At 40.0% G+C, this 72,089-nt stretch overlaps 1 protein-coding gene across 3 annotated transcripts; it reads left to right on the top strand.

Annotated features, from left to right (window-relative positions):
• The first annotated feature begins 24,969 nt into the window (after positions 1 to 24,969).
• On the top strand, positions 24,970 to 63,354 carry LOC148028073 (ubinuclein-1-like). Of its 3 annotated transcripts, none has more exons than XM_087689772.1 (13): positions 24,970 to 25,906; positions 26,395 to 26,466; positions 26,570 to 26,665; positions 26,744 to 26,820; positions 59,991 to 60,537; positions 60,689 to 60,788; positions 60,882 to 60,982; positions 61,071 to 61,157; positions 61,375 to 61,494; positions 61,585 to 61,725; positions 61,820 to 61,867; positions 61,956 to 62,057; positions 62,145 to 63,354. In XM_087689772.1, exons 1-13 carry the CDS (start codon positions 25,613 to 25,615, stop codon positions 62,574 to 62,576), a joined length of 2,217 nt encoding a protein of 738 aa, XP_087545898.1. In that variant the 5' UTR covers positions 24,970 to 25,612; the 3' UTR covers positions 62,577 to 63,354. The 3 variants fall into 3 exon arrangements, with proteins under 3 accessions (XP_087545898.1, XP_087545897.1, XP_087545896.1); XM_087689771.1 differs by having other exon boundaries at positions 24,973 to 25,906; positions 61,074 to 61,157; positions 61,375 to 61,500; positions 62,145 to 63,350; XM_087689770.1 differs by having other exon boundaries at positions 24,973 to 25,906; positions 61,375 to 61,500; positions 62,145 to 63,349.
• Positions 63,355 to 72,089: the final 8,735 nt, after the last annotated feature.

The following is a 72,089-nucleotide window of genomic DNA, read 5'->3' as shown; positions in this document are numbered from 1 at the left end:
TGCTTGCCCATGAAGACTTGACTAATCAAGTGGAAGGGAGAGCTTTATGTACTACGACAACAAATGTTGTGTGTACTTTTCTCTTAGAAGAGATCTTTTGTAGGTATGGATATGTGGGAAAAATTACAGCAGATAGGGGTAAGCTGGATGCAGATGAAGCTCAGGATTTCTTTGCACTGTTGGGGATAAAGCTTGCTTTAACTTCAGCCTATAACCCTAAAGGAAATGGAAAAAGTGAAAGAGGTCATCCACCTATTGTAAAGGCATTGGCAAAAGCATGTGGAGAGAAGGTAAAAGAGTGGCCACGATTGCTCCCTTATGCTTTGTGGGCTGACCGAACAACTCATAGTGTTGCTACACGACATATGCTTGCAGAATTGATGTATGGTCAAAAACCTATCATGCCGATAGAAGAAATGATAGTCACATGGGGTGTGCTACCTTGGGAAGAGAAGTTGAATTGAGAGGAGTTGTTGGCCTTGCACATTAGACAGTTGGAAAGAAAGTCAGAAGACATAGAGGCAGCAATTGCAAAGTTAAGGGTAGCAAGGATACAGAATAAGAAATGGTTTGACAAAAGACATAGGCTGAGACTAAGAACCATACAAGATGGGGATTGGGTATTGGTTTATGATAGCAGTTTAGACAACCAGCATAGTGCCATGCGTAAAGTTTCCAAAAGATGGTTTGAACCCTATGTGGTAAGGTAGGTATTTGACAATGCTACTTATGCATTAAATGGGATAGATGGAACAGCCATAAAACTTTCAATAGCAGGGAAAAGAATCAAATTATTCAAGAGGTGGGAATCTGTTGCCTATGAGTTGCCAGAATTGGAAGAAAATGGTGGCCATGATACAAGGGATAGCCATGAAGATATGGAAGATGAAGAAGGATAGATTGACGAAATCGCGCACATCGCAATCGCTGTAAACAGGCTAAAAACTGCACTTTGAACTGAAAGAATAAGAAGGAGTGACCTAGGAGATCCATGAGCAAGTGTCATGAGGTTTTACCCCCCTTTCAGAGTCAACGGAGCCATCAGATTTGGGTTCCGAGCAGCAAAGAAGGAGCTATAAGTTTAATGCACATTTTATTCTACGAAGAAGCTCTGGGAGATCTAATGCATGGAGATTGCTTCTGAGTAGTGCAAAGATTCTAGGTTCTTTCAATACATATTGATTCAATTCATTGTGCTTTGTCTTTTTTATGTTTCTCTTGTATATTCTCTTTCTTCTCTTCCATCTCCTATCTTTACTTCCTTCTACCTCTGATCCCCGGTGGATTCGACCTTTCGACAAAAACCCCTCCGACAGTGTCTAATGCGCATACCAAGTATGTGAGAGGCATGTCCTAGATCCTTCATCTCAAAGATCTTCTTGAGCTAAGCCTTAAGAGCATCTAGCTCAACATGAGCTTTCTTTGCTAATAGCATGTCATCCATATAGAGTACCAAAATAAGCAAAGATCCATCACAGGCTTTCTTTGTGTACAAGGACGGATCCATAACACTATGGCTGTAGCCATGTGACTACATAAAATCATCAAACTTATGGTACCATTCCCTAGGTGTCTGCTTCAAGCCATAAAGACTTTCTTCAACTTGCACACTAGGTGCTCATTGCCAGGCTTTGCAAAGCCCTTAGGCTACTCCATGTAAATCTCATCATGTAAATCCCCATGTAAAAATGCCATCTTGACATCCATCTGATACAAGTCCAAGTCAAGCTATGCGACTAAGGCCAAAACCAAGTGGAGGGTGGTCTTCTTAACCACATGAGAAAAAACTTCATCAAAGTCAACTCCATGCTCTTGTTTAAAAACCTTAGCAACAAGTCTTGCTTTATAAGCCGGCTTGGGATGTCCAAGGGTACTCTTCAACTTGTATATCCACTTGCATGGCAGAGCCTTCTTGCCACAAGGCAAGGAAACCAAATCCCAAGTCTCATTCTTATGCAAGGAGTCTATCTCAGACTACGTAGCCCTCTCCTAAGAGTGATTGTCACCCCTGTGCATAGCCTCATCATAAGTGAAAGGCTTTTTGCATATGTAACCAAGACATAATTCATTGAGGGCTGAAATCTGTCAAGGGGGCATCTATCTCTAGTAGAATGCCGCACTATAGGCTTTGCTGCCTACCCAACATTTTGTCTAACACCCTGGCCATGAGTACGTGCTATTGTTGTAGGCTGTCCAGCTATCTGGGAGCTCCTGGCTCCTCTTGAAATATAACCCTGCATATCTTCACTATCTTCTTGGGCTACCTATGCATCTTGAATTCATGGAAGACTACATCATGGATGCGGATGGCTTTCCACCCCTGTGAATCCCATAAATGGTAACCCATCTCTCCTACATCTCCATAGCCGAGGAATATGCATTTAATACTCTTAGGATCTAGCTTGTTACGCTTGTCCTTGGGCACATAGCAAAATGCCTCACATCGAAAGACACGTAAATGCGCATAAGAGGGAGACTTTCTTGTCCATGCCTCCTCTGCAACCTAGAAATCAATGGCACTACAGGGCGATCTATTAATGATATGCATGGCAGTCATAATTGCCTCAGTCCAAAAGTGCTGGGGTAGGCTTACATGGCTAAGCATACTATGAACCCTCTCCTAGATGGTCCTATTCATCCGGTCAACCCTACCATTCTAGGGAGGGGTGTAGGGGGCGGTCAACTAACGCTTAATACCCCTCTCATCACATAACGCTCAAAAGCACATGAGACATACTCACTCCCATGATCTATCCTTAGGCATTTCAACTTATGTCCAGACTGATTTTTTGCCACCCAAAGCAAGCCATCTCTGAAAAGCAGCCAATACATTGACAGAAATTATGGGATAAGCCCATACTTCACGTGAAAAATTATCTATGAAAGTAACAAAATACTTCACACCACCCATAAACTGATAGGGCATGGGCCCACAGACATCAGAATGAACCAAAGCCAAGGGCTTACTCATGCGTGGCACACCAGACTTCTTATGCGTAGACCTAGTCTACTTGCCATAAAGACAATGATCACAAGAATTAAAATGAGAATAATCAAGGGGCAGTAAGTACTACAAACCAGAAAGAATTTTCATTCCCTTAACAGACATGTGCCCCAAACAGGCACGCCAAAGAGATACATGAGGTAAAGATCCCACAAACAAAGCATGATCAACTGTAGATCTAGAAACAACTAAGGGATAGAGGCTACCAACCTTGGCACCTCTTGCAAGCACAAGCCTACCACAAGTAATCTTCCATGTAGAGTCTCCAAAAGATAAATGATATCCTGCATCATCAAGTTGTCCAGTGGACATGAGACTGCATGCCAATGCAGGTACATGACGTACATTATGCATAACAAAACTGTTGCCAAAAGGAAACTGCAGCCTAACATCACTAATGTTGACAATCTCAAGAGACATATCATCACCCAAGCGCATAGAACCCGAAACAGAATGGTATGAATGGAACCACTCTCGGCAAGGTGTCACATGAAAGGACACACCTGAGTCCAAGAGTCAACACTATGCATACATAGAGTGTATCTCTGTCATCTACGAAGCACTAGATGAAGCTACTGCAAGGATATAATCCCCATCACTATCCTCAGGCTACATAACATTGATCTCTTCAATTTTAATCCTTATGTGGCCTTTCTTCCCACAATGATAACAAGTTAAATTTGCATTTCTCCCATGAGACTTATTGTGTGACTTGCCACGCAACTTGGATCAAGATTTCATTAAATCCCATCCAGGCTATTACCACAGTCATTCTTTGCATTTCCATTATATCAACCTCTAACTATCAAAGCATGAAACACACAAGAGGCGTCCAAATTCTTAAAGTTTATCTCTTCCTGTAGAGGAGAGCTCTCAACATCAGATAGCTTCAAAGTAGTAGCAAAAGCACATAAGGCAGTGTGGAATATATCCCAAGACTCATTAAGAGTTCCAAGAAAGAACAATGGAGTGACATCCTCTTTGAAATCAATGCCTTGTGAAACCAAGTTCTTAAGAATAGCATGAAATTGGCTCAAATGAGCTGACATGGTCACATTCTCTTTCATGTGGAGATCCATATGTTGTTTCAACCTATACATTTGAGTTGCAGGACTTTGCTTGTCATAGAGGTTCTTGATCTTATCCCAAAGCTACCAAGCACTCTGTGCTTCCACAACCATATTGTAATGCATATGTTTAGTGAGAGACAAGATTAGGGTGGACTTGCATAATTCATCAAGCTCCATCCATTTGTCATTAGTCATAGTTTTAGGTTGCTACCCACTCAACCTTGGTGACTTTATCTGTGATTTTTGCACCAATACCTACGATCAATGAATACAAAGCCGAATCAGCCCAAGTACATCTACATGGACCAAGGTATATCAACCATACATCATCCACGAGGAGATCCTAGTCTCAAAGATCCAAAAGCTCAACATGCATAACCTGCACTACTCAATGTCTGATAAGTGTGCAAAGATGCTCCCACTGGCACAAAAGCCGTAATAAGTGCCAAGCAAATAAGCTCAAACAAAGCATGTAAGAGCACTAGCAGGCTTTAAATTTAACGCCCAATGTTGGGCTTCAATCAAATTTTACTGACACCTTTAGCCTTTTTAATGGGCATCAAATTGACACTTTCACAGTAATTTCAGGCGTCAAAACTTCCAATACGTGTTACTCATTAATTAGTGATTGCTAGTAATTGTCAAAAAGTGGAGTCGACATATGAATTTAGGGGTCGACTGTTTTGGAGGAGACTACCACAATGGCTATGAGGGGTACAAAGATAATAGTAGGCCTAAAAGTATGAAGCTATAGCCTGCATGTAATAGAGGGAAAGGTAGGAGCTTTAACTCAAAGAGCTATTGAAGGTTGAATGTGTGATGCTAAAGGCAACTAGATACTTTGCCACTACACTTGTACAACCTATGTAGCCTATCAACATTCAGCCTTTGATTACTCAACCCTCAATGCTTGCACCTTCATAAGTTATGAGTGTAAGTTCAAACACATTAGGTAGAGCGAGCACAAATAAGTTGGGTCGAGCTAATGAGGACAAATAGAGCAAAAGGGGTAGAGTCACAATGCAAATGCGATTTATAGTAGATATTCACAAGTCACACAAGTATAGGTTTCTCCTCAAAACATGTGGCTCCATATCTTAATATAGCCTTGTAGATTTGAAAGTGGTCATGTCACTCATTGAGAATTCTAAGGCTTAATTGAGTCATGACCAAACTTTTAAATCAATGCTAAAAAAAGCTATTGAGCATGGGAATTATGCTTGTGTATCTTCTCACTTCATTCTACATGTATGTACAAATGTATATGGTGACACCTTACCTAACATTATTAGACTTCAGTTGCAACCTTGACCTTAATTCTTAGACTTCATCTTGACACCTTGCCCCAATTTTTTACATGACGCCCATTTTGGGCTTCAAATTTAAACATTGAGCACTAGTGTGACAGAGTATCCAAGGTCATACATTAGTAAGACATCTAGAGCATACGAGTGGTCAAGTATCGAATGATAGCATCCAATGCCATGAAGACAATCCCAATCCATCTCTGACAAGCCAAAGCAAGACCAAAATAAGCTCCAGAATATCCAAAATCAAGCTTAAATGAAGCTCTAGTAGCATTCAAGTCCAAACAATGTAACTAGCATGTGTAGGTAACATAAGCATCAAACATGTACCAACGGGTCATACATAGACCATAGGTATAACCTCTGTCACAAAGTATGCCAGTGTAGACCAATGTCAAGTAAATGCCAACCAATAGGAGCTCAAACAAGGCTCAAAATGCATTCTGGAACCATATAAAGCATTTGCCAACCTTCATTTGCATCTCAATAGTCATATGAAACACCCAGGAAGCACCTGTGATGACCAATAGGCAAAGCATAAAGTGACTAAATAAGCTTCAACCCTAGAATGTACACTAGTAATTTACTGTGTAAAACTGAGTATTTCATGCCACTAAATCAGCTCCAAATGATGACCAATCAATAGACATACATTCCCCTAACATTTGGGGACCATTCGAGACCAATTGGGCATCAAATTCAATGCCAACCAAGCTGTAGGATCAAATGTCAATGTAACATTGTTTATAACTGCATGTGTACTGTTATGACAGTCCCAAAACAGTGCTAAATCAAACCCAAATCAATACCAATGCTCAATCTTTCAATGTCAAGCTCCAAGTATGCTTCTAGGCATCAAATGAGACCTATCCAAGTGCCCAATGACTGGAGTAATTGGAGAAGATCAATGTCAAGCTGAGGAAAATACTCCTACAGGTCACGTGATGGTGCAAATTGATTTTGGGGCCTATGGAAGGGTTGGGCAAGGTCAAGACAAGGTTGGGGGGTAGTCAAGGACCCCCAGGAGCTCCTCTTGAAGAGCAAAGTCACCGATAGAGTGTAGGCATCACAAGAAGCAAGAGGACATGGCTGCCCTTCTTCACAAAACTTGTGGACTAAAGTGAAATAACAAAAGAGAGCTCCAATACCTCTGAAGGAATGCCCTGAGGGTGCCCAAATGGGCTGGTGGGTAGGTGCTCATCAAGAAGCCGCGAGAGCTTAAAGAAGTTGGATATGGCTGCTAAGAATGGGAACCAATGGTGTAGGGATTTGAATGAATGTTGAAGGAGTCAAGACCAAGCTTGAATGCTCAAGCAACCATGCTTTGATACCAGTTGAAAGGTGAGAAGGATTGAAGCTTGCACGGGAGAGCTATGGCAGGAGAGAGAGAGAGAGAGAGAGACTCACAACGTGGGAACTCCAACATTCACAATGTGTGACCAGCCTTCCCTTTATTCATCTGTCACTAAAAGAATAAAGAATAAAGTGGTGGTGACATACGCCCACTGCCTATAGTATGCATGTGCGGGAATTATCAGTGTAGTAATCACGGGCGGCTAGGCAGAGGCACCTTTACCCCAACAAATGTTACCTATATTATAACACATGAACTATGGAGAAGCTCTCAGCTTATCAAAATCACCTTGCCTTAGGATAGGTTCATCAAGAATCTCACTTTCTACTTCCCTCAATTGGATAGCTGTAGTTAACTAATTATCTAAAACATTTATATTGAAAAAATCAATTTAGCTTCTTTAATTAGCCTTTTTAGTCACAATGTTTTTTCATGTAACTTAAGCCATGATACATAAGCAAGAAAAACATTCCTTTGGAATACAAATTTTATTTATTAAAGAGGCTTATACAAGTGTCCACCTTCCTCCCATATGAAAGAATGACTCAAAGGACTTATTTTACAAGGATTATGTTCCTAACTAGTAATAGGACCGTCAAAAAGTTCATCTTGAATCACGAAGGGTTTCTATGGTCGTAGGAGCCTAAGGGGTTTACTAGACAAAGCCCCTTTGGCACTCTCACCTCCTCTTGCCCAAGGGTTCCCTCTAGGGTCATCTCTTGCCATCTTGAGTCATGTAGGGGTTTCGATGGTCCTAGGAGCTGACGAGGTTTACTAGTTGTCCGAGTCCCCCCTGGCACCCTCATCTCCTCCTGCCCAAGGGTTTCCTCCAAGGCTATCTCTTGCCATCGAGGCTAGTCTAAGCTCTCCGAGGTAGTAGAAACCAACCCCCTTGGTGAAGGGTTCCACATCTAGCCTTGCAGGAGGTCTAATGCAATTCCTTTTACCCTATTGTAAATTGGGTGTAATTAGAATTTTAACTTGTATAATCAAATCCCCCAACTGCATCAAGAAAACCTTGCATGCACTTATTCAATCATATACAATCCTTTTTAAGCCATATTTCAATCATAAATAGGCAATCAAGAGTAAGATTCAACAAAGTGGTAATTCTTTATAACTTGGTTTTTCTTCTTCTTGGATTTTCTTAGTTTCCCTTGAATCTCAAGTCTAAATAACCTTTTTCATTGGATTTTTCCTTGGTTACTATCGCAAAGTGTGTAGCCTTCCAAGAAAGCTAGATTGAAGCTCATGCTCCTCTCTAGAAAAAAGACTGAGTGACCTTCATATACCATCTTCTTGTTCATGCATCTAGCATTGGCCCATACAAAGGGCAACCATGGTAACCGCTTGCCACAAAATGTATAAGCTTTAAAGGTAAATATATAGTTTAAAAAATAAGCATGCTATTCACAATCTAAAGTAATTGTTAAAGTATCAATAGGGCATGTGATGTGTACTTTAGCATTCTCCAATCCACATTAAGATCTCTTAGATCAACATATTTATTTGGTGATTGGCACGTAAGCTCATAGTAGCTACTAGAATACCCAACCATAACACTTGGAGCTCCTCAACTAGAGGTTGGAGATAGACATCCATATTCTCACCTTGCATTCTCTAGGAATAATCAAACTGAGAATGAGATGGCCCTTCTTGGATGTGAGCCATGGAGCAAAATTATAGTTTAGTAAAACCATGGACCAAATACTATACATGGTTGCCAGCTAGTCAAAAGAATCGACCCCATCAATTGCAAGGCTCAATCTCAAGTGTTAGGGCTCCTTTTGAAAGTTAGGCCACTAGGCCTCGATATGTTTCTACAACTTACAATCCATGAGAAAATGCAACACATAAGTCAAAGAATCAAATTTTGGAGTTCCAAGACATAAGGGCCACTAGATTCTTTGACCCAAATATGGATTGGACCCATCGTATAAGATGGAAGTGGCGAAGCACTTTGATCGGTACTATCTCACCTTGCAAGTTAGTGTGATATGGATCAACACAACATTTTGGGCAAGCATTTAGCCCTACATATTCATTTTTGAAGAGTGTGGAACCATTATCACATATGTAAGGCATGCATTTAGGCCTACATATTCATTTCTGAAGAGTGTGGATCCATTACAACATGCATGGATATTTTTGTAGTCAACACCCAACAATTGTAAGGCCCCTTTTGCCTCATCACAAGTGTCATGAATTACATTATTTTTTCATATGATCTTGAGAAAAATATGATGTTGTTGAGAAAGTTATGGCCTTGATACATGCACATTATGGCATATGCTAGAAACTTTGAATAATATACCCAAATAAGGCTATCACATTCCTATAGCTCCATCACCATAAAGAGATTGCAAGTTTTGCAATCATAAAGACACTTTTAGCCTTGATTTTTGTGACCCCTCATAGTGTGGTCTGCTAATCTCCTTCAAGGCATCAACAAAATGATCATTCTAATTAGGGAGATAATCTCTCATTTGATCCATCTTTGGCTCAATTCAACTCATCTGTGGCTCAATTGGCTCCTGCTTAGCCCCTACACCATGCCTTCTCCCATGATTGACCTCTTCAAGCATTTGTAAGTGGCTCATTACCTCCACTTGTTGTAGCCTATTGCCTTCAAACACACCTCACTAATGAAAAGGCTTTGGTTGTTTATGAGAACTCCTCATCCCATCATACTTGTGTATTTTAGTTATAATGGTTGACTAAGTGTCCATAAATGCTTGTACAATGGACTTAGTTAAGAGTCACATTGAAGATGAGTTAGCTCCTCACATGGGTTGATGTAATTGGGAGGCATCAAACATCCCATAATGTCGTATGTGCTCTAAGGTGGTGCAACATTATTGTTTAACATTTGTCTTGCACAACTTGCATGAGCAAGGTATTCTTTGATTGTTAAAGTCTCATTCTGAACGTTGCCTTGCCTTGAGCCTTGTTTAAACTTGTGAGAGTGAAAAATGCTTAATCTAACCTAAGCTTGTTAGCTTAAGCCTTTGATTTTATGAAGTCTTTAAGCCCAAGTTTCCTCTTATCTATACTTACTAATTTAGCCTTCAAGCTTAGACTTCCTTTAAGTTTCTATGAAATAGAGATTTTTTATGCATATGCATAGCTTGGAGAAGCCTTTGCATTTATTTGGCCTATGTCTAGCCTATATCTACTCTAAGTGAGGATTTTGCTAACATATAAGTGAGTCTAACCTAACTTAGATTCTAGCTTGTACATAGTCTATGTGTAACCCTAGCCTATTGGCCTAGCCCTAACTGGTGCGCAGATCGGACGCAGGTAGCTCACGTAGTGAATTCCCAAAGGTCCCCAAGAACAAAGCACTCTACTTTTTAGCACAAGAACCAATGTAAAAACAAGCACGACATGAGACAAGAGACAAATTGGGTTGAATCTCCCCCATGCCTTGTGTGAGCGCTTCACAAAGCATGTATTTAATATATATTTTCAATCTTTTTGCTCAAAAATAGCCCAATTACAAAAATATGACAAGCTTTTAGCTTTTGAGTTTGCTTTCTACCAAAAATAGGAAAATAAAGCTAATGGACGGTGCCCAAAGAGTCTGGCACGCCCAATCTCAATGTCCAAATAAAAATAACATATCCAGGCGCATAAGCGCATACAAAATAATAATAAATAGTCGATGTCTCTATAGACATAATCAAAATATAGGTGTGGCGCCTATCAAAATATAGTCGAAAGATCGGAAACCCGCTAGACTCCAATGCTTTCCTCCGCCACTGCTGCTATCTCTACACATCAACTGAAGCATTCACAATCGTTAGTAAAATAACACAATTAAACCGACAAAAGTGAATACCTAGCAGTCTTCAGCTACATAAATAAATCAACTGGTTAGAAATAAATCCTAACCTTAATTTATTACGAGTGTGCACTCTAAACTCATAAACGTTTATTAATTTAATATGCATTTTGCGGAATCACCCGCTATGGAATCACCCATGTACACACTAAATTAATGAAACGCCCGAAAAGGACAGGCGTCCCCATCAACTTCTCGCACAAAGAATCCTCTTTGCGTATGAGCCCCGGTCATCTAAGTTTACGGAATCCACCGTAAAACCTCACGGAATCCACCGTGGAATATGCCTCCTGGCATCATACCCCCGGGGTGGGATAGCAATTGACCTCAATTGCTATTAGCTCAATGTGGAGCTAACAGAGTGGGGAAAGCATTTAAGTCTCTAGCGTGCATCCATTGTGCTTCCTCTACAGGATGGTTCTTAAATTTCACGAGATATCTAGAGTACCTTCGGCCAGTTCTAGTGGTCATGTAATCAGTGTCTATGATGGCTTCTGGTTCAAGGATTTCAGTCTCTTCTTCTAGTAAAGGTGGGTTTTCATAGACAGGGTGGATAGGTAATTGTCCTCTAAATGGTCTCAATAAACTAATATGAAAGGTATTATGAATTTTCCAATGTGATGGCAGTTCTAACTTGAATGCATTGTCATTAATCTTATGAATGATTCTAAATGGTCCGTAGAATCTAGGGGCTAATTTGACAACTGGATGTCTATCTACACTTTGCAGTCTACGCTTTTCTATTCTAAGCCAAACATAATCATCAACTTTGAAATTCATGGCTTGTCTTTTCTTGTTGGCTTGTTTGGTATATGATTGTTGGGCTTTAGCAATCATATCCTTTACCTCATCAAAAATAGTGTTATGCATAACAGCAATATCATCGGCACTTTGTATTCTATTAGACAAAGATGCAACAGGTGTAGTTAATCTATGTCCATAAATAACTTCAAAAGGTGCTTTCTTTGTAGATGTGTGCGGTGTATTATTATATGCAAACTGTAATAAATGTAAATGAGTATCCCATGTCTGAGGTTTAGAGATAGTGTATGCACGTAAAAGATCTAAAATAGTGCTATTTGTGGCTTCTGTTTGTCCATTTGTTTCTGGATGAAATGCAGATGAGAAATCAATCTTTGTGCCTAGATTTGCAAACAGTGTAATCCAGAAATTATTACAAAATCTAGAATCTCTATCTGAAATAATCACTTTCGGCAATCCATGGTTAGTAAAAACAATTTTCAAAAATAACTGTGCTGCTTGTGATGCTGTTAAAGTTTTCTTACATGCAATGAAATATGCCTGCTTACTAAATCTATCTACAATTGTCCAAATCATGTCATGGTTAGATTTAGTATTTGGTAAGCCAGTAATGAAATCCATAGATATATGTTCCCAAGGTTTAGATGGAATAGATAAAGGCATTAATAACCCATACTGTTTACCATGATGTCTTTTTATTCTTTGACAAATCAGACATTCAGAAACAAAATTAGACACATCTGCATCCATATGCGGCCAATAAAAATCTTCAGTTAACATGCGTAATGTAGAAATGATACCTCTATGACCTTGATATGGGGGACAATGAATTTCATTCAAGATAAAAGATCGGAATGGAATAGTAACACACAGTCTCTTTTCAAAGAACATGAATCCATCATTATATGACAATGAATCAAGAGGAATGAAATTATTTTGAACTAATTTTTGCCAATCAGAATGAAAAGTAATATCCTGGTGATATGTGTCTTTCATAGCAATCAAAGAATCAAAAGATATGATAGAAATGTTATGAATTGCAGGTCTTCTACTCAATGCATCGGCAACTACATTTTCTTTTCCAGGTTGGTATTGAATGATAGGATGGAAACTTTGAATGAATGAAGCCCATTTGATATGGCGGTCAGAAATTTGGGGTTGGCTAAGTAGATGTCTAATGCTTTGCTGGTCAGTCTTTATCATGAATTCTGAACCCATTAAATAATGCTTCCATTGTTTCAATGCTTGAACAACTGCTAAGAGTTCCTTGTCATAAGTGGAATATTTGAGCTCAGAGGGTTTCAGCTTAGAACTAGAATATGCTATTGGATGGTTGTCTTGCATAAGCACGGCTCCTATTCCTGATCCGCTAGCATCAGTCACAACTAGAAAGAATGGTCTATTAAAGTCAGGCAATTGTAGGACAGGGGCATTGGTCAATGCACGTTTAAGTAAATCAAAGGATTTCTGCTGGTTTTCAGTCCATTGATAAACAATGCCTTTCTTAAGAAGTTTGGTCAGTGGTAAAGCAAGTAATGAAAAATTACGTACAAACTTCCTATAGAAACTAGCAAGACCAAGGAATGAGCGTAATTCATGTACATTTTTAGGAATAGGCCAATGCAATATTGCGTCAATTTTCTTAGGATCAACTTTTATTCCTTCTTCTGATACAATATGACCTAGATATTCTATTTCTGTCTTAAAGAATTCACTCTTGTCAGGATTTGCAAACAATTGATTTTCTTTCAGTAATTGAAAAACTAATGATAAATGCTCATAATGCTCTTTTTCACTTTGACTGAATACTAAAATATCATCAAAGAAAACAATCACACAATACTGATATTTTAGAAAAATACGGTTCATCATTCTACTGAAAGTAGCAGGTGCATTAGTTAATCCGAATGGCATAACTAAGAATTCGTAATGGCCAAACTGTGTCCTGAATGCAGTCTTAAATATGTCGGATCTATCTAACCTCACCTGATGATATCCAGATTTAAGGTCAATTTTACTAAATATAGAAGATCCTTGCAGTTTGTCCATAAGGTCGTCAACTCTAGGTATAGGATACCTATTCTTTACAGTGATCTTGTTTAATGCTCGGTAGTCAATACACATCCGATAAGTATTATTCTTTTTCTTGACTAAGAGCACAGGTGCACCGAATGGGGAACTGCTAGGTCGAATTAAACCTCTATTTAGTAATTCTTCTACTTGACTCTGGATTTCTTTTTGCTCTATTTGATTGTGCCTATATGGGGCTTTGCAAGGTGGTTGTGTGCCAGGTATTAGGTCAATCTTATGGTCTTCTGGACGTGATGGAGGTAAACCTGGTGGTAGGTCTTCTGCGAAACAGTCCTTAAAATAGGCAAGAAATTCCTTATGTCTAGGGTGCATATGAGTTTCTTTTGCGTGCAATTCATTCACCCAAATGAGATATGATTTAGTATTCTTGCGTAGTGCACGTTTTGCTTGAGTATGCGAAAGCAGTGGAAACATATGAGATGCATGCATACCAAATAATGTAATAGATTTTCCTTGAAAATTTATATTCATTGTGTGTGTGGAATAATCTATATTGGGATTATGTTGGTGTCTCCATGGCATTCCTAGAATAATGTCGCTAGACTGTAATGGGACAACTAAGAAATTTCTTCTTTCAATATATGGACCAATTTGAATTTCTAAATTTTGAACTTCTTGTGTGCCATTGTACCTAGTGCCTAAAAATGCAGCTTTTATGCGATAGTGCGTAGGTACTGTATGCAATTTCAATTCCTTTACCAATTTTGCTGAAATAAAGTCATGCGTACTACCGTCATCATGTAATACAGTTCTTTCTTTTCCATGCACCATACATTTCATAGTCAACAATGAATGTAAAGTAGGCATACCTGGTAAAGTGTCGGAAGTAGTAGTAGGATCATCTTCTTCTTCAGTGAAGTCCGGCATATCCTCATGCTCGTCCTCGTCCATAGCTCCAAGGTAGTTGATATGTGCTGATGGCTTCTTTGAATGACAATTTGCTGCGAGATGGCCTGGCTGGTGACACTTGTAGCATACGATAGGCTTGGCTTTGGTCACATTATTTGCAATGGCTGGGAGTCTGGGTATATTTGGATTTGCTTGTTGGATAGGCTTAGGATTTGGATTGACAGTGGATGGTAATGCGGGTGGTTTAGGCCAATTCTTGCGGAAAGATGGTGATGAGAAACGACCTGGATTAAACCTTCTGAAATTTGAATTGAATTGTTTAGATCCATAATTACCGTTTGCTTGGAATGGTTGTGGTCATCGATCTCTTCCACGTAACTTATCTTCAGTGTCGTGAGCTAAGGAGATAGCATCTTCAAGGGTAGCAGGCTTGAACATATTCACCTCAGCGTAGTAATGTCCAAGAAGTCCAGACATGTACTTCCGCTTATGTGTCGTCTCTGGTACGTCTTCAAGCATGCGTAGCTGTAAAAGTGCATTCCAAAAACGCTCTGTATACTGTGGAATAGGCTCACGGTCGCGTTGTTGAAGTAAATCCCATTGCTTGATAGCCTTCTCATGAAATTGCGGTGGTAGAAAATTTTGCATAAACTTCTTCTTAAAATCTTCCCATGTAGCAGGACATTCTATACTCTTGCGGACTACAGTCCACCAAAGTGATGCTCTATCTATCAGATGATTAGTAACACACTTGATTTTATCTTTCTCAGGATAAGTTTCCTCATGGAAATAGTCATCAAACTGGCTAATGAATGATAAAACAGTCTTTCCTTCTCTTATGCCATTGAAAGTGCGAAACTTGAAACTTCGTTTACTTATCTTGGATTCCTTGCGAATGGTTTGTGCTTCAAGAGTGGCGTCGATGGTACGGCGTATCAAATCTTCAGCTTGAGGTTCTTCTTTATCAGTGGACGCTCCTTGTAGCTTTGTCAATTGCGCTTGCAAGGCTTGCCTAGCTCTTCGCTCTTCGTCTAATTGCAACATGATAAGATCCAGCTTTTGCTCCATGGTAGGCTCGGGTAGGTCGTCTTCAGCCATAGGATCATCCATATGTGGGGAAGTCATCCTGTAAAACTCAACAAACCTTTCTCACTCAAAATCAGTTAGCGGGATGAGCGTAGCTCAAATTTGGGGTTACAAGGCTATGTATTTTTGGGTATTTTCTTCTTCAATTTTCAGAAATTCTGAAATATTTCTGTCTCCGTTTGCTGAAAGTACTTCAACGAACTTGTAGATAGGTAAAACAGCTTGCTGCGAACAACTTTCCAGTTCTGAGTTTTTGCAAACGAACAAGTCTTCTAGGAGTTTCGAGCGTTAGTCAGTTCTGATTTAGTCTGACTTGCAGAGTTGCAGACTTAACAGACTTGCAGGGTTGTTGACTTGCTGAACTTAGCTGATTTGCAGGACTTGCAGTACTTGATTAGTGTCGACTTGCGAAACTTGTCTTCTGGAGTGCGTGACCGAGAGTTTGCAGACTTATCTGCCTTCACTGACTTGCAGAGTATAGAGGTAACTTAAGCTTAATTAGTTAAGCTTAAGCTTAATAAGCTTAAGTAATGGAAAAATAGGCCGCCGTTTTTCAATCGTAGGGGGGGGGGGGCCGTTTTTGATTCCGCCGAAAATTTCGGGGGTCCTCCTCTTGATCACGACTTGACGATTTGTTGCTAATCAAGCTTCTCTTAAGTTCTTAAGCTTTGTACTTAAGCTTTGTTAATGAAGAAGATAAGAAATTTCTCACTGTTCATCACGACTTGTTCATAGAGTTGAGGGAGTGGTCCTCCGCCGACAGAGAGTGGTCCTTCGCGATCTGACAGTAGAAATAGGGGTTCTTGATCGCCAGAAGTCTGCCTGTATCGACGGTTCGCGACGAGATTGACTGTAGAGGCCGTTTGTTCCTGGAGCTCCGCCTTCGCCCGAGATTGGTAGCGATTGGAAGCCCTTGATCTCTGCTCCGCTCTGATACCACTGGTGCGCAGATCGGACGCAGGTAGCTCACGTAGTGAATTCCCAAAGGTCCCCAAGAACAAAGCACTCTACTTTTTAGCACAAGAACCAATGTAAAAACAAGCACGACATGAGACAAGAGACAAATTGGGTTGAATCTCCCCCATGCCTTGTGTGAGCGCTTCACAAAGCATGTATTTAATATATATTTTCAATCTTTTTGCTCAAAAATAGCCCAATTACAAAAATATGACAAGCTTTTAGCTTTTGAGTTTGCTTTCTACCAAAAATAGGAAAATAAAGCTAATGGACGGTGCCCAAAGAGTCTGGCACGCCCAATCTCAATGTCCAAATAAAAATAACATATCCAGGCGCATAAGCGCATACAAAATAATAATAAATAGTCGATGTCTCTATAGACATAATCAAAATATAGGCGTGGCGCCTATCAAAATATAGTCGAAAGATCGGAAACCCGCTAGACTCCAATGCTTTCCTCCGCCACTGCTGTTATCTCTACACATCAACTGAAGCATTCACAATCGTTAGTAAAATAACACAATTAAACCGACAAAAGTGAATACCTAGCAGTCTTCAGCTACATAAATAAATCAACTGGTTAGAAATAAATCCTAACCTTAATTTATTATGAGTGCGCACTCTAAACTCATAAACGTTTATTAATTTAATATGCATTTTGCGGAATCACCCGCTATGGAATCACCCATGTACACACTAAATTAATGAAATGCCCGAAAAGGACAGGCGTCCCCATCAACTTCTCGCACAAAGAATCCTCTTTGCGTATGAGCCCCGGTCATCTAAGTTTACGGAATCCACCGTAAAACCTCACGGAATCCACCGTGGAATATGCCTCCTGGCATCACTAACATATGTCTAACTTATGTCTACTCTTAGGCATGATGTAGCTTTTGCTTACAACAATCATAAGCCTAGCCTATAATTAGTTTCACTTGATCCTAGCCTAAGCCTAATCCTAGTATATACATAGTCTAACTTAGCCTACATAAGCATACCCTACACTTATGTTAATAATTTGACCCGAGCGTTTATTTGGTGTACACTTAGCCTATCTTAGACTATCATAAGGGTAGCCTACACTCAATTTCACTTTGCTTACACCTATCATAAGCATATAAGCCTACAATTACTTTCACTTGATCCTAGCCTAAGTCTTTGCCTAAGGTATGCTTAGGATAATGTAACATAAGCATCCCATTTTATATTTTAAACCAAAAAGAAATCAACTTTGAATTTTCATGTCTTTAATATAAACATATTTATTATTTTCAACAAAAAATATTGAATTGTACTTTTCATATTAAATCCTATTCCTTAAAAATAATCAACATTATTTTCTATTTATATTTTTCCTAAACAAATTTTGTAAGTTGACTAATCTTAAGGCAATTGTATTTGTATAACTAATTAATTTTGAAGCACATGTATTAACAACAAAAAAGTAAGTAACATGCTTGACATAGACTCAATGAAGACATAAGTGTTTGCTTCGGCCCCTTCACACCCAAACCCGCTCTCTACTTGTATGTATCCTACAAGTACGTCTAAGTCTAAACCTCTCTCTCTCTCTCTCTCTCTCTCTCTCTCTCTCTCTCTCTCCCTACAAGTAAGCTTTTGTCTAAGTCTAAACCTCTCTCTCTCTCTATCTCTCTCTCCAGCACTGATGTATGGAGCAGCTATATGGGGGCTGCCTTGCCGATTATGTATGGACATCGATGGAGAGACCTCAGGTGATCATGATATCTAGATTGATTCGCAGCAAGGCCTCAGTCCCACATGACATTGTGCGAGCAGAGCTTGCCACACCGCCAATCCCACATGACATTGTGCGAGCAGAGCTTGCCACACCGCCCATACTAGTCGAGGCATTATTTCAGACAGTCTGCTTCCTACACAGATTTCAGGATATGGACAGAGATTGCATTGCATATAGAGCATATATGGCATCTCAGGAGATGGCTCGAGCGGGGGATACCACATCATGGTATGCACAGACTAGAGCTTGGTTTGACAGACATGGGCTGGACATTGATAGACTCCCACCTCTTCTATATGACACTCAGGCTCCCACTTACACCCTCTCTCTCTCTGAGAGGAATAGAGTCATCAGACAGGAGATATGGCATATTTATATACAGAGGACATGGGTCAGCCCTGCACAGCCACTGCCATTGAAGATGGCACATTATTATACATAGTTCTTGAGGATATCAGAGCAGGGATTCATAGAGATTCCGAGATATATGCAAATCTATATGCCACATCAATTGAGAGTTCTTATTGGACAGCTCAGGGTATCATCACATCAGCTTATGATTGAGAGTGGCAGAGCCAGTGGCATCCTGCGGGAGGAGAGGATATGCCCCCTTTGCAGATCAGAGGTGGAGAGTGAGGAGCATTTTGTTCTCAGATGCCCGGCATACTCAGAGTTGAGATCTAGATACACATTGAGCAGCTCACTTCAGGGATGTACGACTGATATGGATCAGAGATCATTTGGTCGTTTTCTGGGAGAGGCATGGCACATCAGAGAGCAGAGCACACAGCGGGTCCCAGTCAGAGAGGGGCCCACCCAGACGACTATTACACAGTTCTTTCAGACAGACAGAGTGAGAGCTACTGTACCAGCCTCTAGCCAGACCTCCGAGCTCACACTACAGCAGGCTGAGGACCAGCGTACCCGACGCCGCACGAGGATCCGTGGGTTTCGGACCCCATAGCCACACCGACAGGAGATCCGGAGGATTCTTGATCTACATCGACAGCAAACTGAGATCCGACGACACTCGACACATTGGATCTCAGATCTCCAGTTTGCTCTTTCTCCACCGCCGATGTACCACATCCTGCATCCAGGAGGGATCATCTGCTATTAGTGACTTCGACGACTGCTACTACATCCCAGGATAGTATATCTCCCTGCATCTGTTACATATACACATCGCACCACTTTATCACAGCCGACAGTTATTCCCCTATCACAGCTGACATTTGTTCCCCTTTTGTAGCCATTATTTGGAGTACCAGAGCTACATACGCACATACACATACACGACACTTATCACACTCACAGCACCGTATTTTCAGTTTCCAATTTTTAGCTTTTCATTCAGCACTTTTATTTTGGATAGCTGGACCTCATCAGTTGTATCACAGTTTGTCTCATAGGCCAGTTTTGGTCTTTAGAAGACGTTAATATAACTTTCTTTCTTTCTCCCTCCCTCCCTCCCTCGCGCTCTCTCTCTCTCTCTCTCTCTCTCTCTCTCTCTCTCTCTCTCTCTCTCTCTCTCTCTCTCTCTCTCTCTCTCTCTCTCTCTCTCTCTCTCTCTCTCTCTCTCTCTCTCTCTCTCTCTCTCTCTCTCTCTCAGAAAGCAAACAAAGTAAGCAAGCCATAATTTTTTTCTCTTTCCCTTTCATTATCTCTCTCTTTATATACAATTCACCCTAAAATCAAGCTAAAAATGATGCAAACTAACATGTACGATCATTTTGCCTCCTCCTCACACACATGCACTCGGATTTATCATAGCAAACTCAAAATCTAGCTTTTGCAAGCATGGGAGCATATATGAAAAAAAAAGAAATAAAGCCTACCTTTAAGCCATGGCCTTTTTTCAAAGAGAGTGTGGAGGAGAGAGAATGTGTGGAAGATAAGCAAGTAAAGAAACAAAAAAACCATGAAAACGAAGGAAAGGAATGTGGCCATAGCTAATTTTTTTACAACTTCGATATGATGAGCAACTCTTAAGTGCATCAATATGCACGTGGCTACATACTAGTAGACATATTAATGTTTTTTCCAACAAAAATAGTATATGTGTGTCCATGCATCACTAGAATACTATATATCATATGCAAACGATGCATATTACCAAGTAGAAATGAAGAACCATCCATGTTTAGCGTGCCTTGATTTAAGCAATTGAATTGAAAACAAGCGCCCCTATCTAGCATACAATTTTCTATATCAACAAGTATTTCTCCTAAAAAATGATATGTACATTTACCAATTCCTTGCTAACTCCTACAAAACTTATCAACTACTTGGACATGAAGAGCACTTACCTCTATTAGAAGAAGTTGATTTGCAAATTAAGTATATATTGGAAGTGGAATCTTAACCATTTGAGCTTTTCCCCACTATTATTTGCAAGCATTTTATTATTGCATAACATCATGGTAACATCATTGTGCAAACTAAATAATATAGTTGCTTAAGAACTAAATGTTTATACATCTCTTGTGAAATGTGGAGGAAAATTTATGTATGATGCATGTATGTGCCATAACATAAGATTAGTATGCATGATTATAATGTAGCTCTTAAGTATACTTATCAAGTGATAAATGGTCAATGACTTATGAATGTTTTGTATTAACAAAAGAAGAGCTAGAAATGACATGTGCACAATGAATTAATTTATATTTTGAATGAGATTGCCCAAAAATTTTGAGAATTACAGTAATAGACTCAACTTGTTATTTTCTAAACAACTAATTAATTTGACTTTAGAAACTATAGTTATTGACCAAGATCAACATGTATGAGTATAGAAATTTTACTAAATCATGGCATGAAAAAAGAGAAAAGGGATATAGAAGTTTATGGACATATCACACTCATGCAACCTACCTTTAGATTCCCTAAAACTCAAGCAAGGAGAAGCAAAATACATTGTTTCTTCAACATTTAGCTATGGGGCTTTTTAGATATGCCAACATCGGGGATATAACAATGTTTAGAATCAAACAAAAGCCTTCTATTCTTCTACTAGACATGGGTTTCAAAGTTTAAAATGCAATCAAAGGTGGTGTGACATCATGGATATTCAAATGCCAAAGTGTGTCAATGACTTAGTATGGCCATAAAGGTGTGGATATGGGTGATAGAAATCCTTGGCATATGGGGGCACAAAAAGAAATATAATAATATCTAATTTGAGGCTCTTTAAAAAAGGTACTGTTGTATCATTCTTAACTCTTCACCATCATGCATGGATCTACCTTTTGTCACATGAAGGGAAAGTGGTATGCCACATTTACTTAAGTTATCCATGAAAGCAAAAAAGGTTAGAAGGTCTCTACTACAAAAGAACATGACTGGCATCTTTCTTGGATCTTTAGTATGTAAACCTAACGATGGCTATACACATAACTATGTTTATAAACATGCATGATCATGAAAAGTGCCTCCACATGGAGCTTATCAACACAACATAGGTGCACAATAGGGAGAAAGTAAACCTTTTGAGCATCCAAAATGCCAAAACAATGCTAGTAAGGATGAAAAAGTTTGGTCCACATCATGATATTCGCTCTATGCTTGCTATTTTGAATGCAATAATGAGTTGAATTCCTTTAAAAGAAGGTCATACGATAATCACTATGAAGATTTAATATATGGCATGCCAACATGCCTAACATGACTTATCCCTCTCTATAAGTGAAAAGGGATTATTTTGTTGTCATCTTGTATAATTTATGCCCAGGATACTAGCAAGGATTGAAATTTAGAGCTAAGTTCCATCATAGTTGCATTGTTATTGAGATGCACAATCTCCAAGGGACATGAACTTACATGTACAAGGGATTCGTTTGATAATTAAAAATAAATTTCATGGAGTCAAGTTCTTCATGGCATGTGAACATGCAAATCAAACTTGCCACATTAGAGTGGGTTGAGAGAAATAAGTGTCATGACAAGTTGATGAAAACAAAAATGCAGCAAGTTGTATCACATTCAAACAAAATGCCATTGGGAAAGTGTTAGGTACATTGCAATCTAGAAAACACAAGCACTTAGTATTTAAATCTCAATAAAAAGGAAGGGAATTAGTTACAATTTCCAATTGAAAGACATTACTTTAGATTACTTAACTTTCCTTAAGAAAGACAATTATTTTAAAGCCCAAATTTCTCAATGAGTGGATTTAGATTTCCAACCAACCTCAAGGCTTGCATAGATGAAGAAAACCACACTTGATTTTACATGGAAGGAGGCACAAATGTTGGTGTGCACTAGACACAAACTCCATTTACCAAGAATGCAAGGGCCAAGATTTGTGAGTGGTTGAAGCTATTGTGTAGGTGTTAAACACCTTTGAGCACATGATTAGAAAGAGTAGTAAACAATGTAGACTCATATTTTTATATGCAAGTGTTTTGCCTTTTTGATTTACAATGTAGTGTTAAAAATCTTACCTTGGTAGTTTGCTAAGATTTATACAATCTATAACTAGAAAAGCTTGAAGCCTATGAGAACATGTTTTTAAAAGCCAAAATTATAGAGCCACCCTAAGTATTATAGATTTAAAAAAAAAACATCTTACTAGGAAAAAAGATTGCAAATCATTAAGGCCCAATGTTTTTGTATAAGCTTCCAAAGTGTTATTCATGAACATGCAATGGTCATGTAAGCTTAACCTTAACATCCAAGGTCATTTCGGCTTTATTTATAACTAGCACATAAACACTCAAAACCTATGGACAATTGCCAAGTAGCTACTTATAAGAAATGGAGTTTGTCTTTATTCCCTATCTAGGATCTCAAACTAATGGCTTGGATTTTCTTTTCCGTTTATAATAAGGAATTACCTTTCAAGTGTCCTACTAATAAAACTTGCTAGCATTTCATATAAATTTGAGTCTAAAAAATAACAACTATTTTTGGAACTTGCCATTATCTTGATTGGCTAAGAAATAGAATAAACATGTATAAGCAAGCAAATAAACTAATAAAAAATTAAAAAAGGGTGTATGAGAGTGCGCTCAATCGTTGTTGTGAATGAACACCCATGAGACAGAGAGAGAGAGAGAGAGAGAGAGAGAGAGAGAGAGAGAGAGAGAGAGAGAGAGAGAGAGAGAGAGAGAGAGAGAGAGAGAGAGAGAGAGAGAGAGAGAGAGAGAGAGAGAGAGAGAGAGAGAGAGAGAGAGAGTAGCTAGTATGTGAACAAAATAAAAAGAAGAGATGAAAATAGACTTCACACATGTCATAGAGGAGTGCATTTAACTTAGAGTAATTCTCACCAAGAGTGCATCTTAACCACCAAGGTAGCATGCCCTTTGGGTAATGTTAACAAATGAATATATCACCATATAAAAGGATTAAAAAATACATTTTCATGAGGGAAAAAAGAGAGAAATGGGTACAATAGCCAAAGGATAAAAAGCTTTTCATGAGCAAAATAGCAATATTAATGGTTTTTGTGTTGTAAGAACTGAATTTACGAGAGGTGCCTTGAAAGAGAGAGCTTAAGAGCAACTTCAAATGAGCAATATAGAGATCAGATCTAGTGGTCCCCCCTTGAATATTAGGCATGCATTTTACAATGTTTCTTTGCATAGAATTCTAGAATTTGTTTGATTTACTTACATCAATAAGTTCTAATGGACATTTTTAGATGCGTGACTTTCATTTGATTGGTAACAGCTAGTTAATTAAGGCATTTGAATGTGGAACAAAGAGTAAAACTTTTTGGTTCTCTTAGAGCAATTTCACATGAGCTTCCTCTGGATCCATTGGTCAAATGCAGCTTCATGTGGAATCATACAACATGAAATTTGAAAGTGAAGGGCACAAAATTTGGCCCTCCAAACCTATTAGTACCTCATCTCTTTATGAAAGGGTGTTGACCAAACCAATATTAGGCTTTGGTTTAAAAACCATGACATTGATATTTAAGATATGTACCTCTTCTGTGAACCTTCAACTCGTTGCTCATGTGAAAGTGGTCTCACATGGGGATTCTCTCCTAGGCTAACAACTCTAGATTCTTGTGGTTTGATCTTAGTCAATTGATCCTAGTCAAAAGACTCAAGGCATTCCTTTGTTACAATAAAAATTAGAGCTATTCTCGTGAGGGCTTCATACCCCAAATAGTTCTTTTGGAGGCTTCTAGTTTTATGTTTGCAATGTGTCCACATGGAAATCCCCCTCAAATAAAATATTGGAAAACACCTCTTTTGCAAAAAAATGATGGGTCTCATTTCTCTTAATCGGAAACAACAACCTTTAGTATTACTTTTTTTTCCCACAAAAATGCAATGGATTCCCCTTAAAAAGTGGGGGATTGTGATGGGTTTGGGGGGGGAGTTTCTTGCAAAAAACCACTGGTTTTCGAGAAAATTGAAAACCGGTTCATGTAACCTAGAACCGTTTCTAGTTTCTTTGGAAGACTATATAAGAACCTTCCTTGAAAAACCCAGGGGAAGAGCCCCAATGAGTTTTCTTTCGAAGCGTACATGGACTTGTAGTGTGAAACCTCTCGTGGAAAATAGTTGTTAGTGGTGGTGTAGATGCTCCTCTTTGTTGGTGGGCTAGGGAACAAACCCACCCTTTGAAGTAGGGCTTGCTTCAGCCTAAAGTGGGTTTCACTCTATGGCATCTACTGTAAATCCTCCTCATTCGATATTAATTAATTGATCTATTTTATTCCGTATTTAGGAAAGAAACGAATCCTCGTGTGAAGGGACCCGTAAACAGGAAATGGTTTTGATGCTGTAGGATGGGATCTTCGGGGGAGGCTGCAGCAGCGAATGACGTGGCGCGACGAGGCTGCGCACGTGGAACGAGAAAAGGCAATAGAAAGGAGAAGAGAAGGACGTCGCAGAGCCTCCTCTTGCAGAGTCAGCACTGGGCAGCAAAGGAAGAAGCACACAGGCAGGCAGCAGGCTATATAGCCTATCGATCGATCGTTAAAAAAGAGCGGCTCGAGAGAGAGCGACCGTATGCCGCTGACTGCACACGTACGTGTAATAAAGCACACACGCATACGATCGTATACTACGTATTCTCACGATCCTCCCTACCCCCTCTCCTCTCTCTCTCTCTCTCTCTCTCTCTCTGTGAGCTTCTCACAATTCTGAAAGCCCGCAGCAGGGCAGCCCGCGAAACGCCCCGCGCAGGGCAACCTGCGGCAAGCCCACTTCCTTTCCGCAGCCCTCTTTGCTTTTCAGCTATCTGGGCAATCGCCCTTTGTACGCTTTCCGTTTCTTTGCGCCTCTCTTTCTCTTTTCCAGTTCAATTCCAATGCACGATTTCGCCCATTAATCGCCTAAATTTCCTTCGGTTTGCAAATTGCCGAGCCTCTTTGCGAGCCCATTTTGAGTTTTCTTGTGTGATTTTATTGGGGATTTTCCCATTTTCTCCAAGCTACATTCTGGCCCAAAAAAAGCAAAAACCAACCAAGATCGGAAAAGCAGGCTTTCTTTTTTGCCCCCCCCGCCGGTTTCTCAAGTTTGGCACAGAATGTGGGAGGATGGTACAATCTAATAAGGGGCAGGAGGATGCTTGACAACAGGGCAGGAGGAGGGTCCTCCTTCCCCTCCGCGGGAGCTGTAGGGGCAGGAGCAGGGACAGGGACAGGGCAGGCCCTCTTCCAAACTGCATCAGCTGTTGCCATGCCAGCCAGGCAGCGGTTTTACATAGAGCTCAAGCCTGGGGAGACTACCATCGTCTCGTGGAAGAAGCTAGTCAAGGAGCTCCACAGACCAGCTTTCAATCCACCACCTATAGCACCGGCCGGTGCCCACCCTGCACTCGAGTCGCGCATCGCTCCTGAGACAAGCATCACCCCTGAGGTACCAGACATGCACTCCTGTCCTTATGTTTGTTGTTCAAGTGATGACGGATTGTCTGATGCTTCACTCTGTAGTGTGACTGTTGGCAATGTAATATGTTGTTATTTGGTGCCATGTTAAAATGCTCCAAACCCTTCATTGCTTACGTCCTTAACCTAACTGTGTTCGTAGCATATTTAAACTGTTTCTGGGATACGCATTATGCCTTTAACCTTACTGTGTGTAGCCATTTTGGGTTACGCATTGTGTCTGTGTATGGCTAGACAGGGGGTTGCAGTATTTATGTGCCATGGTTAGCTATGGATTTTGTGTCGATTTATGGTTGCCTCATTGATGATGTTAGCGAAGCATGCTTCTACTTTTTCAGATTAATGTGCCATTGCTTATTGCAAAAGGAAGATCAAGTAACAGGGCCACAGAAACACCTCATGAGACTAGTTAATCTATCATTTGGTACAATTGCTTTGCTTATGCTTGTAATGAATCAGGTGGTAGATCCACTTCCTCCTCCGTGCAACCGCTTCAACTCTGTTATTGAAAAAATCGAGAGACTTTACAGGGTCAGTATTCTGGTAGTGAACCTATTATTCTTTATCCATTCAGCGGCCGATGTTTTTACAATTTATGCAATTTAAGATGCTGAAACTTTTTTTCTTGCTTTAGGGAGTTAACAGTGATGACGAGAATGAAAATAGTTGTGATTACCATGATGATGATAAATATGATACACGGGATTCTTTTATCGATGATGAAGACTTGGTAAGTTTTGGGAATACAGATTTGGCACAAGTCCATGGTATTATGAGTTCTTAGAATGATTGCTTGATGTCTTTCCAGGATGATTACTTTTCAGTGGAGAATGCAAATTTGAAGCACAAAGGTTTCTTTGTAAATAGGGGAAAGCTAGAACAAGAGTAAGAAATCACTTTCTTCCTATCTAATTGCTTCTGGTTATTACTGCTAATGTTACAACATTCAGCACTTCTGCATGGCATTTCTGATACACAAGATTGTTAGGATGATCCAACTGTAATGACATTAAGACTTTCAGTGATCTCTTTTGACATGTCAGCTATCTAGCTGTTGGGGTTTTTGATTTCACAAGGAAGGTTCTTTTGAGTTATTATGGAGGTGCTGTACACAGGAGTGTTAAGGCTGACAGCAAAGCTTACAATTTTTTGACTGTCTACATGATTTATATATATACTTGGAGAGTATAAGTACTGCTGAAACATATGCAATCAAAGAGGTACTTTTCCAATGGCACCAACATGCCATATGACTACAAAATTTTAGGTTTTCAGCAAAGTGCAAAGTAGTGCAGTCCATATGCCTCTTGCAATCAACACATCTGTCAATTTCCTTTTCCAAATCTGGAAGTATGGTAAGAATGCGCCAGTCTAAGCTGGCAAGAAGCTAATGAAGGGCATATGAACACACTTCTTTCAATCTTGCAAATAGATATTATCAGCAATCTCATCCGATTACTTCTCTTCTACTGTGTGGTTGTCTTGGCTATTGAAGAGGTTTGGATGAAGTCATGTAAGCATGTGTATGTGAAGCTTGATGAGAAATCCGGGTCTCCTGAATGAACATGTAGTAGTTAGCTTAACAAAACATTGAAACAATGGGCTGGAAAAAATAACAGACATAGACAATGCCAACTTTGTGCCAAGGCCATCGAACAATGCTTGCCAAAATAATTGTTGAACTTGGAGGCTCTATTAGACAAAATTCTCTTGGTAAGACCATGTTTATTGAAGATCTTCCTGATGAAGAGTAAAACAACTTCTGTTGCAGTTATGTCAGACTTGCATGGAATCAGCCGCACTTGCTTACTCAATCTGTCCACAGTGGTAATGGGACTATTCTACTCTTTAGAAGGCTAGGATCAAAAGTTCATAGGATCTCCTCTCATGGCAAAAGGGAATCTGCAAGAGCTGTAACTTGCTTTCTACATTTCTCTTGTTGGCTTGGAGGTTTGGCATGCTTGGCATCCCCTCACACATTGGTAAATACCTTGCTTCATCTTAGACACTAAAGAAGTGCCATGACTTCTTCTCAAGAATAGGATTGTCAACTTGATGCCACTAATGCATCATGCGCCTCTTGTAAAGTAGTAGCCCTTCAAGCTCATGCAACCATAGTTAAGCTTGACAATTTTGTCACTCATTTTTACTTTCAAACTCAATATGAGGACCTTGCTGGCACCTATTCTTTTTTGCTTAGTGGATCTCCTATACCATTCTGCCTCTCAGGTGCACACTTGATCTCAAAGATGAATATGGATGATGGAAGGAATTGCCACTAATGTATTATTGTCACTTGTAGGGATTCCAAAATTTAGTAGCCAGACTACACTTGAGGCAGGGGTACCAGACTGCGAGGAAAGATATGTTTTTGGGTGTCGATGACAATGGAAAACCTGTATTTGATATTGAGGGTGCAACAATGGTTGCATTTTGAGTAACTCATGGTGGTGCTTTATTTAAAGGTAGGCAGCTGATAGTGATATTGTGGCTGTAGTAGCAAGAGGCAGCAAGAGTAGTTGTGGCAATAAGGGTGGTGGGTTGGAGGTGGATGGGGTGGAGATTAGTCTGAGTAGAGGATGGTGATGAATGATGAGGTTGGGGGTGATTGTGTGTAAACGCCCCGAACAACGTAGTATGCTTAACAATTATGAAATTCGCTTGTTTTCGAGACTCAATATAAAAGAGAATGAACACTTAAAGCTGAAAATGAAAATTACTCACAAAACTTCAGCCATGAAAATGTAAAAGTAATGGAGACAAGATTGAGGGTTGAAGATGGCCCCCCCCCGAAGGAATGTATTTCTGCTCAACCCAAGTCCCTTAGGGAAGAGCTCAGTTACAATCAACCTGAGAGTGAGGAGAAGTAATTCTCACTCTCACAAGATTATGCAAAGTTGTACAAACACATGCATTATCTATTATGCAATGATAAGAACTGATTTCTTTACAGTATGAGAGAAGAAAGAGGGGAAAACAGCCTTTCTCAGCAGTATATAGATTAGGCTTGCTTCTTGTTGCTAAAATGGAAGAAAGAGCTCGAGAAAGAGGTGTTGTAATGAATTTACAGGCTTGCTGTCTTGTAAAACAACAGTGATAGAAAGGGAATATGGAGGAATTTGATAATGGAGAAGTGGGGGATGATGATGGGGATGGATGGGGCCAGTTTCTGGCTATCTGTGGGTGCTGTATATGAGTTTACAGCAAAGAAAAATGATGCTGAATGAAGAAAAACGAGCTCTTATTTATAGGAGAGGGAAGAGCTAGTACAAAAGAGGAAAGTGGAGTAGCACAAGACAAGTGTCTAGCCACATGTCATGAGATGTGACAAGTGGTGGGACACTTGGAAACTTGTGTGACAAGTGTCTTGACACTTGTCTCTTATCTATGGCCTTCCTTTTTGGGCTGAATACTGTCAAGAATAGAAACAACCAAATTTAGTAAGCACAGTCAGGGTACAGAATTTACTATTTTTAGAATGTCATCCCTATTTTTTTAGGACTAGCATTTTTAGGCTAATTCGAGGCTCCTAAAATTTAGGGACCCCCCAATATGGGTGTCATATGAAAGCTTTTTCCGTGTACATCGCAAAAACGGTATCAGAATCTTCATGTGACTTTCCTATGCAAAGAAATGTGCATTTCAAGCTTTCAGCCCACACATGTACATTGTACAAGCATTTCATGATCATGCCATCTTGTTGATTGTAACTGTCTGTTTTGGCGGATCTAGCCCACACTTCAAGGCATCAATCCTTTCTGTGTGCGAGTCTAACCCTAATATGCGTAAGTTCTGGTCACAGGCGCCCAATTGGGCCATATAGGTGGAAGTGTGATCTATATTTTCTCTAACCCACCGTGTGGGTCCACCGTAACCTGTGACCACTCATCAGTGGCCAGCTCCAATGCACTTTTCTTTATATCTAATTAGTGCAAAGGAAACAAATTTAATAAATCATTATATAGACAAATTAATGAAAAAGGATACAAAATCTGTTTCTATAGAGTTGTGACATTGTGAATACTACATCAAGATATGCCATTGTTTTTTATCTAATTCTTACCAAAACAAGTTATTTCAGCACTACCTCTCTTCTCCTTCGAGATATTAAGCCTTGTACACTTTTTGGACAAAATTTCACAAGTGATTTTATCAATATATCATTGTGAGAAATCTGTCCATTTGTGAGAGAAATAGTGTGGGATTGCATCGGGACTATTTTGGATAGTTGTCAAGGTAAATGCTTTGTGATATTGTGGTCAAATACTAGCTGTCATTTTTACTAAAGGCTTAGGTATCCAACAATCAGTAAGCTAGTCATAAATGGAGCTGCCTAGTGAAATAATGAATTGCTGAGGTGTTGATAAAAGCCTAATGAAATGCACACTTGATACTGTCATGAGGATGTGAATTTTTATTGCTTTGCTTAGCATTTGATTAAAAGTTAATCAAACGTGCAAATGCGACTTGCATATGTGAGATGCAAGTTAATTATTTCACAATGTGGGACCTAGGACCCTGAGATATGAGTTTGTGCCGAAGGCAAAAAGTTGTAATAAGTTATACCTAATAGGTATTAGGTGGTACCTGGTGTCAGATCAATTATAGCCACTAATATTAGTTGGTGATGTTAGAGATTAGTTATTAATTAATTAATTAATTAATGCGGGTCTAAGGGCTAATAGGTGCTCATGGATACTTGGAAAACAAATTGGCCTAGCCAATTTAATTATTGATTGTGGATTTATTTTTATGAGCATTTAAATAATTATTAAATTAATTTCAAAATTTTGTAAGAGAGAAGGAGGCTATTAGAGAGCAAGGAGATGTTGCTAATGTGATTTGCAGCGACTAGAGACCAGTCTTACAGTAACAAGTGACATCAATTTGGAGTCCTTCAGGTGTAGGCACTAGTAGCCTAAGATTCCTAGTATAGGTAACAACAAATAAGAGGGGGCAACAGTCTTTATGGTAGTCATAAGTTGTAGGTGATAGCTTCCATGGCTATTTGAGCAGGGCAGCAATAAATTTTCAGCTTTTCTCATGGTGAAACTTTGAATTTTCTCTCTCTACAGCATTCTCTCTCGTCCTATAGCCATCTATCAAGTTATCTCAGTAAAATCTAGCCATTTGAGTTATGAAAGGTGGAGATATTGGAAAATCTTTATTATAAATCTTAATCTACAATGTAAATTATGGTTTGACAGCCACCTCAGGATGCGTGCTCAAAATTGAGGCCTTAGGACTCAAATTCTAGCGGCTGAAATTAAAGGATTTCAAGGAGATACAAGAGGCCAACTAGTCCATATCAAATTTGGGGCTTAATTTGTTTTTCAAGGAGTTGGGTGAAGGTCAATCCTCGAGCAAACCAAGGGTTAAATTAGTTTGAAGGCTTGCTAGTCATTTATGATAGCAAGTGGCTTTTGGATTTGTCGAGATGAGAGAATCTTAGTTATACTCCATCCATTCATAATAAAAGATAAAGAAATATTGCAAGGGGTGCCGGTTTTGGGGTCAACAGGCTGTTTGTTATCCAAGATTAAAGCAGTAAAGCGTGCATTTTTAGTCTATGTGAATTTTATGCTTGTTGTAATTGTTGATTAATCAATTCATTACCACCTTCTTCGAGAAGGAAGTTTAAAGATCAGTTGAGGATAGCAATTGAAATGCTTGTGTAATTGGCAAATGATCCTTAGCTCATGGGCTTTTTGAACCCCTTGCCCCTTGAATAGGAGAGAGAATAGTTTGCTGGCTGGTCAGATTATTTTTCTGGGCACATAAATAATTATTAAATTGATTTTCAAAATTTGTATTCTTGAAATGAATTTAATGGACTGAATAATTCTGGAAATTCAGTTTAGAAGGCTACCACTTAGTAAAACTGGCCCATGCAAGTTTGGGAAAGCTGAATTAAGGCTGAAGGGAGAAGGAAGGAGCTATTGGGAAGAGAGGTTGGGCTATTGTTGCTTGCTTTTGGGGCCATTTCTCAACCATTGGAGACCATTTTGGTGAAGGCGGTTGCATATGCTTGACTAGAGGAAGATGGTGATCATGGTTGGTGTACTTTCTCCGGAAGATTATAGCCTCTGATGCTCCCTTTGCTGTTGATGAATCCATTTAGGGTTTGGAAAACCGGGTCAGTAGCTCAATTTCACTAAATTTTAGTGATGAATCTTTGAAATTTCTCTCTCTATAGCACTCTCTCTTTCTGTCACGAGGACGTGAAAATTTGATGCTTTGCTTGTGTTTAATTGATATTTGATTAAAGGATTAATCAAATGTGCAATTAAAAGATGCTAATGTGTTGCATATGTGAGGTGCAAGCTACTTTTTCATAGTTGAAGGTCGAAGGACCCAGTGAAAAAGATGGGTGCGAAAGGCAAAAGTTGTAACAAGTTACACTTGTCAGATTCTAGGTGAATTTTGGTGTCAGTTTGCCCTTAGGACCATTAATTGGCCATTAAGTGTCAGTGGTGACACTAGGGAGTAGGCATTAATTAATGAATTAATGCTTGTCCAAGGGTCAATTAATGCATGGGACCACTTTGAGTTGCAAATGGCCTAGCCAATTAATTTTTGGATGGGCAAGGTCAATTTTCTGGGCATGGATTAAGGGTTGAATTAATTTTCAGAATTAATTAATTCTGAAAATTAATTAAATGGCTGAAAATTACTGAAAATGGATTAAGAAAGTTGCCATATGGCAAAACTTTCCCATGCAAGTGGGGGAAAGGCTAAATAGGGCTGAAGGGAGAGGAAAATCTCGTTTTTAAATTTTGGAGCTATTGGAAAGAGGTGTTGGACTGTTGCTGCCAGCTTTTGGGGCCATTTCCCAGCCATTGGAGACCATTTTGGTGATGGAGATTGCATATTCTTGACCTTGGGAAGCTGGCAATTGTTGTTGATGCACTTTCTCTTGAAGATCACAGTCTCTGATGCTTCTATTGTTGTTGGTGCATCTGTATGGGGCTGGTATAGCAGGGCAGCAGCAGATTTTGATCAGTTCTTCGCGACAAATCTCAGAATTTTCTCTCTTTACAGCATTCTCTCATCTCCTTCAGCCTATGCTCAGCTATTCTCAGCAATTCTTAGCCATTTGGAGGAGATCTCAGCCATTTTTGGTGGACTAATTTGTAATTTCTGCAATAAACCCTAATTACAGTAAAAATTAGGATTAAGCAGTCACCTTGGGATCCGTGCCAGAGATTGAAGGCTCAAGGGACTGAATTCAGTATAGCTGATAATTGAAGATTATCAAGGGATTTCAGGAGCCAGCCCATCCCAAATTGATTTGGGGTAGCATTTGGCCAGTGAAGGGTCAAATTGGAGAAGAAGTCCTGGGTGAATCAAGGGCAAATGACCCAAAAGGCTTGCTCGTCATTTATGATAGCAAGAGCAATTGGTTAGCAGGAGGAGATTGAAGAATCTCAAGTTGTACTCCTTCCAATTGAATGAAAGCTAAAGAAATACCGCAAGGAGTACCAATTTTGGGGCCAACAGGGTGTCTACTATCCAAGAATGTTATGGTAAAGTGTGTATTTCATTTTATGTGCATTTATTTATTGCTGTAATTAACTCTTAAATCAGGTTATCACCACCCATTCCAAGAAGGAAGGTTGGTTTCACTTTCTCTAGCCATTTCTCAACTTTGCTCCAAGTTTGATAGCAACTCAGCCACCATTGGAGATAGAAAATTTGGTAAATCTCTATCGTAAACCCTAATTTACAGTAAAAAGTAGGGTTTGACAGCCACCTTGAGAAGCACGCCTAGATTTGAAGGCTTTAGACTTGAATTTTTAGAGCTAAAATTAATGTGTTTTAGAAGGATTCAAAGGTGAGCTAGCCAAGATTGAATTTGGGGCTACTAATTTATTTCCCAAGGAGTAGAGATGAAGGTTAGTCCCTACAAATCAAGGGGCAAATTGATTTGAAGCTTGCTGGTCATTTATGATAGCAAAAGACACGTGGATTAGTAGAGGAGGTTGAAAAATCTGAATTGTACTCCATCCATTTTCAATACAAGTTAAAGAAATACCACAAAGGGCCTCAAGTTTTGGGGCCAATAGGTTGTCCAATGTCCAAGATTAAGTGGTAACATTTGCATTTTCAATTTATGTTAATTTTATACTTGCTGTAATTAGTGTTAAATTAGATTAGTACCACCTATCTAAGGAGGAAGGCTAGTTTTATGATTCCATTGCCGAGATACTATCAAATCCCTTGACTTGGTGGACCCAAGGCGTGTGATTGAAGATTAAAAGTTTTATTTAGTATTGAAATTGTGATTATAACAAGTATGTCATCTTGTTGTGGGATGGGATTAAGTAGTGATGATGCATCTCAATTTGAAAATACACATAATGAAGGGAAAAATGCAATGCCTAATCTTGGAATAGGCTTATAACATAGATAACAAGGAGAAAATGTGGTTGTTGACCAAGAAGCAGGTCCTTTAAGGCCACAAGATGCTAATGACTAGCAAGGAGATGAAGAACATGATGACCGCTTGGTTGAAGGTAGCAACTAACATCTTTGTTTAATTGGCCAAAGATCTGCAGTTTAAGAGATTTTGAATTCTCCCAAAAAGGACAACAAGGGCAAGAAGAGGATGCCACCTTCAAAGGGCTTTGGGGAGCAAGAAGCTTCCAAAGGACAGCCACTATAGCTTAAAGATGCACCCAAGGTGATAGTGCCAATCCAATGGGTCAACTTAGTCTACAACCCTTAGGATCTTTGCATATTAGTCGGAGATCCGTGTTGGTGCAGATCGCAAATTCCCAAAAGCTTGAGTTGGAAAACATGAGCTATCCAGTGTCATCTATCTAGTGTCATCCCCTTTCACAAAACATTGTGCAAGGTATGTGTGGTTCAGAATTTTGCAAATCTTCCTTACTTTGCTCTTGAAACGTAGGTAATGTGTAGAAGTATTCATGAAGATCCAAATCCATACCAATATGTAGACGCAAGAAGAGGCGGTTATAGAAAGAGATTAGTGTTAGACAATCATATCTTGGACAGTCGGATGGCAATGCCACGTTAGCAGAGTACAACAGCAGGCAGACACGTCAGCACAGTACGGCAGGATGCCACGTCCGCAGGGCAGACGTGTCACGTGGCACAGGTACAGTCGGATTGCAGTTCTGTGCAATCGGACAGTTTTACTGCAGTCGGCTGCATTCATTTAATGCAGCCGACCTAGGGCTGGTATTTCCTATTTTTTGGCTATTTATAGCTAGTTTGTGGCACGCTCCAGAATGTTCACTATTCAGATTCTGATCTTGAGTTTTATTGGTTGAGACAGACTGTGCTCGGGCTGATGGAGATCAAGGTCATCAAGTCGGAGACACACACAGATATTTCCTCTGCTCCCGTGTATATTTCTGCACTCTTATATAGCATACTACACTGCAGATTTTCTATGTTTACACTATCTCCTTTTCTCTCTCTTCTCTTTGTGTTCACTCTCTCTTAGTCTTTGTCCTACGCTTCCACATCGCTGCACTCTGATATGATATCAGAGCGGTGAAGATGGATTGACTGAGGGCTGAACCTATCTGAAGAGAAGATTTCAGTGCAACACAAGGCTGTGTTTCCAGGATTCGAGGGCGAGCGGGAGCGTTGCGCATCGGATCAAGGCTGAAGCGAGCGTGGGCATGCGGGAAAGGAGTCTAATCGGTGAATTTGCTACAAGTCATTACTGTTCAAAGGGGAGGAAGGCTACATTTGAGGCCTTCCATTGCAGATTTTACTTTTTCATCGCCTCCGGCGGGTGAAGAAGGTTTGGGCAGCGGAGGAAACAGCCCTAGAAGACTGCATTTACACAATCAGAGGGAGCTGATTTTGCGTTTGTGCAGGTATTGCAGGTTAACATGTCTACAGAGACTGATTTGGAGTTCCAGGCGATAATGGATAGGAAGGTGCCTGTCCTAATGGCTCTTCCATCGGATCAAAAGCTTGATGCTGACAATTACCGCATCTGGCGGGTGATGATGTTGGTCATTTTAGAGTCTTATGATTTGGTGGAATTGGTGATGGAGGAGATTAACAGGCCCTTGGTGAGGGATGAGCCCAAACTCTCTTCCAATGCTCGTGCGGAGTTGACCAAGGCCCAGTCTCATTGGAACAAACTGAATGCCAGGATTCGATCTTTTCTGTTTTTGTCTTGCACCACAGCCGTGATAGCTTACATCGAGCACTTGACGGTGGCTCGAGAGATATGGTTGGAGCTCAACCAGATGTACAAGCGAATGACCCTGATGAAGAGGGTTTCTTTGGAGGTGCAGATGCGGACCTTGTCCGTGAACAAGTCTTCTTCGCTTCGGGAACACATCAACAAGCTTCGGCAGCTTTAGATGTAGGTTCAAAATGCGGGGAAGCCTATTTCCTCTGAAGGCATGGCGATCACTTTATTGTCCCAGTTGCCGCCACGATTCGGTACCTTTTATTCCTCCCTTATTGCTTCAAGGCGGGAGTTGACTCTTCAGTGGAAAGAGTTGGTTCCCATGGTCTTGGACCAAGAGGAACAATCTTCGAAAGACGTCACGAGGATCGTTTGTCCGAGGTTTGCCGGATATAATGGTGAGCCATCAGCCATGTCTCCTGCATTCGTGGGATATTACATTAGGATGCGATTCCCAACAAAGCTTCGAGGCGGTCTACTTTACCCATGGAGCTTGTATCTACGGATCTTTGTGGCCCGATGAGGATTGAGTCCCTGAAGGGGGGCTTGTACTTCATGTTGATTGTAGATGACTACAGCAGGATGACTTGGGCCTATTTCTTGACTTTGAAGTCGGAGGCTTTCTCTCACTTCAAGGATTGGCTTCTCTTTGAGAAGAACCATTCTGGTCGGCAATTGAAGACCTTGCGTTTAGACAAGGGAGGTGAATTTATGTCTAATGAGTTTGCTCGTTTTTATGCAGATAGGGGCATTCACCAGGAGTTTGCTAACGCAAACACTCCCCAAGAGGATGGCATTTTGGAGTGGAAGAACCGAAGTGTGATCGAGATGGTACGCACCATGATGGAGCACCGAGAGACACCTCAGTTTCTGTGGGCCGAGGCAGTGGCTACCGCAGTTTACATCCTCAATTGATCTCCCAATTTTGCCGTTGACAGGATGATATATTTTGAGGCTTATTTTGGGACTAAGCTTGATGTCTCTTATTTTCAGATTTTTAGGTGTGACGCTTATGTGTACATCTCGAAGACACAGGGTGACAAGTTCGAGGCGGCTTGTCGACGACAGGTTTTTGTTGGTTACAGCTCCCAATCCTAAGGTTATCGTATGTTTGATCCCGTCGAGCGAGATGTCTACACGAGCCGAGATGTGCGGTTCGTGGAAGTTCCGTCCACAGAGGGGGGTGAGGAGCACCTTGTTCTTGGAGATCCAGGGGAGAGTTGGGCTCCCACGATAGTTCCTTTGGAGCTAGAGTCTTTTGATGGAGATTCTTCTTCTGATTCAGAATCTTTCCTTCCACCGGCCACCCTCGTGGAGTTTCCGTCAGTGAATGTTCCCGAGTCTTCAGCAGATGGAGAGTGACGGGGAGAGGTTTGACCTCCTCCTTATTGGGCCCGTGACACCCTCCGAGATTCAAGGATCGAGGGGATCCCTGAGGAGTGGGAATTGCAGGATGGACCGCGGAGGTCACGGAGGAACTAGGCACATTCTTTGGAGCTTGTTTGCTCTAACTATTGTTTGCTGACCCGTGTTATGCAGGATCGTGAGTCCACTTCAGTGAAGGAGGCTTTGCAGTCAGATCATTGGCGGAAGGCTATAAAAGCCGAGTTGGAGGCTATTGAGAGGAATGGCACTTGGTCTCTTGTGCCTCGTTCCTCTCACAAGAAGGTGATTGGTGTTAAGTGGGTTTTCAAGACCAAGTACCTTAGCGATGCTTCTTTGGACAAGCACAAGGCTTGTCTTGTTGCTAAAGGTTTTGCTCAGCGCCCAAGCATTGATTTCCATGATACTTTTGCTCCCACTGCTCGTATGGCGACTATTCGAGCTGTTCTTGCCTTGGCTGGCTATAGGAGATGGCTTGTCTATCAGTTGGATGTGAAGTTGGCCTTTTTGAATGGTGACTTGCAAGAGAAGATCTATGTTGAGCAGCCTCCTGGCTTTGGATCCTCGGATGGGAAAGTTTAGAGGTTGAAGAAGGCCTTGTATGGCCTCAAGTAGGCTCCGGGTGCATGGAACGAGAACATTGACTCGTTTCTTCAGTCGAAGTTGGAATATTGGTGCTCCAAGGCCGATCCGTAGCTTTATGTCCACACCCCGAGGTTGGTCGTGTGCTATTTGTGTTGTATGTTGATGATTTGATTTTGACAAGGGATCATGCATAGAAGGTCCAAGAGACCAAGACAGCTTTATATTAGACATTCGAGATGACGGATTTGGGGCTTCTTCATTTCTTCTTGGGTCACAAGATTTATTAGTCTCAGAGGGGGATTTTCATCTCTCAGCAGAGGTACATTCAGGAGCTCTTGGTGACTTTTGAGATGGAGACTTGTCGGCCCATTACTACTCCTACGGATCTGAACTGGAAGGCCACTTCACACTTCGATTCTCCTGTGACGGATGCTTCCCGCTACCGTCAGTTGATTGGATCCTTGATTTGGCTTCTCAACACTTGTGTTGATCTTTGTTTTGCTGTGGGTCTTTTGGTAGGGTCCATGATTGAACCCAAACAGGTGCATTGGTAGGCTGCCCTGAGGATTTTTCGGTATTTGAGGGGGACCTCTAACTTAGGGATTTCTTATCCCGCAGGTATAGACGCTTCAGATCTGGTTCTTGCAGGTTGGAGTGACTCGGATTGGGCTGGCGATGTGGACCACCGACGGTCTACTACAGGCTACTGTTTTACCTTGGGCACAGGTGTTATCTCTTGGAGTAGCAAGAAGCAGCCCATGGTAGCCCTTTCCTCTACTTAGGCGGAGTATCGGGTTGTGTCTTCCACCGCATGTGAGGTTGTGTGGCTTCGGAGATTGTTGGAGGAGCTTGGCTACCCCCAGACTCGTCTTACTTTTTTGCAGTGCGACAATGGGAGTTGCATTGCCTTGGTGCGGAATCTTGTATTCCATGCTCAGACGAAGCATATTGAGATCCAACATCACTTCATTCGGGAGAAGCTTCTGGATGGGACCCTTGATGTGGAGTATTGCAAGACGGAGGATAATCTTGCAGATTTGTTCACGAAGGCGCTTCCCCAGGCTCTTCTTCGGCAGCATTCTAGATCCCTTAGTCTTTTGCCCCGTCCAGGATTTGAGAGGGGGTGTTAGACAGTCATTTCCTGGACAGTCGGATGGCAGTGCCAAGTCAGCAGAGTATGGCAGCAGGCAAACGCGTTAGCACAGTACGGCAGGATGCCATGTCAGTAGGGCAGACAGGTGCCACGTGGCACATGTATAGTTGGACTGCAGTTCTGTGCAGTCGGACAGTTTTATTGCAGTCAGTTGCATTTAATGCAGCTGACATGGGGTGGGTATTTCCTATTTTTTGGCTATTTATAGCTAGTTTGTGGTACATTCCAAAATATTCATTATTCAGATTTTGATCTTGAGATCTGTTGGCTTAGACAGATTGTGCTCGGGCTGATGGAGGTCGAGATCATCAAGTCGGAGACACACACAGATATTTCCTTTGCCTCGTGTATATTTTTGCACTCTTATATAGCATACTACACTGCAGATTTTCTGCGTTTACATTGTCTCCTTTTCTCTCTCTCTTCTCTATGTGTTCACTCTCTCTCAGTCTTCTTCCTACGCTTCCGCATCGCTACACAGTTAGGTGATACCTTTACGTCTCATGCTCACTTTAATGAATTTGCTTTTGGTACTTTATCATAACTTAATCAAACTCAAAATTCACTATTTTGGTTCCCACACATTCCAGCCATTCTACAAAATCCTTCCATTGGATAATATAGTCATCTATTTCACAATTTACCACACTAAGGAGTATAATGCCATTGGACATGTATCCCATAGTTTATACTCCTATCCTTCAATTGGGTGATTTTGGTGGAACGGTGGTGGAAAGTCTAGTCCTAAATCAAGCATCTATGGGAACCTATATGCGAGGGTATCCCAACCACGCATATCAAGCCGTCCCTAACCCTCCCATAACAGAGAAGAGTAGGAATTGAAGCTATTGAATACCCTATATTATAGGCTTATCATCTTTGCTTACGTCACACTGAAAATGTACTTTGAAAGGCGATTTGTATTATTTGAGTGTTTCAAAGTATGATTAAATGTTTATCTTTTTATTTAAGGGTGGCCCATGGTCAGAGTGCCCTATAATTATACTTGGGTTGTCATTGACAAGATGCCCAAGAGAAATCAAAAGTTTAGTCAGGTGGTTAGATTGATCAGAAAACTTAGATGATTAAGATTTTTTCACTCAGATAGTCATATTGACTAGAAGCCCATATAATGAGTGGTCTCAGAAAGCGAAACTAGATGCTTATGATCAAAGAAACAAACCATGAACCGGTGAATCTATATAATGAAAGCTCTTTGAAATCTAAATTTGGTGACTCTTAAAATTTAGGAGGTTACTATTTTGGGAAGTTGTTGAAATGGAAATTCTGTTTGTGCCAAAGGTCCGGAATTTCACAGGAACAATTTTGTCTTTAATAGCTATCTCAAATTCCTAATCGTTTGAGAGATTTTTAGAGTAGAACATTTAGAAGCTTCTTTCTTTGGAAAAGCATTGAGCTTTGGATGCATCAAGTGTTGAAAAAGGGCAGCTTCTCTTGGTATATGTATTGCTGAATACTCACTATATAGTGAAACAGTGGTAGATACAACATTTGGGTCATTGCATTTGAGCATTATGGTGATGTATTATTGAAGTGGGAGCTGTCATTAATGCAAATGTATCAAACTTGATTAGTGTATATGCTGTAATCAGTACTTGAGACTGAAATTGCAGCTAAATATCTGCTTCTTGGACACCTTGGAAGTACAAGAGTGTGTACTTGTTGTTACAATTCAGCAACCTTGTTATTGGTTGAAAGCATTCAGCCCTTTATTGTAGTTGTTTATTGTTGAAGATGGCTAGCAGTGCATCTGCATTTGACACGAAGAATCTCTTTGAGAATTGTAAATTCTATGGCAATGGTTTTGGTCTTTGGAAAGATTGTATGCAGGGTATAATCTTTCTTAGAACATAAGCCTGCTGCTTTGTCAGATGAGGATTGGGATAAAATGAACAAAAAGGCCATTACTTACATTAAAATGGCAGTCACAAATGATATCTTGGTTGATATAAAGGGGCTTGATATTGCCTATGCAATTTGGGAGAAACTCAAGGCTGCTTATTATGAGAATACAACTCCTGTCAATCAGGTACATCTCATGCGAAAGCTGGTCAACTCGAAGCTTGATGAGTCTAAGCTTGCCTTAGAGCATTTGAATGGTTTCAGTGGTATTTTGAATCAGTTACAGGATGTAGGCTTGCCAGCTTTTGATTCTAAATTAAGGGCTATCTTCTTGCTCATAACCTTGCTCGACTCATAGAAAACATTGGTTGTGTCATTGAGCAATAACCCGAACTCTACATTTGATGGTGTGCGTGGTTTTATTCTCAATGAAGAGATTAGACGCAAGGCAAGTGGAGAAAACAATGGATCAGCCTACAATGTAAGAGGAAGAAGTGAAAAAAGATCTAATGTTGCAAATAAGAATAAAAATCGCAGCAAAAGCAAGGAAAAACAATAAGAAGTAACTTGTTATCAATGTGATCACAAAGGGCATAAAAAGCCCGATTGCAGGTACTTTAATAGGGAACAAGAACGCAAGAAGCAAGCTAATGCAAAAGGCAAAAAGAATGAAAAGAATGGTAGCTCTACCCCTAAAGAGACAGAAAAAGCAAATGTGGTATCTAGTGTTGTTATTGAGGAGATAGAAGAGGATAAAGATGCTGATTTGCTGGTTGCATTTTCAGATCTACATGCTATGAGAGTGGAGGATATGTACATCACTAAAACAGACGTGATAGATGCTTTGTTGTCGGCTCATGATGGTTTGTCACAATTATGGATTGTTGACAACGGTGCTTCATTTTATGTAACTCTATCTTTGGAGTGTTTTGAGTCAAAAGGGTTTGCAGGCACTTTCTTCACTTGGAAGAGTTGATGTGAAAAACTCAAAGCTTGACTTTTGTGATGACTGTGTTTTTGGTAAACATGTGAAGAGTCCATATGCTCATGGAGCCTCTAGGAAGGTATGTATCTTGAATTTAGTCCATTCTGATGTATGCATGCCAATAAAAACTCATAGTGGTTTTCGTTATTTTGTGTCTTTTATTGATGACCATTCTAGAAAGCTATGGTTTTACTTGCTTAAGTAGAAAAGTGAGGCATTGGATACTTTTAAAAGGTTTTATGCATTTGTTAATACTCAAAAGGGTTTAAAATTAAAATGCATAAGTACAGATAATGGGGGAGAGTATGTATCTAAAGAATTCAATAAGTTTTGTGATGTCAATGGGATTGAATGGGAGCTTACAACTCCTTATAATCCGTCATCTAATGGTGTGGTTGAGCAAATGAATCACATGTTATGTCAGAAGATTCGGTGCATGCTGTCCATAGCTAATCTTCCGCAATTGGTTTGGGGAGAGGCGCTTAAAACCGCGGTGCATATTTGCAACCGATCTCCACATCGTGCACTTGAAAGTGGTATCCTTGAAGAGGCTTGGTTTGGTACACGTGCCTTATATGACCATTTAAGGGTCTTTGGCTGCAAATGCTATGTACATGTACCTTTTGATAGCAGAACCAAACTTGACATGAAATCTCATAGAGGCGTTTTCATGGGTTATGAAGATGAAGGTGAAATGGGCCATAGAGTTTGGATTCCAAGTATGAAAAAGGTGCTACGCAGCCGGGATGTGGTATTTAATGAGTCCAAGCTGTTGAAAAATGTCACATCTAACGATTTAGACCAAAAGAAAGTTAAATTTCAGCATGATCAGTCACTTGAGCAGTCATCAACCATTGAAAATTCAGCTCCTTTTGATGTTGACTATGACAATCAGTGTATCATTATTGAGCCAAATGAAGATGGGCAGCAAGGGGATGTTGAACATCAACTAGAGCACCAAAATCAGCATGCTGAGAATGAATTACAGAAGCTTGAAATTGTATTATAGCAACCTGAATTTGCAGTTTAGCAGCCAAACAATGAGGTCATTGACATTCCCTTGGATGTGGATCCATGATCTAATAATACAGATCATTGGGTAAGAAGGTCTACATGAGTCAGAAGACCTATACAAAGATTTGATCCTTCTTTGGATTGCATTTTGCTCACAGATGAAGGTGAGCCTCTTACGTATAAAGAGGCTTTATTATGTGAATTGAAGAAAAAGTGGGAGCTAGCTATGCAGGAAGAAATGAAGTCATTGTATCATAATGATACTTGGGATTTGGTTACATTGCCCAAGGATAGGAAAGCCATTCCTAACAAATGGGTCTATAAAATCAAATGTGTGGATGACAAATCCAAATGTAAAGCCAGACTCGTGGCTAAGGGCTATACACCATAGAGACAGGGAACACCCGTTCTGACACATAGGAATGGATTAACGCGTTCCGGGAGGTCCGAGCCCAGGAAATACTAGCAGAACATTCCCTGTCTCATTCCCTCCCGTTCCAGGGCCGTTCCCTGTTTGGAACGGCCGTTCCGGCAACCGATTTTTACATTTTTTTAAAAAAAGAGTCGTTTTGCTCTCTTGCGCCTCTCGCCTTTGGCACCTACATTACGCAATTGCCCCGCCTGTGTTGCGCCTACTCTCGCTACTCCCGCCTGTCGCTTGCAGCCTGCTCCTGCCTGCTTCCGCTACTTCCGCTACTTCCGCCTACTCTCGCTTCTCTCGCTTGCTCCATCTACCGCCACACCTGCCTCTCTTGGGCCTTGCCTGCTCCCACCTGTCTCTCCCGCCTCTCCCACTTGCCTCTCCCGACTACCTCGCATGTGGCTTACCTCTCGTGCCTACTTGGCCTGACTCCCGCCCGCAATTAGGTGAGGTTTGAGGAATCTTGATTCTCGACGCTCATGTTGAAAATTTGGCTGAAATTCTTGTAATTTCATTGAACTTTCAACTTTGGTTGAAATTTCTGCAATTTCATTGAACTTTGACATATGGATGTTGAAATTTTGGCTGCAAATTTTCGCAATTTCATTGAAGTTTACTGATTATTTGTCACTTTTATATAGATGGCAGCATTGACATCTATGGGATCTTCATCATCCTTAGCAGGTACTTTGTCAACAACTGGACGAATTTGAAGCACTACTTGGTCATGTTGGGATGAGGTAGATGCAGGATAGGCCATTGAGAGGTGGAGGGGCTTGGCCTTGAAAATGCAAACTTTGCTCTTATGCTCGCACTAGTGGGGTTGATAAAGTGAGAGCCCATCTTCTCCATGAGGAGGGGAAAGAGGTGCGTTTTTGCACCAATGTATCAATTGAGAAAAGGCAGGAGTTACTTGACCACATAGCCACTTCTATGGGGAATTCACATGCCAGGAGGACGCCAAATATAGCAGTGGATCCAACAACACGGACTCCAAGGCCAGCAGGGCATGGTGGTGTTTCATGCAAAAGACCACCAGGATTAGTGGCTACGTAGCCTTCTCATGGGCCATCAATGGCAGCAGGTCATGGTGTTAGACAAAGTTCATTGCACACTTCATGGGAACCAAAGAAAAAAGAGGAAACAGATGCAACAGTGGCACGCTTTTTTTACCATGACCATATTGCATTCAAATCAGCCAGGTCACCTTAGTTTTTAAATATGGTGACAAAGATTGTAGAGTATGGACCCACCACATATAAGCCCCCTTCATCAGAAACTATTAGGACTACATTACTTCAAAAGGAGAAAGCAACCATAGAGATTGCAACAACAAATATTCGCAATCAATGGGGAAGAAATGGAGTGACATTGAGAGCAAATGGATGGAGTGACACACGCCATAGGTCCATACATGGTGTTGTCGCATATTGTCGTGGGGATGTTTACTTCATTGGTAGTCATGATGCTTTAGAGACTGGAAAGAGTGCAGATGTATTGGCATCCGAGTGGTGCGAGGCAGTGCAGGCTGTTGGGGCAGAAAATGTAGTGCAGTTTGTGGCAGATGGTGAACCTAAAAACAGGGCAGCAGGAAACATTTTAATGGCGATGTATCCACATATCACCTTTAGTCCATGCATGGCGCATTGCTTGAATAACTTGTTAAAGGATCTTGGGGACTTGCCATGGATTGCATCTCTTGTTGCGAAAGGCAACAAGATTATCACATTTATATGTAATCATGAGTACTTGCATGCTGAGTTTCGCAAGAGAAGTGACGAAGAACTTCTTAAATACTCGGATACACGATTTGCATACATTTTTCTTATGCTTGGTCGATTGCACTATTGCAAAGGTGCAATTAGGGAGCTATTTGCTAGTGATGACTGTGAAAATTGGACTAGGGCTGCCACTGCTATTGCTGTGTTATGCAATGCATATGCCTGTGATAGAGATTTTTGGGATGAGGTGAATCGCACCAACCAAATGGTTGATCCTATTATGCACATGTTGAGGCTTGCAGATGGCATGGATCCATGCATTGGGAAGATCTATGAAGGTATGGATCACATGATTGAGAGGTTAGAGATTTTGGAACCAATTGCAGATAGGTATGAGCAGATCAAGGAGTTATGCATCAGTAGATGGAATGAGCATGACTCTCCTATGCATGCTGCAACTTATGTGCTTGATCTTGAGTTTCAAGGAAAGATGCAAGAAAGAGACCTTGAGGTGGTGAAGGCTTGGAACACATTGCTTGCAAGGCTTTATCCTGGCCGTGAAATGCAATGCAAAATTAAAAATCAGCTCTCTGTATATCAACAAACATTAGGGATGTTTGGTATAGAGGATGCACTAGAGGACAAGACAAATATTGGGACTGCTTTATGGTGGGAGGACTACGGGGCAGCAACTCCGGAGTTGCAGAGTTTGGCTATTCGTATTCTTAGCCAAACAATTAGCTCTTCTTATTTAGAGCAACTATGGAGCTCATTCAATCACATTCACTCAAAGAAGAGAAATCGTATTGGTACAATGAAGACGAATGACCTAGTTTATGTGAGCTCCAATCTTCGCTTGCTAGCTCGTACATCAGTTACAAAGGTTGATTCTTTTATACGTTGGAAAAAAGATGATGATGATGATGATAGTGATGGTGATGGGTAGGATGTTGTTTAGCAGGATGAGCATTCGAGCACAGTGGAGCCATCTTCCATAAATCAGAGCACTTAGCGGCTAGCCTTTTGAAACTTTAGAGTATTGACTTGGAAATTGGAGCTCTTATAACTTGGATCTTTACTGTTTAGGCTTTAAAGTTTAGTGCATATTTTGTGTCTTTGCAATGCACACTTGTTGGACTTATGCAACATTGTTGATGACAATGTTGAATCATGAATGCGACAATCCATTGCTGGTTACAATGTTTTGAATCTTTATTATTGTTGAAGCTTGATTATTATGTCTCTAGAGTCTAATTTCATGAATTATGGTTGATATGATCTCTCTCTCTCTCTCTACACACACACATACACAAAAGGAGGGCATTGATTTTTTTGTACATGAAACAGCCCGAAGGTTTTGTTATACAAGGAAAGGAGCATTTGGTATGTAAGCTTAAAAGAAGCTTGTATGGTGTTTGAAATAGGCTCCTAGACAATGGTATAAAAGGTTTTATGCCTTCATGCTCTCACATGGATGTAAAAGTAGTGTAGATCACTGGTTATTTATTAAGAAGGCTGATGATGGAAGCCTTATTATAATTGTGCTTTATGTGGATGATATGCTTTTGCTAGTAATCATAAAAGCCAGATCAATGCATTGAAAAGACAACTAAATTCAGCCTTTTCCATGAAGGATTTGGGTGCAGTTGAACATATTTTGGGCATGCATGTGACACGAGATAGAGAGCACAAACTCTTATTTCTCTCACAAGAAAAGTGCATAAGCAAAGTACTTGATCATTTTTCTATGGCTGATGCTAAGTCTCTTGGTGTACATTTTCCTCCTTATCTTAAGCTTAGCAAGGTAGATTGCCCAAAAGATGATAAGGCAGCCAACTCTATGAAGGGTGTTCCTTATGCTTCAGCTTGTGGCTCACTCATGTATGCTATGGTTGCCACTAGACCTAACATTGCTTATGCAGTGGGAGTTGTGAGTGGGCTTATGTCAAATCCTGGCAAAGCACATTGGGAAGCAGGGAAATGTATCTTACGGTACCTTAAGGGCACAAAGAAAATGTATTTGCTATGGGAAGGGTACGTTAGATCTCCAAGGGGTATTGTGATGTAGACATGGCAAGTAACTTGGATACTCACAAGTCTACTAACAGGTTCATCTTTACCTTGATTGGTGGGGCGGTCTCTTGGTGCTCTAGATCGCAAAAGAGCGTAGCACTCTCTACCAGTGAGGCTGAATATATTTCAGTCACTGAATCTTCAAAAGAAGCAGTTTGGCTTGGTCGTTTGGTCAAGGATTTTGGGCTGCCCACCAAACACTTGTACTTGGATGTAATAGCCAGAGTGCTGTATGCCTAGCTAAGAATGCTATGTTTCATGTATGTACCAAAGATATTGATGTTCGGTATCATTTTATCAGATGGGTTTTGGATGATGGTCTAGTGACACTGACTAAGATCAAATCATAGGATTACCTTGTAGATGTTCTCAACTAAAGTATTGCAAAGGCTCAACATGAGCATTGCATTAGACTTGTGGGAGTCGGTTAAAGGTTTGCTTAGGATCTTTAAGTGGGAGGTTGTTGGGTGTAAAGGCCCTTTACTCTCTCTTGTGTATCTCTTGTGTATATATTACTTCACACATGTGAACTCACCCTAGTGGGTGTAAGTGTAATGTACCTTAAGTATAAATATATTATTTTATTATTTGTGTGTACCACATTGGTAAACACCTATTGGTCGACTCTCACTCTCACACTCTCTCGTTGTTTAACACCTCGTTTGATGTGCTTGGGCCTTGGTCTTTGCTTCTGCTCGTACTTGTCATGTAGAAATTAGGGTTTCAAAACCTTGATTTTTGAAATTGCGGCAAATTAGCAATTTTGTATATGGTTTAGGCACTCGGAGCCCATGGTTTGTTTCAATAAATTCTTGTAAAGGGGGAGGGGCCGATTCCCCTCTCAATGTGGTATCGACTCCTCTCTCTTTTCTCTTTTTCTCTCGATATATATCTTCTAATTTTCATGTATTGTCATTCTCACGTTCTTCCCCATGCTTACAAAGTATTTGGCAAATGGGACCTTGGACAAGCACAAAGCAAGTCTTCATGCAAAGGGGTTCACTTGGAAGCCTCGCTTGGATTATGTAAAGAATTTTTCTCCATTGGAATGTCTACCATTTGGACCATTCTTGCACTTACATCCCATTAGCTATTGCTTGCAGACGGCTCTCTATGGCCTTAAGTAAGCATCTAAGTTGCATGATTCATGAAGACTCTTGTTGTAGTACTTATAGGGGACCCGTTTTTATGGGATTTTGTATAACGAGGGGTCCACGCTTATAGAATGAAGTGATTCGGATTGGCTAGTGACATTGGCACATGCAAGTGTGGGATATGCTTGCTAGTGCTATCTCATAGATTAGTAGGAAGCAGCCTACCATTGCTTTTTTTTGATGGAGGCCAAGTATTGAGCTTTGTGCTCCATAGCTCAAGAGGCTATGCAGCTCCATTGCATACTCGCAAAAATTGGTTTTCCACAGGCAGGACCTAACTCCTCTTTGGCTCGACAATCAAAGTGCAGGCTCTTGCAAAGAACCGAGTGTTTCATGCTCGCATGACGTACATTGAGATATGGTACCTTTATACTCGAGAGTGCATTTTGGAGTATAAGCTGGAGGTGGTCTACTATCACCTTGTGTATAATATAGTGGACATCTTCATGAAGCCTCTCTTGAAGTCTTCTATGCGTCACCATATGCATCTCCTTGGCTTGCAGCCATTCCCATGATTTGAGAGGGGTGCTAGCATTTAGTATATTCATGTTGTTATTTGCTGGTTGTGACTGGTTGAGATGGAGGAGCTTTAGCGTTCATCATTGTGTGTGTATTTGTTAGATGCAGCCATTGCATGCATTTCCAACCTGAGTATCATCATTTCTGCCTTGATTTTGAGGTGCACTTCATGGAGTGCCATGTGCCAGCTCGGATTGTACAGCAGCCTAGTCAAACCATTTTCACTCTCATTTGCAGAAGTAGGTTGGCTAGTCATCATGTTGGCCATATATTTGGTAGCAGTCAGCCAGTTTGCTGCATCTTATTCTATAAAGGCTGCTTGCAACTATGTTTCTTGACAAGCGAGTTCATTGCCTCCACATTCCTTTTCTTCACGCTGCGTCATCTTCTTCTTGTGCCTTAGTCCACATCCTCATTGACACAGCCTTGCAATGCAAAGGGGTTGATTGTAGCAGCATTGTATTTAGTCTTAGATCAGATCGTTCCTTTCTCTTGCATTCACTTTGTTCTCTCTTCTCTTCTTCTTGTGTTCATGTTCCACTTCAATTGAACATTCACACAAATATTTGCATTCCCCCTTAGTTAGCTCCATAGAGATAGGGAATGCCCGTTTTGACACACAGAAACGGATTAACGTGTTCCGGGAGGTCCGAGCCTTAGAAACGCTGGCGGAACGTTCCAGCCCGTTCCCTCCCGTTCCTTGGTCATTCCCTCCTGTTCCAGGGCCATTCCTTGTTTGGAATGGCCGTTCCAGCTGATTAAAAAAAAAAAAGGGTCGTTTCACTCTCCCGCACCTCTCGCCTTTGGCACCTACATTACGTGACTGCCCTGCCTGTGTTGCCTATGTCGCACTTGCTCCCGCTACTCCCGCCTGTTGCTCGCCCGCTTTGCGTGTGCCACGACTTGCCAGCTCCCGCTTCTCCCTCTTGTCGCCCGCTGCTCCGCCTGTCGCCCGGCTACTTCCGCTTCCTTCGCCTGCTTCGCCTGCCACACCTGCCTTGCCTGGGCCCTGCCTGCTCCCGCATGCCTCTCCTGCCTCTCCCACCTGCTTCTCTCGCCTACCTCGCGTGCGGCCCACCTCTCCTGCTTGCTTGGCTTGATTCATGGCCCGTGATTAGGTGAGGTTCGAGGAATCTCAATTCTCGACGCTCGTGTTGAAAATTTGGCTGAAATTCCTGCAATTTCATTGAACTTTCAACTTTGGTTGAAATTTCTGCAATTTCATTGAACTTTGACACATGGATGTTGAAATTTTGGCTGCAAATTTCTACAATTTCATTGAAGTTTATTGATTATTTGTCACTTCCATATGGATGGTAGCATTGACATCTATGGGATCTTCATCATCCTCAGCAGGTACTTCGTCAACTGGACGAAGTTGAAGCACTACTTGGTCATAGCGGGATGAGGTAGATGTAGGGGTACCATTAAGAGGTGGAGGGGCTTGCCCTTGGAAATGCAAACTTTGCTCTTATACTTGCACTAGTGGGGCTGATAAAGTGAGTGTCAAAAGATGACATACCAGCGAGATAGTAGGGTTTGCGGAGAGAGACACGGAGTGAACTCGGAAAACATGGAGAAGAGAAGAGAAGAGAGAAGAAACTCTGATGAATGGAATGATGAAGTTTTGAATCATGGAGTGAATGTGATACAAGGGAATAAGGGTGCTGTAGCACAAGGAAGATGATGAAGACAGCCATGAACCACGAACCACAATGTCCTCCTAAAGGGGTGTGAGGGTAGTGGAGAGGCTGGAGAGAAGAGGCGACGGACTAAATGAATCAGTCGTGAGGAATGAATGAGAGTGTGGCCTATAAATAGGCATAGTCAGTCTAGGATGGCATCCCTTTTTAGGTCTGCAAACCCTAAACGCAAAATGCACAAACGCAAAAACGCAAACTACGGGTGAAGGGTTTCTCAAAAGTGAGAGCCCATCTTTTACATGAGGAGGGGAAAGAGGTGCGTTTTTGCACCAATGTATCAATTGAAAAAAGGCAAGAGTTACTTGATTACATAGCCACTTCTATGGGAAATTCACATGCCAGAAGGATACCAAATATAGCAGTGAATCCAACAACATGGACTTCAAGGCCAGCAGGGCATGGTGGTGTTTCGTGCAAAAGACCACCAGGATTAGTGGCTATGCAGCCTTCTCGTGGGCCATCAATGGCAGCAGGTCGTGGTGTTAGACACAGTTCATTGCACACTTCATGGGAACCAAAGAAAAAAGAGGAAACAGATGCAACAGTGGCATGCTTTTTTTACCATGACCATATTGCATTCAAATCAGCCAGGTCACCTTAGTTTTTAAATATGGTGACAAAGGTTGTAGAGTATGGACCCACATATAAGCCCCCTTCATCAGAAACTATCAGGACTACATTGCTTCAAAAGGAGAAAGCAACCATAGAGATTGCAACAACAAATATTCGCAATCAATGGGAAGAAATGGAGTGACATTGAGAGCACATGGATGGAGTGACACACGCCATAGGTCCATACATGGTGTTGTCGCATATTGTCGTGGGGATGTATACTTCATTGGTAGTCATGATGCTTTAGAGACTGGAAAGAGTGCAGATGTATTGGCATCCGAGTGGTGCGAGGCAGTGTAGGCTGTTGGGGCAGAAAATGTAGTGCAGTTTGTGGCAGATGGTGAACCTAAAAACAGGGTAACAAGAAACATTTTAATGGCAATGTATCCACATATCACCTTTAGTCCATGCATGGCGCATTGCTTGAATAACTTGTTGAAGGATCTTGGGGACTTGCCATGGATTGCATCTCTTGTTGCGAAAGGCAACAAGATTATCACATTTATATGTAATCATCAGTACTTGCATGCTGAGTTTCGCAAGAGAAGCGACAAAGAACTTCTTAAATACTCGGATATACGATTTGCATACATTTTTCTTATGCTTGGTCGATTGCACTATTGCAAAGGTGCAATTAGGGAGCTATTTGCTAGTGATGAGTATGAGAATTGGACTAGGGCTGCCACTGCTATTGCTGTGTTATGTAATGCATATGTCTTTGATAGAGATTTTTGGGATGAGGTGAATCGCGCCAACCAAATGGTTGATCCTATTATGCACATGTTGAGGCTTGCAAATGACATGGATCCATGCATTGAAAGATCTATGAAGGTATGGATTCCATGATTGATCGGTTAGAGAGTTTGGAACCAAATACAGTAGGTATGAGCAGATCAAGGAGTTATGCATTAGTAGATGAAATGAGTACGACTCTCCTATGCATGCTGCAACATATATGCTTGATCCTGAGTTTCAAGGAAAGATGCAAGAAAGAGACCTTGAGGTGGTCAAGGCTTGGAACACATTGCTTGCAAGGCTTTATCCTAGCTGTGAAATGCAATACAAAATTAAAAATCAGCTCTCTGTATATTAGCAAACATTAGGGATGTTTGGTACACAGGATGCACTAGAGGGCATGACAAATATTGGGGTTGCTTTATGGTGAAAGGACTACGGGGCAGAAGCTCCGAGAGTTGTAGAATTTGACTATTCGTATTCTTAGCCAAACAATGAGCTCTTCTTGTTTAGAGCAACTATGGAGCTCATTCAATCACATTCACTCAAAGAAGAGAAATAGTCTTAGTACAATGAAGACGAATGACCTAGTTTATGTGAGCTCCAATCTTCGCTTGCTAGCTCGTACATCAGTTACAAAGGCTGATTCTTTTATACGTTGGAAAAAAGATGATGATGATGATGGTGATGGTGATAGGCAGGATGTTGTTCAACAGGATGAGCATTCAGGCACAATGGAGCCATCTTCCATTAATCAGAGCACTTAGCGACTAGCCTTTTGGAACTTTAGAGTATCAACTTGGAAATTGGAGCTGTTGTAACTTGGATCTTTACTATTTAGGCTTTAAAGTTTAGTGCATAATTTGTGTCTTTGTAATGCACACTTCTTAGACTTATGCAACATTGTTGATATTGAATCATGAATGCGACAATCCATTGCTGGTTACAATGTTTTGAATCTTTATTATTGTTGAAACTTGATTATTATGTCTCTAGAGTCTCTCTCTCTCTCTCTCTCTCTCTCTCTATATATATATATATATATATATATATATATATATATATATATATATATATATATATATATATATATATATATATATATATATCATTCCCTCCGTTTGCATTTCCTCACTTTGGGTGTTTCCCCCGTTCCCATTCCCCATTCGTGGTAACTATGGTTAGCTCCTTTTGGCTTATTTGACTAGCTTGGTCATTATCCACCATTAGGCTAGATTGTTAGGATTCTTAGGTTACTTTGTAGGATTCATAAGTGAGTTAGGCTACATTCCTCTAGGTTACATTAGGCTTGTCTTTTACGCTAGTCTATCTAGAATTTCAGGCTACATGAGCTAACATAGACTACCTAGGGTCTTTTTAGGTTACAATAGGCTAGGCCTTACTTTAGTACTTTTTATTTGTCTTCCATTTCACACTTATTCATTTATTTACTTTTCCTACACATTTGCTGAAATCTATTTTAGCTTTAGCCAACTACCAAAAGCATCTCAACATGAGACAACTGGTATGTAGGTTATAGTTTCTATTTTGGTACTCATATGCTAGGTCTTAAATTTAGCTAAGGCCTAACATTGCAAGAATCTACCAGCCCTAATTGGGTTGAAGGCATTATTTTTTGGTCTATGCCTTGGTGAGTATTGTCTCCACATCCTTGATTAGCATGAAAGTAGAGATAGTATCTTCTTTTTTGAGATTGGGTCTCGAGTATCATTCCACTTATCATGGCAACAACTTCCTTTTTCTCTTTCAGTTAAGATGTGTTTGTTATTTGACATTTATTACTATGCTAGTGCTTCATTTTTATGTTCTACTCGATTCCTACCTTGGTGGTTATGCGTTCAGATTTGCTCTTGAGATTGAGCGAGAGCACATTCCAATTGCCTAGGTGGGTTGATTCTCTCTCTAGCTTTACCAATTGGGGACTATCAAGTTATTCTTCTTCATTCACTATGCTCATTTTCATGGTGGACTACTATCTTAATGATTCTTGTCTAATATTCAAGGCATCTCCCAAGGTTGAGTTTGGGCTTGCTTATGCCCCTTTGTGCCCCCATGAGGGCACTATCCAAGCACCTTGTTGCATGAGCTTGCCCCTTTATGCATTACTTCTTTGCGCTTGCAGTGTGTGTATACGTTGGGCCCTTAGATGGGAGGACAAGTTATGAGAGTAGGCATCCTTCCAAGGTGAAAGCCCGTGCATTGTATAGTATAATTCTCTTTCACCTCGTTGAGTGAAGCATGCATGAGCATTCTATTGCTCACTGAGGATCCTGAGCAGCTACCACAGTCCATCTACTACCGTTTACCTCTTCCATACCTCTACAAAAATACCGTTGATTATGGTTGTGTATTATTTGATCTTGCTTTTGTATGAATCAAGGAGCCAATTACAAACTCAAAAGAAAATATCCATCACTTGTATGATCTTGGTAGTCCAAAGTGACACCCTTGGCTCGACACCTTGGTCTAGTCCAAAGTCACAACCTTGGTCTCTTTGTGATGTGACCTTTTAGGTTAGGGATGAGCAATTATTGTAGTCCTTCACTATACAATCTCAAATATTAACAGAAAATTAAAGAGAACACAAATTGAAAAGGAAAGCAAATAGAGATAAAGAGTGTACGACACATGCATTGCGTACAATCTTCTCCCCATGCATGGGGGAGCATCTCCTCTATGCATATATATCTATAGATTTGGATTATCCTTTTTTGCTCAAAATACATTGAAAAAGTATCTCTTTTTTAGTTTCTTGCTTTCTTTTATTCAACACTATGCTTTTAGCCTATTAATTTCTAACTCTTATCTAATCAGTCTATTCAAAGATCTATATGAATAATAATCTAGGCGTTAGGCCTTGCATAAAGATTACAACTAAATGAGTAAATTGTGTGTGTGTGCATGCAATATCTTTGCGCTAGAGAATGCCTAAAAATATAATAATTCTGTGCTAATAAAGTACCCAAAAATAATTAATTCATGTGTTTAAAGTTGCTGCTCACTTTGAATAATTAATCCACATAACTTCATCTAATAATTTGCTTGCCATAACATAAAGCATATTAGTTCCCTACCATCTATCTACTAGGGATAATGTGACTAGTATCACACGCATACACACGTGCAACACAAATCATGTAGGAAATAGACAAAGAAAATTCAAAACAAACAGAAGTACATGGGTGGCCAACCACATGCTAGTGTTGCCTCATGCGGTGAATTAAATGTCAAAATATTATGTGTTTTCTTAATGCAATGAATTTATACATATCCTTATGAAAATATGATAGCCATGGATTTTTATAGAATATTGCTTTAATGCAGCAAATATGTATCCATTAGACATTGATGTGATTGTGAGTGGTATGTAGTTATTAGATAATCTTAAGTCAAAGTTAGTGATGATTTTTGAATCTGTTGGGATTCCTCAACAGAATGGTTTTTATATTTAACTAGATACTTATGGTATCAATAACCGGGTGGTTTTGTCATGGTCAAGGATAATTTTCAAGTATTAATATTTTTATATCTTCTTCTAACAATGGTGAGACTTTTACTATTGGAGTTATTGGTGGGGTTGCCTTTAAAAGGTTTTAACAAACTAACATGGAATGAATTGTGAATCAATCAATGAGGAATGCCAATTTGAATGCATGATCTTATGAACAATATAAAATGACTCATAGTATCTTAGATCTAGTTTAATTTTAGGATGTCTTTCAATGGATTATATCTTCTTTTTTTAATATGTAGCCAAACTAAATGATTTTCTTTGAATGTAAGGGCCTTGCATTTCTTGTTTTGCTTGAGTTGTATATCTTAATTGTGACTGGTTAATCTTATCAATAACTTGGTAAAGAATTTTCATATGCTCACTAGCTAAAGTATTGTTAATTGGAACATTGGTAGCTATTGTGGTCATAGGAACATGTTATTTATTGCCATAGATTACTTAAAAAAGTGTTGTATCAATAGCAAGAGTATTGAGAGCTGTTATAAGCAAATTGTAGGATGTTGGTCGTGATTATTTGGTTGATCAATTGTGTAGAATTTAAGAAGGTTAAGGATATACTATTGGTTACTTCAGTTTGACTATTGCTTTCAGGGTGGAAAGCTCAAGTGAAGTTCATCTTAGAACCTAGACTATTTAAATAATGCTAGTAAAAAATACAAAATCTATAATCATGAGAAAAGTATTACTTTTGGAAATCTATAATGAGGAAATATGATATTAATGAATAATTTAGTAGCTTATGGTGTGGTCAGGATCTTTTTACAGGGAATAAAGTAAGCTTGTTCATGAAATCCATCCACTATAGTCTATATCATGTTGTTATGTGCGGACGTTGTGGGAAGATTAGTAGTAAAATCCATAGAGATTTGATCCCATGATTCACTAGGTATAGGTAAAGGCATGAGTAATCCATAGGATTTACTATGGTAATGTTTGATGTGTTTATAAACAATGCATTTAGATACAAAAGTCCACCTCTTCATTCATTCCACACTCTTACATCTTTAATCATTCTCCATCTCTCTTCTTTCGTCACTCCGACATCCTTCCCTTCTCTCTCCCCAGCCTTTCCAGTGCCTTGACACCTCTTTTGGAGGACATCGTGGTTCGTGGTGGGTATCTATTCTCTCTCCTCTAGCATGGCAACCATCTCTATCAGCCTAGTGTCATCATAGGCTGTCCTATACCTTGCATTTGGTAACTTGGAGGCTCTCCACACCTTGGTGTCAGTCTTCTCCAACTAGGCATCATGTTTCTTCATTCAGGCGACAGACTTCTTCTACTGGTATCATCATTCACCTTGCGTTTTGCACACAAGAGGTTTCTACAATCTGCGTTTGCCATTACAAAGCATCGCCTCCACATCTGGTGACCTTTTCCCACACAAGGGTCAGCATCCAAGCTCTTGCATTTTGTGTTTGCAGCCTTTTGGCCTTTGGAATTTGCGTTTGCTGCCCAGGCCATCTTCCTGGCATCCAAGGACTGCACTTCACTCCCTCGACAATTGATGATCATCTTCTTCCTCCCTGATGGCATTAGAGGATTGTGGTTCGCTCCTTGACACATGTGTCTTTCACCTTCTAGTGATTACTTTGATAGCCCATAGCTCGGAGGATTGCATTTTGCTCCCTTCATTGTGCAAATTCCCCATAGGTGTTGCCGCCTGAGTCAAACAGGACAGTGCAGTCATCTTTTGAGCTTCGGCTCCACTGCATTAGCTTTCCTTCTCATAGCATGATTCAATTCTTCATCATTGTGCTTGTTTGTGTTTTTGAGTTTCTCCTCTCTCAGTGTTTGCCATACACACTTTGTGTTTCTCCCCACAAACCCTATTGTCTCTCTGCATCGTTGCATATCTTGACAATGGTGACTTGATTGCTGCACCTACAGCCATGCATTTTGTGGTCTGAGTGGCTGCCTTGCTGCTCTTAGCCTCTTGGTCTTAGACATCATTCCATAGACTGCACTTTGCTGTCCTAATGCTTCCAACTTGCAGGTGACATCTGTAGTAACTGTTTTCTGCATCTTAGACAGCTGCCTAGCATCCTCAAGGTCCCTTTTGCTATTGACTACACCTGCAGTATCTGTATTTTGCAGGTGCAGACCCGTTTCTTCATCAAACCCCTGTGTATTTCGGCTGGCTCTTTCCAGCAGCCTCACAGCCTCCCCCCACTTCTTGGAGAGCTATGTCATCTTTGCCATCTGCATTTTTGCTGCTAATCACTCTACATTGCTGCTATCTTCATCAAAGTAGCATCTCATCATCATCTACAGCTCTATCCAAGCTCTGATTGGTGTTATTGAGTACGTTTAGGCATCCAACCTATTGCCTTGCTGTTCATAGCCCTCAACATCAGATTTATTGTATCAACTGGCCCTTGGCTATTGCATTACATTACCCTCAGCTCTAGTCCCTGATATCCTTCTTGGGGGTTTTGCTGCATTTGGCACATAGTTGAGGGAAACTTAGAAACAGGAACGGAAATGAGAACAGGACGGAAATAGGAGCGAGAACTTTCAAAAGGGGTGAAACGGGCTAGGAACACCACATCATCTAGGGAAGACAAGGATTACACAATATCCTAGTTAATAAGATTTAAAGACTTTCTTTAAAAACTTCAATTTATCAATATGCAAGAACTTATAGTTGTAAGTTGGAAGATGTTAATGAAGCTATAAGCTCGAATGCATTATAAGGTGTAGAGAGAGAGAGAGAGAGAGAGAGAGAGAGAGAGAGAGAGAGAGAGAGAGAGAGAGAGAGAGAGGGAGAGAGAGAGAGAATCACTTGATTAACAGACTATGGTGGGAACAAAATTGTGGGCACAATCCTCATTTCAATTGTTCTTTTTTAATGGTCACACGTGCAAGAATCAAGATTTTTCTTCTATGAAAGGTCATGATTGCAAGGGGTAGTGCAGATCCCTTTTTACTTGTAACAGGTTGTATTGAAATGGCTCATCTGATTACTCTTGATCAATGCTCAAAACAGCACATTTGTGACTTAAAATTTATTATGTTTTCTTAAAAGGTTCCAAACCTTCAATTTTTGGCCATAAACATTGCATCCTATTCCATGCAGACATTTTATGTCCTGAAACGATTTCTGAAACGTTTCGGGTTTGGCTTGAAACGCCATGTGGTGCCGTTTCGTGATTCGGAAACATTTCAGTCTAGGAAATGTGCTTCAGGAGATTTTGACCCTGTCTTGGTGTTTCGCCCCTTCCTATCCGTTCTAGGAGGAATGACACTCTCTGGCACTCCCTCAATTTGCTCAAGATGTTCAGATGCACACATGCTTCATCTGTATAGAATTACTGTGCAAAAAACCAACTAGTTCTCAACATATTGGAAGATTAGGAGAGTGATAAAATCAGCCTTTCTTCATAGTTGGTGAGCAATATATTGGCATGGCTTCCTTCACAACTCAATGTGGAAGAAGAGAAAATCATGAGTAAAGTAAGATGCCAAAAGTGATTCTTAGATGCATCATGCACTTATCCATGTGCATCCATATGAGACATGCTTCATTCTATCTTTTGACATAGATTTAATTTCTTTTTGCTCAGACACAAATATCCTAATCATGGATGATGCCCAAATTCTAATGTTAAATTATTTTTGATTACTAACAATGCAGATTGGTTGGTAAGTTTATATTCTAAGTTTGAAGAGAAATGCATTTTGGGGTCTTCAGAAAATGAAGATTTTTGTCTTGATAGAAGCACACCAGTCCCAGGATTCCAGATGCAGTCTCCTTTTGATTAGATGTTATTCAAACTCTGCTTTAGCAATCAATTGGGCAAGAAAAGTAGCTTTGACTAGGAAACAGAGGAGAGAGAGAGTGAGAAGAGACTCGTGAAAGGAAAAATGGGATGAAGTAAAGGAAGCAGGAAAGTGTTGTAAGGCTAGAGCAAGGAAGGAATATTGACTTTAAATCAGTCAACTGGGTTCAGTGAACCTAAATCATAAAATCATACGAATCTTCCCTAATCGTCTCTGGCCCTAGCTTGCACTATGGGGGATCTTTGGGACATAGTCAGGTCATCTAGGACATTCTAATCCACTGTGACTCCATTCTCTTTTAAGCCATAGCATATTTTGCATGAGAGTCCCTTGACACTACCTGTTATGGAGCAGCAATTTAAACCAAGAATATAAAATTAAGTTCATGGAAATTGAAAATAGTGACACTCAATATTGAATAGAGGGCAAACTATTGACAGAATTCTGAGAGTGGAACAAAGAACTGCGACTTTGTTGTAGATCTTTATGAAAGTTCTGCTTTCCCTGGGTATATACTTAGGCTGTCAGTAATCTGCCGAAAACATGACATGAACAAACACTAGCTGTATTGGAAGAAGTTGGGAATGGGTAGATGGAGAGACTGATTGAGTAACTTGTTGGTGTTTTATTTTACAGGATTGAACCAGCACCTGTAAGTGTTCCCAAAAAAAGAAAGAGAAAAGATGTTAAGAAACTTAACACTGAAGCTGTGGAAGACACTTCAAAGAAGCTGAAGTCTGGAGTTAGATTGAAGGCTGCTGCCAGAAAGGTGCTTCTGTCTTCTGTTGGTGTAACTGCTGTGAATGAAGTGGAAGCTTCCAATACTCATAAATCCTTAGAGAAGGAAGGGTCCTTGAATTGTATATCTGGGAATGAGACAGAAGAAAGAGCATGTAGAAAAAACCTTGCTGTTGGTGACGCTAATAGGACTCAGACAAAGGATGTCCCAAGAGAGGGACCACACAGTTTGGCTTATCAACGAGATGCCTTAGAAGTTTCCATTGCTTATTCAGTTAGTACAGAGCGCAGTTTAGATAAGATTGATGCAAGAAAGTCTGGTGGCTTACCTGCGGATCAAAAAACGTCAGATTTGGTCAAAGCAAATGCTATGCAGAAAAATCTCAAGGAGGAGGATACAAAGGATATGATGGGTGCTGCAAGCAAGCTTCATATCAGCAATGCTGTAATCTTTCTATATCCTGAGATCTTTTATTTGGGCTACATTTTTGCTGGAGAGATGGTTTAGTAAAGTGATTGGATAGATGTCCATGTGCAACTTGTCTTTGAGACGGTCAAAAGAAACCTGATTCTCATCATTCTTACGATGTTAACAGAAGTTGTCTTCCCCTGCTGCTAAAGATGCAAGCCCTGGGCGTAGCAAAGGGACAGCATTTGAAAGAGCATTTCAGGACTTGGAAAAGGAAGTAGCTCAAGGTGCACCCTGTACTTTTTAGCTCTCAAGCAACATTTATTATTTGCTGTGCACAATGCTAGAGGTTTGCTTTTAAATTTCCACTTTGTTGGCAGTATGTCCTCCTTCATTGGTTGCAAGAGAACCTGAACAGGGGAAGAGGAATCGCTTACCTCGAGATATTAAACAAAAATTGGCAAAAGTGGCGAGACTAGCGGTACTCTGAGTTGTTGCACTTCAGTTTGCGTTGTATACACCTGCTTCTTAACCTCCTTCCAGGGCTTATGATTTTGCTCATGCTGCAGCAGGCCAAACAGGGTAAAGTGACAGATGAACTAGTTGAACGTTTAATGGGAGTCTTGGGGCATATGGTGCGGGTGAAGACCTTGAAGGTTCGATTCTTTACTTCCTGCCTTTCTTCGTAGTGTCAAATGGGATCCTTGTTGGCTTTTTGTATAATTTTGTCACCTCGTCTAGGGCACAGGTTCTATATGCAGTATTATTGTCTTGCATGTAATGTTTGGCTGGGAAAAAAAACTATTTAGGGCATTCTTATACACTGTTTCATTACCAATAGACTGGAGAAAAATGGTTGATTGAATATTGCAGAGGAATCTCAAGTCCATGATAGAGATGGGGCTGTCTGCCATGCAAGAGAAAGAAGGTCGTTTGCAAGATATCAAAAGGGAGGTCACAGAAATGATCAAGTCCAGGGTTCATAACATTCAGGCACAGGTTATTCATATTTTCTGTCACTCGGATGCCTTTAAGATCTTGTGTTACTAGTTCCCTGCAGATGCTTACACTGGTCTTTATCAGGATGCTGAGCAAAGGGAAAATCAATCTAATGATTTTCAGCCCATTGATACCTCTCCTGAAAAAGCAATTGGTGAAGGCCGTTACCAGTGGGACCATGCAACTGAGGACAAGATTTGTGATTTATATGAGCAGTATGTTGAGGTGGGTGTTCTTGGGTTAACATTTGAATGATAAGTGGACCCTTGCGAGGTATGTTTTTCAATTTCCAACTCTCTTATCTTACCCTTTTGAACAGGGAATGGATGAAAACAGAGGTCCTCATATAAGAAAACTTTATGCAGAGGTATGCTTAAGGATCATGCCAAAATATATTGTGGCAGTTGTTTTGATATCTCACTTTTAACAGGCAAACACTTTCTGTTTATCCTTAGCTTGCGGAACTCTGGCCAGATGGATGGATGGACAATGTTGGAGTGAAACATGCAGTCCATCGAGCAAAAGAAAGGAAAAAGAAGAAAATCAAAGCTAGTAATGTATGGGTGTTTTAGCTTTGCTCTGCAGGTTTCTTCAATGTTATCACACGTCACTTGCATTCTCATATTTAAAAACAACTAATGCAGAGTGCAGAACCCAAAAAAAGGGTGAGGTCAACCGGGAAGCAAAAGGTTGATGATTCATGGACTGAGCAAGTGTCGATGCTTCACTTGAATGCTTCAGGCCAAGATCAGTGTACATACAATAGAATGGGTGTGAGCTCTCATGAGAAGAATGAGATGCGTGTAAACCATGATCATGAACTTCTACACTCAACTGAAGATAAGAAGAAGTTTGCCAGAAAATCTGGTGGTATCGAAAGAAAGAGAGTTAAAGAAGCGAGTCCCTTGGTGAAATCAAACCCAGACGGTGCAATGGACACAGCTCTGGGTGTCTTGAACAAGAGTGGCTTAACACAAGGCTTTTTAGCAAGCCCCACGCCACCTGCATTGTCATCTGCAAGTCCTGTCTGGAAAGTGGACAGGCAGACGGGGACAGTGTTGCCTGTAATTGAATAGGTTCAATGGTTTGGCCATTCTTGTTCTTTAGGTTATATTCCTGCTCTTTGTGCGGTTGTTGTTTCCAAATTACAGGGGGCATTGCAAAGTGCAGGATTTCACCCTTGTACTGTGTTTGAAAGTCGTGTTTTGCTGCCTTCCAAGATTCATTTTGAGCTTCTGTCAAAGTCGAAGTCTCAGATTAAGTACAAGTCACTGTATATGTCTCAACTGTTTATTTTGCCAGGCTCCCTTCTGTGCTAAATAAGCTAGAATACAACAGTAGTGTATATTGTTCTGCAGCAACAGGACTTCAAGATGTCATTTCTAGGGGTAGAAGCTGGCAGCACGCAGTTGAAAACCCCTGCTAAGAGTTTGTACCAATATATTTGTTTTGAAGGTCCACAATCTTACTTTCAGGAAATGTTTTTCCTCCGAGCATTTTATGGCTCGACAGTTTTATCATCTCAGATCTCTTCCCTTTCAACAGTTTCTTGAGTTGCCATTTCAGGGGATGTTACAAACCCATCTTTTGTTTTCAAGGTCGACAACATTTGTGCTTGGACCACTTGGTGGCATGAAGACTTTCTGGTCTCCCATTCCTTTGGTTTATATTGGAAAGAAATGCCCTGCTGTATCATTTTGTTTTGGCCAGATCTACATTTGATTGTGTCAGCTTATGTAGGACCCTGCTGTACTGGCATGATCTGATAGGTATGTGATAAAGTGTGTTTGATGGCTTATTTACTTGTTCACTCTACAGAATTGTGTCCTGTCACACCAGGCTGTAAAGTGGCAAACATGAGAGTTTTCTTGGAATTGGGTTCTCTCTCGATTGCTGTCCATATTGGGTTTGCACATCTCTACATCCCCCAGGGATGTTAAAAGGTTTGCATTATGTAAAATACTAGAAAGACATTCATTACTTTGCATTAGCACGAGCTTATAAACAGAAGCTCAAAGGAAAGATTTCAGTAGTACAAAAGAGAGAATCACACTTTTCCACTTACCACCACCAACCTCTACCTCAGCAATTTCTACCTATTTATGAAAGACAAAATACAACTAGAGTCAGATCTTCTTGCCATAAGGAATTTTGCTTGTGACTCTCTCTTCGAAGTTGTTTTGTACTATCTAAGAAATTAGGTTAAAAAGACATTAATTTTACTTTTTTTTTTCATGTGTCGGTGTAGTGTGCTTGCACCTTAAACATATAAAAAAATAGACTTATTAATACAAAAAGTATTAGGTATTTGTAGCACTTAAGTAAACATGCTCGTGTCCTATACAAAGGTGGTTAGTATTAGAAAAAGATAGGTGTCAGAAAATACTAGCATCTTGGTGTAACATGCTTGCATCATGCACCAGCATGCTAAGGATTAAGAAAAAATAAACATTACAACATAGTAGCATCTTAATACAGTACATTTGCATGTTGCACCAACATGATTTGGCCACACATACCCTAGATGTTGGTGTAATCTATGTAGAGTATAAAATACATGTCTATCATTGTGTTATTGATCATGTGGACACCTAAATATATCGATCATCGATTGTGGTGTTTAGTACATTTTTTGAGATAACGAAGCTAACAATTGAAAACATGGTGAAAGTTTTGATAATTTATGTTATATAATTATCTATAAATAGAAAATAAAATGTTGAAAAACATTTGACACTTGTATTTTTAAAAAATTCATTGGATCTCTATGATACATACTTGCAAAACAGTATTTTTCATTAGCGGAGTGATAAAAAGAACATTCAACATATGGAAAGAGGACTTTGATGTTCACTTTTGTAGCAACATTGATTATTAGTGCTTTATAGAGCGTTTAAGGATATGAATAGATGATTTAAATACTTGGAACATCTAGATCATCTATGGCCCTATCTCAAATACACTTTTAAAAAAATGAGGTTCAATGATTGCTAGTGTACTCATCTATCTCTAGATTAGCATACCATAAATCTACCTGCTTCTTCCATACTTCCCTCGCATGAATTCCTAGGGAGGCTCTTCTATTCTCATGGATTTTGCATGCTTTGTTAAAGGCTTTTGTATCCTCATGAGTAAGCCATTTTCTTGAAGAGGACAATGTAGAGAAAGAAACTTTCTTGTTTGGATCTTATTACACTTCAATACACCCAATCAATGTTAAAAAGGATTAAGTTCTCCCCCCAAGTTTCATACATTTTAACCATTAACATGATGGCAACAAAACAAAACTCTTTTACAACCTCCTTCAAGCTTGGGCCTTGGTTACTACCACTTTCCTCTAAGAACTCACATTTCTTCTTTGACTTCTCAAGCTAATTAACTCCCAACCAACACCTTATTTGGATGCCACATCCACCAAAGCACCAAATGATGGTACTTTTCTTTGATGGAAACTTTACATACAAATAGGCGTCCCTAAGCTTTGAAACAAACCAGTAGCCCCTCTACAACTCCATATTCTCAAAGTCTAGTTGTCATCATGGCTCTCCATAAGGTTTTCTTTCTATTGCTATTCACTTCCCTATGAGTAGGTTGATGTCCTTTACTGTCCATATCTTAGAAGGCATGGTAAGCAACATAATTCCCAACTTCATGAGAGTAATAACTTTTAAAAAATTTCAAATGTGCAAATTGCATACCTAAAAATATCTATATGTTCCAACCAAGCAATTTTAAAACATCTTTCAATAGCTTTATAAAAAAATCAAGTAATTGCATAGACCAATCATTCATTACAACTTGCAACTATGTTTTGACAACTAGTCAAGTTGTGGTGGTAATCGTCCACTCCATATGAAGATGGTCTGCCAATACTATTATTTGATGTGAGTGCTAGGATTAATCTACTACAATGGCATAATCCCACCTGAAGGCATTAGTCCTTTCATTGTATTGTTTCGCTCTATCGAAAGATATGGTTGATAGTCAATTTTCTTATTGTACATATGCTTTCTATCTAGAGTCCTCTCTCAAGTTGAGGAAATTAATGGAGTATCTACTTAGCAAGGGATGCTTGTATGTATATATTTCAAAGAAAAAAGTAAAAATAGAAAACAAGAGAAAAAAGAGAGAATGCTTCACTCGAGATTAGGTGCATGCACTCATTGCACTTAGGGGTCCTCAAGTTGGGGCCACCCAATTGCTTGATCAACTAGTTCTATCTCTAATCCTCTAGCTCTCTTATCCCCTACTACATAGTCTTAGGACATATCAAGGGCAAGACTTAGTCTTGCTTAGTGGACTTGTCACCTCGAGTTTAACATCATACAACTAACCTTGCACTAATTAGATTCTCATGTATGGAATAACATTTTAGGGTTGCTTGGGGCTCATCCTATCTTCTAATTACACTTGCATGAGCACATACTTCACTACATGGTAAGGTAGTCGCACCTCTAGGGCATGCACATTGGTTGTAAGTAGACCAAATAAGAAGATCCATCAACATTGGTGGACTACATAATATTTACTCATTTATCTCCACATTTTTTATAGTGACACCATCTCTTACAAAGAAGGATATAATCTATAAATTTAGCCATCATCCACCAAAGCACTAAAAGCAACCTTCAACATTATCATCAAAGACCACCACCACTCCAATAGGATCAAGATGTCATAACCTTCCCTAATATATGATGTTCATGGTGTAAGCTCTAGCTTATTACCTTTGGTAGTGCGTGCCAAAGTATTGATACACATTTAGAAGGGGCATAAATGCTAACCACAAAAGATAGAAAAAGTCACAGTGAGAGCTGACTTTTAGGAGTCGAATTTAAAGCACAAAAGTGGTCGAAGAGTTGTAAAAGAGGCGTTTTTGGTAAAAAAATGGAACAATCATGGATCAATGAGTTGGAGCTTTTTTAGATGCATTTTGACCTTGGGAATCTAATGCAAGTGTTTGTATGTCAATCGGAGTCCGTTTGACCTCCCATTTAATGGCCACAAGGTTTGACATTATGAAGCAATTACTTGATCTGGAAGCCAAAAAGCAAGTGACAGAGGCTAGGGTGATAGATTTCAATGCAAAAATCTGCCCATCTAGTCGGATCACGAATTCGAGGTCATTTCCCTCTCCATTTGGCTAGAAATCACTTCTGAATAGTGTGAGCGCACGAATCAGTTTTTTGCAAGTCAGGTATTAATTGAGATTGAAAGAAGCATAAATGTTATGAAACATCACGAAAGGGAAGGGGTAGTTTTTTGGCGCCCCATTTTTCCCTAAAAAAATGGAGATTTGCAATCAATTGAATCTTGGGACTGAGATGTTGCGATTCTTTGCCCCGCACAGCTCCAAACCGTGTACAATTTGACACATTGAATGAAAAGTTTAGATTTCAGTCTCTCTCTTTCTCTCGCCATAAACGTGATTTATATGGGCTAAGAGCATGAGAGGGAATGAATGCCGGTTCGTATGACAAGATGTGAGGAATGCAAAAAAAAAGTGCAAGGGAGGTATCATGATTGTAAATGAGTGTCAACGGCTTTCCATTTTCAAAATACGATACGTGCGTATGCGAATTATAGTTTAAACATCTTTTTTTAAATGAATCTTTCGTTCTTGTGATAAAAAATGATTGAAAATAGTTGATTATGCTTGAATGTGGTTGAAATAATAGTATAATTCCCAGCAATTCATGTAATGGTGGTCAAGCTCATAAAACCCATAATGCGATATTTAATAGGGAAATGATAATTTCATACGTTTTTATCAAATGGTGTTCGTATGGAGTCATATTGAATAAAGTGTTGAATCACACTCTATATAAGTTTTATAAATCTAAAAATGAGTAATTAATATTAAAATAAATGATTAAAAAAATCATAAAAATAAGTTTTTCAATAAGAAAAAATAATTTTTATGTATGGAAAATTACAACTATGTGCGTGAATGTATGATGGAGATAGGGAGTGGAGATCTGCTTCAATATACTTCCATATTTATGTGAAAGTGTATGTTTACTACTTTTCTATATGGAAAAAATGACATGAAACACACTCTTAAACTGATGCATGATTGCAAAACCTAAACGGTGGGGGAAAAGGATTGTGGAAAGTTAAGCATAAGTTAAATTCTGATTTCCATGCATATCATGACATATAGGACTCACCTCATTTAAGTTTAAAGGACCAACATGGATTAGTCCGGTGTTGTTTCTAAGCAATGAAGCAACACATTAGAAAAGAAAATAATTAATATAATATTTTTCACATGACACATTGATTGATTTGTGGTTAATCTGTCTAAAGCTATATGGTATTACACCTTGCATTTGCATTCTTATACATGGTATCAAGAAAGATGAAGTCTCCTGGATGCATTACAATTGTTTGTCAAAACTGTTGATCAATGATGAGTGTGAGGATTCATGAGTTGTAGAATAGTATGATTTTCTTTGGGGACTGATTATGTGAGGAAATGAAATTATCTCTTGGAACGCTTTATCAAAAGAGTGGATAATTTTACGATTGTGTTCTATGTTTAGACATCGCATCTTGGGGCCAATCCTCAAGGTGTAGGAGAGTCGTAGGAGCCATAGTGGTCAACTAAGGAATGCTCCATATATACGTGCAATGAGGTGTTGATCACTTGTATGTGTGATATACTCCCTTTGTTGGAGTTGGAATGGAAAAAATAGTTGGACTACAAATCAATACAAACATGCAATTTAGCTATATCGGTGTGTATAGCCTCTAGATGCTCCTAGCCGTGAGGCCTTGAGGGTGGTTTTAGCCACCATCAAGCTGAGATTCAACAAGAAAGAGCGGAAAGGGCTAGACGGAGAGTAGAGATCATTAGGAGGCATTCTCCTAAGCATACTAGTTCGATATCCTTGATAAAGAGAGGACTTGTTGATCCAATTAATATCCCACTTAGTCCGTTAGGGGGAGGAATCTCTAGCATTTCCCTTTCCTTGAAAAGTCAATCTATTTTGAGTGGGAGTATAAGCTCTCCAATAAAAATCCCTAGATAAAATCCATTGCAATATCTGTAGGGACACCGAATTCACTAGCCCTAGGTTTCCCTCTACCTATTTTTAATGTGTTAATAGAGGAGGATGCAGAGCTCCACATTAGTGAGTTCCAAACATCAATGTTCAATGCCAAATTCAAGACGAAGGACATCTCATGACATTTTTCAACATGACTCTGAAAGGAAGAGCTGCAATGTGGTATCATGGCTTGAAAGTTAGGACTATAACCACGATTGACTTATTCTTTATGGCCTTTCAAAGAGAGTTTTCCCTTGAGAGAGGTGGTTAGTATTGTCTGCGTGTTTTGAATGTGACACGTCAAGAGCCCCATGTGAATGTTTAAGTGTATGCTAAGAAACTAAAAGAGGTGTTTCGTAAATTAGAAATCTCCATTTCTATTCCACTTGCTGCCCAATTGCAATACTTTTTATATGGATTAGACTTCAATATCCAAGTACAGTTGAGTAGTGTTACTCTTGCTGATATAGACGTTGCTATTACACGAGCAAAGGAGGTAGAGTCACACTTACAAGTGGCCTACACATCTAGGGCTAACATAAATTTGAGTTTAGGTCTTGTAAATAATTTGGCATTGATTAGTGGAAGTCAAGGTGCAACTAGTACACCTATGACCAATTCGAATGGAAGAGGAAGCATAATGTAGAATGTGTGTATGATGTCGGCTCCTCCAAATGTTGTTATGCCAATGGATAGCCAAATGATTACACTAAATAATGGAAGCCAAATGATAAACCCTAATGTCATGCCAGCTAGCCAATAAGATTGATCCCTAATTAGCTGGTTAGACTAGTTGAACAACAAGTGGATGATCATGGTTATGAGTCTAGTGCATCAAATGTTCTTGGTGAAGTCAAGGATATGATGAAGCATTATATTGATATGATAACGAAACAATATATATAAATAGCCATAGATGTTAATTTCCTAAAGATGTAGGAAAACTTGATAGGAAGTTGACGTCTTGAAGAGGAGGGTCTATTAAGATTTAGCTGTAAGTGGTGCGGTGGTCAGCACTTTTCAAGAAACTGCCTTAATGTCAAATGTGACATGTGGAAAGTCCAGCCATCTAGCTATTACTTGTTGGAGTAAGATCAATCTCTTTAGCAAGAGAGTAAGTAGCTAGGTATGATTAATCATCGAGCACAAGGGAATAAGCTTCAGCGGGATGAGGGACCAAAGCAAATATTGCAGAGAAGAAAAGCTATTGTAGAAGGGTTGCCTAGTGGTAGTGGTGTCAGCCTTATCAAAGCTGTGTGTGTCAACGCCATAGAGGCTTCCAATTTATAAGCCATTACAAGAGGACAAAAGGTTAAAGAAAGCGATAGAGATAATGTAAAGCTTGTTGAGGCAAACCCTAAACAAGATGATAAGGGGATGCAAGTCCTCAGCCCTGATGTGAAAGCTAGCACTCCAATAAGTGCTTGCTAAATAAGAAGGTAAAAGCTAAGAAAGAGATACCTAAGCCTATTCAACGACCAAGATAAAGCATGGTCTGGCAAGACAAGAAAACCATTGCTAATTATCATGAATTTGACTAAGCCAATTCTCTTTGTGAGATAAAGGTTGATGTGAATCTATTGCAGTTGATCAAGTTATCTCCAAGAGGGCGTAAAGAGTTTAAGAAGATCCTTTGCACTGGATATATTGTCAAACCCTTGGGAATAGCCCACGTGGAAGATGATTGGTTTGAACATGCTAAAAAGCATTGTTCAAGGGTGGTAGTATATGTCGACAGAATATTACTGGATCATGTCATTGTGGATACGAGATCCTCTCTAACATGATGAGTTTACAGTTGATGGAAAGGTTGGGACTTGAAATCCAAAATGATAAAACCATCATTCTCCAGATGATTGATGATAGTTTAAGGCAATCAGAAGGTTGCGTTACCAAATTCCATGTGACTATTGCTAATGTGGAATGCATTTTGGACTTTATAGTTACTAGATTTGTAGGGTGGCTAAGCTATCAAGTATTATTAGGGAGGGCATGGATCTTGCAATCTGACTACCAAGTTGATGTATCCGCTAGTCATCTGATTTTTAGTAGAGGTACTGGACACGTAATACTGGATGTATATCCCAAATCTCCTCAGAGAGAGAGAGTATTCTTATATTCGATAGAACTAGATACATTAGAGGATCCTTCTGGTAGTGGGACTTTGTCAAGTAATGAGAGGGGTCCACTACAGAAGATGTCTCCCAGGTGACCCAAAATGAGCCGATAGAAGCTCAAGACAAAATCAAAGATGCAGACGTGATTGAGCTATATCTCAATACATTGGATGAGCCGCGACCAATCAAATTAGGATCTATGCTCAGTTCAGAAGAGAGGAAGGACTACGTGTCCTTAATCTAAGAATTTTATTATATTTTTTCCTAGAGCTATGATATGAGTTGAGGGGTATTCCTCCTAGTCTAGATGTGCATACTATTTCCCTAAAGAAAGATAGTTGTCATATTCAATAGAAAGTGAGGCATATGTATTTTGAGCTAAGACAAACTATTTGAGGAGCTACACAAATTGCATAAGGCTGGCCTGATATTTCCTGTACAACATACATAGTGGTATTTAGTAGTAATTATCAAGAAAAGGAAGACTAATCAAATTTGATTAGCATAGATTTTAGAGAGCTTAATAAACAGACGATCAAAGATTACTATTCGTTGCCATTTATTGATTAGACTCTAGATTAGTTAATGGATAGAGATATCTATTCGTTTATGGACTGCTTTGCCAGTTATAACCAAAGGGCTATTACAGATGAAGATAAGTTGAAAATGACATTTATCATTGTACTTGGCACATTTGCGTATCATGTTATGGCTTTTGGATTATGCAACGTGCCAAGTTCTTGGTAATGTATGGTTGATAAAAGTTTTGGTGATGTTTTCCCAAGGGAGCTGCAAGTTTTTATTGATGATCTGGGGGTAGCCACCACAAGGGAGAGACAACTGATTATTTTGAGAGAATGTTTTAGTTGATGTAGGCAGTTCTATAGTGCTCTCAATCCAATGAAATGCATCTTTGGAGTGCCCTATGGATTGCTATATTGGACCATGTGGTTAGCTTGGCTGATCGATCCTAAAAAGATAAATGCTAATCGCTATGAGTCCACCACATACTCCTAAAGAAATGTATAGCTTTTTATCATCAATGGATATTATCGACGATTTATTAATGTTGTAGCTAAGAGAACATTGCCCTTGATGAATTTGCTGTCCTTCTGTCTGTTTGTTTGGAGTGATCTATGTCAAGTATCCTTTGAGAATGTGAAGCAAGACGGTAAAAGTGCTAGTCTTGAAAGCATCTAAAAGAGGCAAGATATTTTATATATTTTTAGCAATTATGATGTATAATATTAATTGCTGTTTTAGCCTAGATTTGGGAGGAGAAGTCGTACCATTCGATTGCATTTGCCAGTCACACAAATTGGGGGTATTCGAGATTAATTATACTTACATGGATAAATTATGCCTTGAAGATGGTCTTTGCAACGAATAAATTTAGGCACTACGTATTGAATACCATATT

This window comes from Lygodium microphyllum, chromosome 12, assembly GCF_053477565.2.
Source record: "Lygodium microphyllum isolate KBCC chromosome 12, Lygodium_microphyllum_v1.1.10, whole genome shotgun sequence".
NCBI lineage: Eukaryota > Viridiplantae > Streptophyta > Polypodiopsida > Schizaeales > Lygodiaceae > Lygodium > Lygodium microphyllum.
This window is presented reverse-complemented; position numbering and strand designations above follow the sequence as displayed.

Excerpts from the sequence above, each read along its gene's own strand:
- LOC148028073 (XM_087689770.1), top strand. The coding sequence starts at position 25,613 with ATGCTTGACAACAGGGCAGGAGGAGGGTCCTCCTTCCCCTCCGCGGGA. Across the intron at positions 60,538-60,688 it reads AGCTTCATATCAGCAATGCT|AAGTTGTCTTCCCCTGCTGC; the intron begins GTAATCTTTCTA and ends CGATGTTAACAG. Across the intron at positions 61,501-61,584 it reads TTCATAACATTCAGGCACAG|GATGCTGAGCAAAGGGAAAA; the intron begins GTTATTCATATT and ends GGTCTTTATCAG.